Source organism: Lonchura striata, chromosome 19 (assembly GCF_046129695.1).
Source record: "Lonchura striata isolate bLonStr1 chromosome 19, bLonStr1.mat, whole genome shotgun sequence".
Taxonomy (NCBI): Eukaryota; Metazoa; Chordata; class Aves; order Passeriformes; family Estrildidae; genus Lonchura; species Lonchura striata.
The window spans coordinates 10,754,789-10,815,736 of NC_134621.1; the positions used below are offsets into that span (position 1 = coordinate 10,754,789).

General features: G+C 55.9%; 2 long non-coding RNA genes across 3 annotated transcripts; one reads left to right on the forward strand and one right to left on the reverse strand.

The window, feature by feature from the left end:
- Positions 1-2,241: 2,241 nt before the first annotated feature.
- On the reverse strand, positions 2,242-55,656 carry LOC110480514 (uncharacterized). Of its 2 annotated transcripts, none has more exons than XR_013340958.1 (4): positions 55,596-55,656; positions 44,408-44,868; positions 9,037-9,160; positions 2,242-3,022 (listed from the first exon to the last, which is right to left on the reverse strand). It is a non-coding gene; the product is annotated as an uncharacterized LOC110480514 (long non-coding RNA). The 2 variants fall into 2 exon arrangements; XR_013340957.1 differs by lacking the exon at positions 55,596-55,656 and adding an exon at positions 51,335-51,503.
- Positions 55,657-58,159: 2,503 nt separating this feature from the next.
- LOC116184260 (uncharacterized) lies at positions 58,160-60,372 on the forward strand. The gene is made up of 2 exons (XR_004149022.2): positions 58,160-58,218; positions 60,180-60,372. It is a non-coding gene; the product is annotated as an uncharacterized LOC116184260 (long non-coding RNA).
- The last annotated feature ends 576 nt before the right edge of the window (positions 60,373-60,948 follow it).

The following is a 60,948-nucleotide window of genomic DNA, read 5'->3' on the forward strand; positions in this document are numbered from 1 at the left end:
GGATCACACCTTTTAAAGCAGATATTTCCACCTCGCTGAAGCCCAGGCCCTGCCTCTGCCACCCCCTCCCCAGCAGGCTCTGCCATCAGGCCTCCAATTTTAATTGAAAAAACATGATTTAGGTTAATTGGCAGCAGATGAGTTACAGGGCTCAGAAGCAGGGGAACATTTGATGCAGCAGATTTATGGCAGCAGGGACCCGACCATCCCAGGTTTTGCATCCCCCTCACAGCCCCACTGCCAAAACAGCTCAGCTGGCCAAAAAAAAAAAAAAAAAAAGTAATTAGTGTTTAATTTCTTAACAATTTTTTTTTTACCTTCCTTTTAATTGCTCCACATAAAACTGTCCTAGAATTTTACAGCCTGGCCCAGTCCTCATTGCTGGTTTTAATTAGGCTGAGGCAGGGCTGGCACTTAATTTGGAGAGGGGGAGGACGTCAGACCATGCTCGGGAAGGTTTTGCCATTCCAAGCACCCGGAAAGCATCAGCAGGAGCAGCAGGGAGCAGGAGCAGCGCTCCCAGAGCTGGGGCTGGGGTGGCTCATCCTGCTCAGGGCTCCACACAAGCTCTGGTGGAAGGGAGCAGAGCTCCCTGCCAGCAGAATTTCCTCTCCTTGAGCAAAGCACAGGAGCTTAGAGGGAAAATGAGCTTAGCTCGGGGCAACTTTGGGGTAATTCCCATTGCTGGGGGACTGGGGGTCCCAGCCCTTCCTCAGAGAGGGGCTCTGGCACCCTACAGAGCATCCCAAACCACCCAGGCTGGAGGAGCAGGCAGGGAATTCCTTGCAGGACATCAGAATTCCTGCCCAGCAAGGGTTAATGTTTGCATTTGGGAAAGCAAACCCATAAATCCAGGGATTTCTGCCTGCACCCAGGCTGGCTTTCCTGGCAGCAAGGCCAGGCTGCTTTTCCAGCTGCTCACCCAGGAAGGTCCCACCCTTCCCTGGTTGTGTTTGCTCAGAGCACCTCGGGGCCTTTGAGGGAAATATTCCTGAGGAACCCCAAAAATCCCATCTTCCAGCCTGTGGGAACTCAAAATGTCCCTCAGACACTTTTGGAGGTTCCAGGCCCTGGTCAGAAGCATTTGAGATCCTGGCAGGCAGCTGGAAACAGCTGTGATTTTGGGTTTGAGCCATGGAATCATTTACCAACTTTGCAGGTGGAGCAAGCAATCACGAAAGTTTAGATATTATAGGAGAGGTAGTCACAAAGTAGAGGGGAGGATTTTTTAGTATTGTACAAGGGGATGTTAACACCTGTACAGGGGGGTTTTGGTTTTGTACATGGGGGTCAGAGGTTTTAAGATGGATTTGGGATTTGGGCCTGCCCTGTCCTCCCTCTTTCTCCTTCCTCACCTCCATGTTCCTGGTGATGTTGGCACTCACAGATTGGTTTAGAGTAGAAAAGCACCATTTAATATAGGTAATAGGCATTGGGGAAAACTGTAACCATGTCACACGTAATGTACATATAAAAGATAGAAAATCCCCATTTAATATAGGTAATGGGCATTGGGAAAACTGTACCCATGTCACACGTAATGTACCATATAAAAGACAGCAGCAGCCCTGGCGGGGAGAGAAGAAGCAGTCGGGGTCAGAGAGGATGTCAGGGTGTGTGTGTGCCTCTGCCTGAGCTCTGAGCAAACCACAGCAGCCCCAGGAGAAAATCTTTTAGATAACTTGCAATAAACTGCCTTGAGACCAACAACAGAGACTGCTGAGCCTTTCTTTGGGAGCTCGGGCTGGAGGAGAGACTTACTTCCAGTCATCCTGGCTGTTCCCAAATTCTGCATCCGTGCTGATGAGGCCACTGTGCTTTTTATATGACAGGACCCATTTTTTTTTTGGTTAAATAATGTTCAAAATCCTAAAAAAAATAATTATCATAAACTGATATTTCCACGACATAAATATCCCTTTTATGTTCCATTTCCACAGGGCACCTTCCGGTGCTTACAGGGTAGGAGGGAACAGAATCCAGGGGCAATTAACAACAGGATTTTAGGGGAAATAATTTGCATTTCAGTGGCTTTTGGAGCAGCAGGGAAAGCAGTAGTGGTTAAAGGCTGGAAAGGGAAGAGGGAAAGGACAGGGGAGAACTTTCCTGCAAAATAAAGGTGTTAAACTCCTGGGCTGGCTTTGTCAGGACAGGAGTTTCTCAAGGTTTCTTGGACAACCCAAAGCATCCCCAAAACCCCCTGGAAAAGAAACGTGGCAAATGGAAAACAACATCCAGCACTCACTGAGCCAACTGGGTTTATTAAATGCAATTTAATTGTCCCTGAGGGTGACATTCCCTCACTGTGACATTCCCCTCGCTGGGGGGGTTTGGCTTCCCCCATTCCTGCTCCTGCTCCATGGTCCCACCTGGACTGGGATCCACTGGGATGGTCCAGCTGTGGCAGAAGGACCCTCCTGAGGCCACCCAGCACAGGATGAGCCTCTGCCAGTCTGAAAGCCCAGCACCAACTCAGCTCCTGCTCTTCCAAAGGCTCCAGCTCCCACCATGGGATCCACTGCAGCTCCAGCATCCTCAGGAAACACTCAAAGCCCCAAAAAGCAGCAGAAAAAAAGAGCAGAAGGAAATAAAGACAAAAAAAAATCCACTGGAAACCAGGCAAGCGCTTGGTCCTTGCCAGGGAACATCACTGAGCTCCTGCTCGACCCAAGAGCTCTTCACCATCCATCCATCCATCCATCCATGGGCAGGATCCAAAGGATAATTCCCAAAGCCCAGCAGAAAATTGCTCATTAGTCCCATCAGCTGCAGGTGGGAGGAGCTGAGCTCCTGCAGGGATGTGCAGCCCAGCCAGGCTGGGGAGGAGCAGATGTGGAGCTGGCTTTGCTTTTGGAGCTCAGGGAAGAGCCTCTCCCAGCCCAGATGTTCCACCGCTGCCCAGGGGAGCTGCTGGTCCCTGCTGGTCCTGAGCTCCAGCTGCAGGGTCCATCCTGTCCTCGGGAGCTGCTCCTGGCTGTCCTGGCTGTCCCTCTGTCCCTCACCCCGAGCCTTCAGCACGACCCTGCCAAGGAAAAGCAGCGTTAATGGAGGGCCAGCGGGGCTGGAGCAGGGGCTGAGCCCCCCTCGGCACCAAACCCAGCGTTTGGGGAGATGTGGGAAGGAGGAGATGGAGGAGCAGCCCCAGACCCTTCTCCTCCTTTCCCTCAGCCTCTCCTGTGCAGTCCCACACGCTGCTGGGAAGCAGAGCCAAGAGCAGCTGCAAATGCTCCTGCCTGCCCCGCACCTCCTGCCCCGCGGGCACCACGGAGCTCCGCAGGGCACTGAGCCCGCATTCCCAGGGGCTGGGCACCACAGCACAGTGGGACCTGGGACGGGCAGGGAGGTAAAGCACTGCTGGTGGCACCCCTGAGACACCTCCTGAGCTCTGCAGGGCACTGACCCCAAATCCCCAGGGGCTGGGGATCACTGCACACTGGGATCTGGGATGAGCAGGGTGGGTGGTGGCATCCCAGAGGCACCCGCTGCCCCCAGAGAGGGTCCAGAGGCACCCGGTGAGCATCACCGGGGTGTGCAAGGCACCGAGCCCGAATTCCCAGGCTCTGGGCAGCAGAGACCAGCGGGATCTGGGACAGGCAGGGAGCTCAAGCATCGCTGGTGGCACCTAGGGGCACCCGGTGAGCATCACTGGGGTGTGCAAGGCACCGAGCCCGAATCGCCAGGCTCGGGGACCCGGGATGTGGGACAGGCAGGGATGCTGGTGACACCCCAGAGGTACCCCGAGGAGAGCAGCAGCCCCTCGGGGGGGCACGGAGCGGCAGCCAAGCCCGGGGTGCGGCTGTGGGTGCGCAGGGAGCCGGGCAGAGCCGCTTTGAAGGCGCCGCGGCCGGGAGCGATCAGAGGGCGCTGGGCGATAGCGCAGCCCGGGGCTGCTCTGATCTGTTATCGGAGCTCCAGCGCGGGGAACACCCGCACATCAAAGGCGCTTCCTGCCGCCTCCACCCCGGAGGAGCCTTCGGGCAGCCCGGGATGCGGCCGGAGCTCCGGGGGCATGGGGACGGGACACACCGGGAGCGATGTCCCTGTCCTCTCCTGCCCTGGGGACATCAGCACAGCAGGGACACACCGGGAGCGATGTCCCCTGCCTGTCCTGGGGACATCAGCACAGCAGGGACACACCGGGAGCGATGTCCCCTGCCTGTCCTGGGGACATCAGCACAGCAGGGACACACCGGGAGCGATGTCCCTGCCTGTCCTGGGGACATCAGCACAGCAGGGACACACCGGGAGCGATGTCCCTGCCTGTCCTGGGGACATCAGCACAGCAGGGACACACTGGGAGCGATGTCCCTGTCCTGTCCTGGGGACATCAGAACTGCAGGGACACACCGGGAGCGATGTCCCCTGCCTGTCCTGTCCTGCCCTGGGGACATCAGCACAGCAGAGACACACCAGGACCCATGTCCCCTGCCTGTCCTGTCCTGCCCTGGGGACATCAGCACATCCTGAATGTGTGAATTCGGTTCAGTGCCCCGCTTTAACCCACAGGTCAGAGCCCTTTGCTTTCCCCCAAGGAAGACCCAGGGTTTTCCCCCCAAGGAAGACCCAGGGGTTTTTTCCCCAAGGAAGACCCAGGGGTTTTCCCCCAAGGAAGACCCAGGGGTTTTTTCCCCAAGGAAGACCCAGGGGTTTTCCCCCCAAAGAAGACCCAGGGGTTTTTTCCCCAAGGAAGACCCAGGGGTTTTCCCCCAAGGAAGACCCAGGGGTTTTCCCCCAAGGAAGACCCAGGGGTTTTCCCCCAAAGAAGACCCAGGGGTTTTTCCCCCAAAGAAGACCCAGGGGTTTTCCCCCAAGGAAGACCCACCCGACCCCGCTGACCTGCAGAGCCCCACTCCTTCCCCCCGGCACTGAAGCCTCGCAGCCAGGCTGATTTCAGGTGCCGCTGATTTCCTCCCCCATTCCCCAGGAGGGATCATCTGCTTCCCTGAGCCCCAGCCCGGAAGGACGAGCAGCACAGCCAGGCCACACACTGCGAGCCACCAGCGTCTCCTGGCCACCAGCCCCGGGGTTTTTGTCCTCTCCACGAGCCCCCAAACATCCCGGGAGAGCAGGGATGGAGCGAGGGCTCAGCAGCGTCCCGGCCAGGGGAAGGATGCACCCCGAGCCAAGAGAGGAGGTGCTGAGCCTGCAGCAGGACAGGACCTGCATATTTTGGGATGGGATCTGCCTCCTGCCCTCCCCAAACCCGTGTTCTCCAGGAGCAGAGCAAAGTGCAGGAATAAAACAGGAATTTTCTGGCTGTGGAGGGAGGGAGCATCCCCAGACGGCGAGAGCACGAACTGTGTGGGCAGCAAAGCCAAACAGGAAAGGGATCCAAGAGGCAGGGACAGGATTCTGGCAGCTCCCACCTCCCTGCTGCTCCCTCAGACCCCTGGCCCTGCTCAGACATGTCCCAGTTCCGCTTTTACTGCTGCAATTCTTCCATCCAAAGGGCTGGATTTACAAAAATGCAGCTGGAGAGCCGCAGCCCCGTTGCAGGAGCTGCTCCCAGCAGAGCTGCCTCAGCACACTGTGCCATGACCTGCACCCACACCCAGGCCCAAAAACCTCAAAAAGGGAAGTCCTGGCATGTGTCCTTCCCTCTCTCCCTGCGTCCATCCCTCCTGAGTGTCACACATGTCCCATCTCACAAGGGGATCCTTCCAGCTCCTTCCTCCCCACTCCCCCTCAGGCAGAACCCCCCAGGCTGTGCCAGCTCCCGTCTCCAGCCCGCCCAGGAGGTGACCTGGGCTGGGGATTTGGGATCCTTGGGAAGAAATCCTCACCACGCTGCCTCTTCCATCACCAGCACTGCAGGAAGTGCTGCATTGTGGAGTCATGGAATGGTCTGGGGGGGGAAGGGGCCTTAAAATCATCCAGTGTCACCCCCTGCCACATCCCACTGTCCCAGGCTGCTCCAAGCTCCCATGGACACTTCCAGGGATGGGGCAGCTCCTCTCTGGGTTCCTGTGTGCCCTCCGGGGCTGGAGCAGCTGCCTCACTGCAGGAGGATGTAGAGCAGAAGGATCAGCCAGGCTCAGGGAAGCCGTGGCTGTGGTGGGGAGCTGCCCTGAGCCTTCTCCTGGCAGCCCCAGCCCAGTTCCCAGAGCCTGTCCCGAGCCATTATCCCCCAGCCCTGCCAAAACGCCAGCCAGCCCGGCAGAGGTGCGGTCACAGCTGCTGGGCGGGAGGAGAGCTTTGTTCCCTCGGTTCCCAGGCCACCCTGCCGGAGGTGTTAATGAGTAACCCCGACCCAGCCGGGCTCCCTGAGTCACCCAGAGCCGCCTCTGACTCACGGACACCCGGCCCGAGCCCCCGGGGTGGGGGATGCTCAGTGCTGGGGGCCAGACTGGATGAGACCCCCCCCAAACGCTGCCTCTTTTACCCCAAAATAGCCCGGGGTGTGGGAGGAGCTGCGGGAAGGAGCCCAGGACACCCCAGGGGTGGCTCTGATGTTCTCCATCCCAGGGGATGGCCCAGGGGAGCCCTGGCACTGGCTCATTCCCAGAGGGAAGCTCTGGGAACCCGCTGCTCCCAGCTCCATCCGCAGCTTCCTCCTCAAATTCCAGCCCTGACCAAGCCCCCAAACCTGAGCACAGGTGGAAGCCTAAAAATAGAACTTCTCACCCCCGCTCCAGGCACACCCCTGAGGACTTTCTCGCTGACACACTCCAACCTGTTCTGCCTCCTGCTCTTTCGAGCAATTTCCCCTCCTTGCCCGCAGGAAAAGGCCACCCTGGCTCCGGAGGGCCAGGAATGCAGAAAGTCCCATTCCCCTTCATTTTTGCAGCAGGGTGACAAGCACGGGGTGACATCAGCCTGGGCCAGCCCACGCCGCCCCGGGTTTCAGGAAGGCTCTGGCACCTGCTGCCAGCTCTGGGTCATTTATCCAAGTGAACCCACAGGGACAAACCCCTGCCAGGCTGAGGGATGGGCCTGAGCCTTGCAGTGACATACCCTGAGCAGGAGCTCGGCTGATTTCCCAGCATTTCTGCTTTCCCTGATGGAACTCCGGAGCCCCTCGCTGTGGGCAGGCAGGAGCTGGGCAGCTCCTGGTGATCCATGAGATCCCTGATCCCCCAAAGGAGCTGGACCAGCTCCCCTTGGCTCCTGCGAGCACCAGGAGCTCCTGGTGATCCATGAGATCCCTGATCCCCCAAAGGAGCTGGTCCAGCTCCCCTTGGCTCCTGCCAGCACCAGGAGCTCCTGGTGATCCATGAGATCCCTGGATCCCCCAGAGGAGCTGGAGGGCTCTGCCCCCTCCTCACCAACAGGTCTCCATTTGCTGCAGGGCCGGTGATGCCTCAGGTTCAGCTTTTCTATTTTTCAGACCCTGTGCTGCTTCAGTGTGTGGGTCTGGGCTCCACATGAGGGGATGCTGAGCTCTCTGCACAGAGCAGGGACACAAAACAATTCCTGCTCCAGCTGGGCACCAAGGACAAATGATCCAAACCTCAGCCCAGGAGCACAAACAGCGTGGGCTGGAGAGAGAAAAACAAGCAGGGTGGGACTGATGGGCTGGAGCTGGAATGGGACAATGAACTCCAAGGTGCCAATGGAGCAGAACTGATCCCAGGGAGAGCCCCCGGGAGCGCTCGTGCATTTTGGGACCATTTTGGGTCATTTGGGTGCAGCCCTGGCTGGGCTCTGGTGCTGCCCAAGGTGGATCCATGGAGGAGATCCTTTGGATAAATCCCTGCTTTATTCTGTAGCTCTGTCCAGCCTCTGCTCCAGCTCAGCCTTCCCAAGGCCTCACCAGGATGCTCTGAGGCACCTCCTGCACCCACAGAGGCGAGCAGGGACTGGATCTCCAGGATAAATGGATTACAGGGGGTCCCCTCCTCATTCCCACACCCGTCTCCCACTGCAGTGCACAATAAACTGCTCCCAGGGTGGGAAGAGCTGCAACCCCCCCGTGTTTGTCCCCAGGGAGGAATGGGTTGGTTTGGCTGTGCATCCCACAGGATCCCATCCCACAGGATCCCATCCCACAGGATCCCATCCCAGGGATCGTCTCTGCTCCCCATGGCTTGGGGATGTCCCAAATCCATATACTGGGGGCAAGGAGCTCTCTGGAAAGCTTTGGATCAGGGAGTGACACCAAACAAGGGTGCAAAAGCCACACTGGATTCCTGGCCTGTCCCCACTCCGGTCCTTGGAGGTGGGAAGGAGGAAAACCCATCCGGCTGCACGTTGATTTCGCAGCTCTGAGCTGATTTCCAGCCCGGGGATTACCCATTTAAGCAGTGTTTTTTCCTGTGTTGACCCTAAGCTGATTAATTCCCTGTGCCACCCCCTTCTCCCCTCTCTCCCTTCTTCCTTTCCACGGAAAATGAGGGAATGAAATCCCAGTGGAACGAGCTGAGGCAGAGCTGGAGCGGAGCAGGGACACCCCCCAGCCTGATGGGATCCTGCCTCCTTGCAGAGCTTCCAACCACCACAGTCTTCATCTCCTTATCCCCAAGGATCTGATATCCCTGAGGGAAGGGAGAAATCTCCCTGCCCAGGATCCCAGCAGGTCATGGTGAGCCCCAGCACTGCCCTCCCAGCGCAGTAGGGATTGTTGGAGATGCTGGTGGGACTCGCCCAAAAGCAGCCAAACCTGCCCTGGCAGGACCCAGCCGTGCTTCCCCAGGGCAGGACTCTCCTTTTCCAAGTGCCATCCCTCCCCGTGAGCCCCGGGATGCTCCAGGGTTTGCTCCTTAAAGGAGGAATTTCAGAGGCTCGGGACTGGGGGATGTGAAGAACACAACCCTTGGGGAGCCCCCGGGGCACCTCCATCCCAATGCCCAGAGAATTCCCAAAGCACGGAGCAAATCCAGGTGTGCCAGGGCACCTCTCCCACCCTGGCACGGCAGCAAAGCCGGGAACACACCCATCCCTATAAAAAGATAATGACAGAACCCAGCAGCAGGGAAATTAGCACAGCAAAACTCTGCTTCATTCCCACCAGCATCCGGATCAGGAGGCAAAATTCCCTCTCAGGGCCCTGGGGTCAGGATTAGGGGCTGGGGAAGGGTGGGAAAATCCAGGACTCACCTGGAATTTGGTGTTCAGAGGGGACTGGATTTGGGGCTCTTTGTCCCTTCTGGAGAGTGGCACCAAAAACCCTCCAGGAGCATCGAGCAGGGCAGGGCTTGAGGCACGGAATCGATGGTGAGGCCTAAACGTGGGGAATTTAGAAAGGGATTTCTTGTAAATGACTTCCCTTGAAGTGGGACAGAAAACTGGGATAAAACATGGGGAAAGCATGGATAAAACACAGATAAAATATGGATGAAGCATAGAATATGGATAAAACACAGATAAAACCAGATAAAAATAGATAAAACATGGATAAAACACAGCCAAAGCATGGATAAAACACATAAAATATGGATAAAACACAGATAAAACCAGATAAAAAATAGATAAAACACAGCTAAAACATGGATAAAACACTGCTAAAATATTGCCAAAACATGGATAAAGAATGGATAAAACACAGATAAAATAACAATAAAACACAGATAAAAACCAGATAAAACATGGATAACACACAGATAAAATATGGATAAAACATGGACAAAACACAGATAAAATATGGATAAAAGACGGATAAAAACCAGATAAAATATAGATAAAACACAGATAAAGCATGGATAAAACACAGCTAAGACATGGATAAAACACAGATAAAAAATAGGTAAAACATGGATAAAATATGGATAAAACAGATAAAAACCAGATAAAACATGGGTAAAACACAGCTAAAACATATCCATGTTCTGGATATGGATAAAACACAGATAAAAACCAGATAAAACATGGATAAAACAACGAGGCCTTGCAGTGTCCAACCAAGGACACGTGGCTGAAAGAATCAAATAAACACAGAACCCTGTGGGAACCCAGAGCTTCCCTCTGGCTGCCCTGGGACCCTGGCAGGGGTCAGGAACCCCCTGGACAGAGCCCCCAGAGACACTGGCTGTGATCTCTGCCCATGGAAAAGAGTTTTCAATCTCACAGGGCAAATTACCAGCTCTGAGTGTTTGATATCAGTAATAATTAAGTGTGGCACAGGTGCAAAAGTAAAATTTTAGGATTCTAGATGAGGGGTCCAAAGGGGACAAGATGGAGGAAATTGGGTGTGCCTTGTCCTTTTTCTCCTTCTTCATGCCCTCCATGTCTCACTGTGGTGTTGGCATTTTTCTGTTGGTTCAGGCTGGGGACACACTGTCCAACGTAGGTGACAGATATTGGCACGTTCTTGTAAATGCAGCCCAGGGAGTTTCTGGTATTTAATGTTTGTCACATCCCACTGAGGGCAGAGCCCCACACGCTGCCCTGCAGGACAGAGCTGGGCAGGGCAGCAGAACATGTGAGAGATCAACAGAATAAACAACCTGGAAACCAGCACAGACCAATTCTGGCTTCTGCTTTGGCAGGGGGCTGACAGACAGAGACTTTCTGCAATCTCGGAATCATCAATAGCTCAGATTCTGACAGAACCCAAACCCAGCCTCACTGGAAAGGAATGGGAAAAGCCTTCATCCCACCTGGATCCCATCCCAAGCTCTGCCCATTCCCTCCTGATCCTGGCCCAAAGCTCCCACAGCGTGGATCCCAAACCTCTGACCCGGCAGGGAGCCCAAGGAAAAGGGGAAAGCGCAAGAAAAAGCGCTTTGTTTTCCTTAGGTTTGTCCAAAGTGGGTTCCAGCAAGGTCTCCAAAAATAATTCACATAAATTTGAGGGGAAAAAAGGAGGTTTTATTCCACAGCCACTCAACGGATCCCTCTGGAAGCGACACTCAGCCGTGCATGGCCACATTTGGGCTGGCTCATGGATCATCCCAAAACCCACTGGGATCCCAACGTGGGATTCTCGGGATCCAAACCCACCCCTGGGATGGGGAAGGGTTGCAGAGAGGGTTTGGTAACCTCCAAAATCCCATGGGGATGTTCCCAGAGGGAAGGGAAGCATGCACAGACCCCAGAGGAGGGCACAGAGGAATGTTCTCCCAGCTGAGCCCATCCCAGAATTTATCAGGAATTTTTGGGAGTTGTCGCTGGCTGAGAAACGCCAGTGGGATGAAACCTAAACTGGACGCATGAATATAAAAATGTAGGTCAGGAAAAAAAAGCCCTGGAGTGAAAAGCTCCTTGTTCCTCCCTGCGGTGCCATCCCAGGGGAAAAGCTTGGGAAGGGCAGGGAGGGAAGAGCACCTGGAAAAGGGCTCAGCCCTGGGGTTTTGTGGGGCACAGGAGCCGGAGGGCATGTTCAGCCATGGGGCACACACTGGCTTTCCTCATTTCCAAGGTTTTCCCAGTAATTCCAGGGATTCTGCTTGGCTTTCCTCATTTCCAAGGTTTTCCTGGTTATTCCAGGGATTCTGCTGTTCGGTTTGAGGCACAGAGCCATTAATGCCTGCTCCCATCACCCTATCATCCCACTGATCCCATCATCCCGGGGCCCTGGGGCACAGCAAGGAGGGGAGAACCCAAAGGCAGCCATTCCCCACACAATCCCTATTTCCCCACACACTGAATCCCCATTTCCTCACAGAATCCCCATTCCCACACACAATCCCCATTTCTCCACACAATCCCCATTTCCCCACAAGGAATCCCCATTTCCCCACACAATCCCCATTTCCCCCTACTGAATCCCCATTTCCCCACACACAATCTGCATTTCTCCACAAGGAATCCCCATTTCCCCACACAATCCCCATTTCCCCCTACTGAATCCCCATTTCCCCACACACAATCCCCATTTCTCCACACACAATCCTCATTTCTCCACAAGGAATCCCCATTTCCCCACATAATCCCCATTTCCTCACACACAATCCCCATTTCCCCACACAATCCCCATTTCCCCACACAGAATCCCCATTTCTCCCCACAAAATCCCCATTTCCTCACAGAATCCCCATTTCCTTCACACAGAATCCCCATTTCCCCACACAATCCCCATCTCCCCACACAGAATCCCCATTTCCTCCCCCACATTCCCCATTTCCCCACACAATCCCCATTTCCCCACACAATCCCCACTTCTCCACACAGAATTCCCATTTCCCCACACAGAATTCCCATTTACCTCCAAAAGGAATCCCCAATTCCCCACACAACCCCCAATTCCCCACACAATCCCCATTCCCCCCACAATCCCGGGATGATTCCTGCTGGAACCCCTGAGTTCCTCCCGTCCATCCATGACCCTGGCACTGCCGAGGCTAACACGAAGCCCTGTCCCCAAGCAGGACAGTGCTCCCACCCCTCCAACAGCACCCTGAGGTTTGATCCCAAAATTCCAGTGAGCTTTAGGTCCCATGAAAGAGCCCCTAAATTCCCCAGGGCCAAACAGGTTTGCTCAGGACAGGGATGAAGCCAAGGATTTGTCACCCAATCCCGACAGATCTTTGGGATAATTCCCAATCCCTTCAGCACAAGCTTCACAAGTGTCTCCTTCCCCTCACTGACATCCATCTAAGATCCACCTGGAGATGGATTTTGGGAGCAAATCCCGCCTTCCTGCAGAACTGGGTGCTCCCAGCGCTCTGCTGATCCCTTTTCAACACTTCCACATATCCCAGCTGTAATTTACAGAGCTCATTTCCCCGGCACCCCGAGCCCAGCACCCGCCTGCACTGGCAGCTTTGTTTGCTTTAATTGAAGGGGGGAAAAAAAAAAAACCTGGAAAAAAAGCAAAACTCCTCTCCCAAGCCCCTGGTTTCATTTTCCAGCTGCCTTGATTTATTGATTGGCCCGTTCCCTTTTATTGGGCTCTCCCTGGCCGAGCCTGGGGGTTTCCTGCAGGGCAGGGATTTGAGGGGGTCCTGCCATGTCCAGGGAGTTCATTCCAACAGCATCCCTTGCATTTGGGCAGGAGGAAAGCTGGGTGCAGCTGCATCCCTGCTGGATCCTGCTGCACCCTCCATCCCCAGCCCTGCTCGTCCCCTTTCCAGACACCTTCCAGCCCTCTGCTCCCAGCGTTCCCACAACAAAAGCCACTCTACAGCAAAGCAAGATTCCACAGGAGATATTTTCACCGGGATAACAAAAGGGCTGCAGGCACAAAACCTGATTTTTTCCAAGCTACACCCACTTCGCTACTCCCTCCTTCCTCCTGGCTGGGCTGGCTCGTGGTTGAAGCCATAAAAGTACAATGGGAAGTGGGATTTGGGATTTGGGAGGGCAATCCCAAGGGCTGAACAGCTCCATCCCAGCCCCTCCTTAGGGCAGGTGAGGAGAAGACCTGGCCAGTGCTAGAGCACGGGGAAAGAGCCCACCAGTGCCCAGCCTTCCTCCCTCCACCCTCCTCCTCCTCTCCCTTGGGCAGGATCCAGGGCCCAGAGCCTGCAGGGAGAACTCCCAGCGGATGAGATCTGCATCTCCCTTAATTAAATTGTTCCTTTGGGATTAAAGGAGAGGGCTCTGCCCAGCCCAGGCTGCAGCACCGAGCCCGGAGCACGCTGGGTTTTCCCTGCAGGAGCTGGAGGAGAGGGAGGCTCCACATCCAGGGGGGTGCTCAGAGCAGCTGGAGACCTTTGGAATGGACTGAGAGGATGGGTGAAAAGTTGGGATGGAGACCCATGTGCAGCCCAGGTCATCCAGTGCAGCCCAGTTCACAAAGTGATGCCTGTCCAACCCAGTTCATCCAGTCCAACCCAGCTGATCCAGAGCAGTCCAGTTCATCCAGCCCAGTTCACCCAGTTCAGCCCAGCTGATCCAGTGCAGCCCAGCTATGCCAGTCCAACCCAGTTCACCCAGTCCCCGTTCACCCAGGGCAGCCCAATTCACCCAGTCCAACCCAGTTCACCCAGTCCCTGTTCACCCAGTGCAGCCCAGTTCACCCAGTCCCAGTTCACCCAGTGCATCCCAGTCTGCCCAGTGCAGCCCAGTTCATAAAGTGATGCCCAGCTATGCCAGTCCAACCCAGTTCATCCAGTGCAGCCCAGTTCACCCAATGTATCCCAGTTAATCCAGCCCAGTTCACCCAGTCCCAGCTGACCCAGTCCAACCCGGTTCACCCAGCCCCAGTTCACCCAGGGCAGCCCAGTTCACCCAGTGCAGCCCAATTCACCCAGTCCAACCAGTTCACGCAGTCCCTGTTCACCCAGTGCATCCCAGTTTGCCCAGTGCAGCCCAGTTCATAAAGTGATGCCCAGCTATGCCAGTCCAACCCAGTTCACCCAGTCCCAGTTCACCCAGGGCAGCCCAATTCACCCAGTCCAGCCCAGTTCACCCAGTCCCAGCTGACCCAGTCCAACCCAGTTCACCCAGTCCCAGTTCACCCAGTGCAGCCCAGCTGTGCCAGTCCCAGCACTGGGATGCCCAGGGAAGGACTCTCTGGAAGCCTGTGTGGGGAACAGCCCCTGTGGTTTCCCAGCTTTGTGGGCTCCTACAGATCGTCCCCAGTCCCAAACTGGGATCATCTTGGAGAGAGATCCCGACCCTACTGAAGTTAAACGCAACAAAAATGGAGGAAAACTGGGCATGGAGCAGCTGGAGCCATTCCAGCCTGAAGCATTCCAGTTAAACCATCCCACTGAAGGCGGGGATGCCCCACCTGCCCTGGCAGAGGAGGGGGTGCTCCCCCAGCTCCCTCTGGCCCAGTTCCACCAGTCCAGCCTGGTCCAGCTGCTGGGAGCCGTGCGTTTGGCCCCTCACAATCAGGGCTTTTTGAAATCCTCTCTATCTCAGAGGAGCCGAGCCCTGGCTGAGCCCCAGCTCCCAGCCCAGGATAAACACAGCCTACCTGGCCTGGAAGTGCCAGAGGCTCGCAGGCACCATCCCTCTGGATAAACATCCCAGCAAAACCAGCCCTGGGCGCTGCGGGAACGCTCCGTGCGCGGGGTGAAGTGTTTGGGAACACTGGAGCACGGGAGATGCTCCCCCTCCCTCCCTCCCTCCCTCCTGCCTGTCCCAGGCTCGGCTGCTAAAGGGGATTTAAAGGCAAAGCCCAGCCCCAGGATGGGGAGGAGGAGGAGGCTGAGCCACCTGGGGGTCCAGGACAGGCAGGTGGCCATGTCCCCGTGTCCCTCACACCTCTGGGGAGGCACAAACAGCGCTGGGCAGGCAGGAGAGCCAGGGCTGGGATGCAGAGGGGGATCCAGCCCTCGGAATGGGCTCTAAAGGAGCTGCAGGGAAAGCCCCGAGCCAGAGGAAGGTCAGGATCAGGGTCTCACACACTGACCCTGCACCAGGGCTGAGGATGGATTCAAACCAGCACAGCAGGGTTAGATTGGTTATGAGGAAAAACTTCTTCCCTGGGAAGGTGGGGAGGCCCTGGAATAGAATTCCCAGAGTGTGGGAATCCAGGGCTTCCCTCTGGCTGCCCTGGGACCCTGGCAGGGGTCAGGAACCCCCTGGACAGAGCCCCCAGAGACACTGGCTGTGATCTCTGCCCATGGAAAAGAGTTTTCAATCTTACAGGATCAATTACCAGCTCTGAGTGTTTGATATCAGTAATAATTAAGTGTGGCATGGGTGCAAAAGTAAAATTTTAGGATTCTAGATGAGGGGTCCAAAGGGGACGAGATGGAGGAAATTGGGTGTGCCTTGTCCTTTTTCTCCTTCTTCATGCCCTCCATGTCTCACTGTGGTGTTGGCATTTTTCTGTTGGTTCAGGCTGGGGACACACTGTCCAACGTAGGTGACAGATATTGGCACGTTCTTGTAAATGCAGCCCAGGGAGTTTCTGGTATTGAATGTTTGTCACATCCCACTGAGGGCAGAGCCCCACACGCTGCCCTGCAGGACAGAGCTGGGCAGGGCAGCAGAACATGTGAGAGATAAACAGAATAAACAGCCTGGAAACCAGCACAGACCAATTATGGCTTCTGCTTTGGCAGTGGGGCTGACAGAGACTTTCTGCAATCTCAGAATCATCAATTCCTCAGATTCCAACACCAGAGAAGCTGTGGCTGTCCTGGATCCTGGAAGTGCCCAAGCCGGGCTGGAGCAGCCTGGGAAGGTGGCAGGTGTCCCTGCCCATGGTGGCACTGGGTGGGCTTTAGAGACCTTCCCAACCCAAGCCATTCCAGGATTCCATGCTCAGCATTGCCAGGACGAATGATCCTGGCTGGAGATCCCTGCTCCCCAGCAATGGGAACACTTCCTTGTGCACAAGGAGCACGGAGAGGATTCCTGCCCCAGCTTCCCGAGCAGGTGCCACAATTCCAGCCTTGCCAACCTTTCCCAAGCCCCATTTCCCCCCTCCTTTCTCCCTCTCCCTGCCCTCCATCCGTTGCTTTTCCAGCTTCCAGAGGGTTAAAGGTGTGTTCTCCTGCAGGGCTGGGCTCCTTTCCCTCCCTCCTGCCCCTCTTTTCCCAGCATGGACTGGGAGACCGGAGGCTCTCCAGATTTAATCTCCAAGACAAACACCCTGGAGCTGAGCCTGCTCCATGTGCACTCAGCCCACGGATCTGGAGGAGCAGGGCCAGCTCGGGGCTCTGCCCACCCCTCCCGGGGTCCCCGTGCCAGGGATGTGGCCCCAGCTTTGCAGCAGGGCTGGTTTGGAGCTGGGAGTGAAGAAATTCCCACCGTGAGAGCCTCTGGGTGGGTTTTTATGGGATGGGAGCAGTGGAGATTCCACAGGGGCTGATGGATGTGGGGAGGGGCAGAGGCGAACATAAAAACACCAAACGTGGCTCTGAGTGCGGCTCAGGGTGCTGATGCAGTGAAGAACCAGGTGGTTTGCCCCAAAAAGTCACTGTTTTATGGCAATTCCTCTGGAAAAATCCAGAGGAGGAGGCTTGGGAGCTGCTGGAAGTCACCTGGCACAGCCAGGGGTTTGTGCATCCTTCAAGGTCACTGCTGTGACAAAGGTTTAAATCTCACAGCAGATCAGAGGCCAGCATTCAGAGAGATCCAGGGAACACCTGGATGCTCCTGCTGGAAGAGGAAGGAAAACATCTCCAGGCTATTTGGCAGTGGGGAGCCACCCATGAAACACCTCCCAGTTGGAAGTTGGGAGATTGGGATCATTTTCCACAGGGAATGGGAGAGCAGAGGGTGCCAGCAGGGAGCTGGGCTTAGCCCTGGAGCAACCCCAAAATCCTTAAAAACAACAGGCAAAAACCTGCTGGGCAGGAATTGGGTCTGGTCTGGACATTTCACTTATTTCACCCCGAGAAATGCATTTTCCTGGGATACTGTGGGACTTCCAGGAGGGAAGAACTCCCCCAACCAAACGCAGAACCTCCAGCACAGCCTGAGAACCGAATTAGCTCTGAATGGAGCTTGGATCACCTGGATCTGGGATCACCTGGGATCTGCCCAGCCCCCAGCTCTAGAATTGCTCTCTGAGGATGGTGGCTGCATTAATCCCACCCCACACCGAAGTTTCCATGAAAAAGGCTCCTCCATAAAACCCAGGGGAGCAATAAAAGTATAAATAGTGCTGCAGGCACCACCAAATGGGGCTGTTTGAAGTGGATTTATTTTTTCCCTGCACTCTGTGGAGCAGTATTTAAGGATGAAGGGAGGACGAGGAGGAGGATGAATCCGAGCTGCTCTGTCCAAACACCCCACAGAGCTCTGGTGGTCTCCCAGAGCCAACCAAGGGCTCCAGCCCCCCAAATTAATGACCTGGCCCCACCTTTCATGTGCTACCCACGAGAATACATCAAGCATTTCTCCCTGGCTGCAGCCCGGGGCTCTCAGTGCTCCAAAATCCCAGCCCGGCTCCTTCCACCCAAATATTTCTCAATATTTGCCTTTGAGATATCTTTTGATATCAAAAGGTGGCCACAGCCCCAGCCCTGAGCTCGCTGGTGGTCCCAAGGCAAGCAGCCAGAGGATCTCAGGGAGCCACGGCCAGGTCCTTGTGGGCAGCCACAAACCCTTCAAAGGGCCCAGGGACAGCGAGGCTCCAGTTCTGCCCACCAAAGCCGCCCGGGCACTGCTCAAAGTGAGCTCAGTGTGCCCAAAACCCCGGCCAGGAGGGGCTGGGCAGGCAGGAGGGCGAGGAGGGAAAGCCACAGCTCCTGTGCTCCATCCCAGGCTCGGGTTCAGCGCCTTCCCGGCGGGAAGAGGATTTCTCCTCCATGGGGCCATTCCCTGCTCACACCAGCCAGGAGAGGGACAAAGGGGACACTGTCCCTTCACTGACCATTAAGTGGGGACAGCCCAAACTGCTCTGTCACCCCACCAGGGGTGCCTTGGGGACAGAGGGGTCCCCTGCTGACGGAGCCAAAACCTCCCGTGGACTGGGGGAAATGAAGGAATTGTGTCCCCTGCAGCCACAGCGGGGACAAGGAGCTGCCACTGGTGTGCTGGGATGTCCTGGGATCAGCCCAGCCAGGGATCCCACCAGCCAGGATGAGGGCAAGCACCTGGGAGCTGCTGGGAACAGCCCGGGGAGGGCAAAACCCCTCAGGTTTTCACTGTCCCCATTCATTAGTGCTGGAGAAGTCCTCAGAGACTCTTCCCTCTCACCCACGGGTTTGATGCCTTCCCAAATGCTCAATCTTCCTCCACTGCCACTGAATTCCCAGATTTTCAAGGATGAAACTCCACCTCCATTTTCTGCTTTACATCATTGTCCACGTTACACTAATGGGGAAACTGAGGCACGGGGAAATTACCAAATCCAGAGGATTTCCCTAAATCCAGAAATGCTGTGGAGGCCATCGCTCACCCCTCACTCTCACCCAGGCTGGAATGTTGGATCTGTTCTTCCCCAGTTCCCAACAGGCAGAGCTCTCCTGAGGCTTCACCTCATGCCCTGCACGACAGCAACAATAATTCACCAATTAATTAATTAATCAACCAGCTGCTGCAGTGATTCCCTGCTCCTGCTGCTCCCTCAGCACTCTCTGTCCAGCCAGTTCTCCCCTGTATTTTTGTTCTAGCCAGGAATATTGCCCCTGGCACAAACCAGGAGCAGGAGTTGGATCAGGATGGTTGTTCCAGATCCCCCGTGGGATCAGCCACGGAACAAGCCCCGCTCTGGGAGCCAGGGAATTTTGGATTCCAGGATAACAACAGCCCCAAGCTGCTTTTTCCATCTGGAGCCTCGGGAGCCCCCGATCCGGGCAGGAAGTGTGAGAGGACAGAGGGGACGGTTTGTGGTGTTGGAACATCTGCTCTGCAACACCCAGGAGCCCCTTCTGGCCAAAAGCCTCAGGAATGGAGCACGGGGGGTCTGACAGAGGCTGCAGCTGCTGGGAAGAGCCTGGCTGAGCTCCTGGCATCCCACGGCTCCCTGGGAATCCCAGGAAATCGGCAGACGGAGCCCAGGGTGCCATCCCACGGCGGCTCTCCCTGCCTGCTCACACCCGTGGGGCTGGCAGGTGACAGCCCCAGGTCCTGTTTGCTGGGAAGAGCAGGGAGAGCCTATTCCTGCCTGGGAATCCCCCAGCTCTAGGCTCTGGAGCTGGGAGGCAGCAGGAGCACCAGGACCGTGCAGAAGAGCCATCCCTGTGTCCAGGGGCCTCACCACGGCAAAGCCACCGGCCAGCCCTGCTGGAGCCCCTCCTGTGCCCCAGCTGCTGATTCCAGCAGGATCTGCCACCCCTCAGGCACGGGAAGTGTAGGAAGTCCGTGTCACAAGGCAGAGATCACCCGGAGGTGGCACTGTCCCCTGTCCCCCAGGCTGAGCGATGTCAGCCCTGGTCCAGGGACAGAGCAGGGATGGACGCACAGATCCAGGCCCTTTCCCTCCCCACCTCGGGGAACTCGCTGGATTTTAACATTTCCTGACAGGGAGCTGGGCAGGTGTTGGATTCTGGCAGGGACCTTGCATGAGCTCCCTGAGGAGCTCAGGAAAAGTCTCAGCAGAGCAGGGACAATTCCCTGTGCCCACAGTGATCCATGAAGGACAATTCCCTATGCCCACAGTGATCCATGAAGGACAATTCCCTGTGCCCACACTGACCCAGCAGGGACAATTCCCTGTGCCCACAGTGACCCATGAAGGACAATTCCCTGTGCCCACACTGACCCAGCAGGGACAATTCCCTGTGCCTACACTGACCCAGCAGGGACAATTCCCTGTGCCCACAGTGATCCAGCAAGGACTGGGAGCACGGGATCAACACCCTCACCCTGGGGTGAGGCAGAACAAATCCTCCCATCCATGGCATTCCCAGTTCCTGAACTTTGCTTTCCAAGGAATTTGGTTCTGGTCCCACACAAGCAGGGATGAGCCAGAGCTTCACCTGCAGGGATGAAATCCATCCTATGCCTCAGCAGTGTGGATAATCCAAGAAAAAACCCTTGGAAAGGGGCATAGGCATGGACACGAGATTCCCTCACTGCAGGGCAGCCACAAGGATTTAGGAACCATAGGAATGATAAGAGGAGAAGGATTCTGGGACAAGGCTGACTTGTTTGCATGAGCACAGCTGATTTTCCTGGGAAAACAGCCTGGAAACCACAGGAGAAGCTGTGCAGGGGTAAGGGAATGGAGGTTTGGAGGGATGGGGGGCTGGGGATTGTCGGAACCCCGGCCTGGTTCAGGGGTTCCATGTGGTGGAAAAGTCTCTCCTCCAGCCCGAGCTCCCAAAGAAAGGCTCAGCAGTCTCTGTTGTTGGTCTCAAGGCAGTTTATTGCAAGTTATCTAAAAGATTTTCTCCTGGGGCTGCTGTGGTTTGCTCAGAGCTCAGGCAGAGGCACACACACACCCTGACATCCTCTCTGACCCCGACGGCTTCTTCTCTCCCCGCCAGGGCTGCTGCTGTCTTTTATATGGGACATTACGTGTGACATGGTTACAGTTTTACCAATGCCTATTACCTATATTAAATGGTGATTTTCTATCTTTTATATGGTACATTACGTGTTACATGGTTACAGTTTTTCCCAATGCCTATTTCCTATATTAAATGGTGCTTTTCTACTCTAAACCAATCTGTGAGTGCCAACATCACCAAGAACATGGAGGTGAGGAAGGAGAAAGAGAAAGAACAGGACCGGCCTACATTCCTCCATCGTAAAACCTCTGACCCCCATGTACAAAGTAAAAACCTCCCTGTACAGGTGTTAAAACCCCCCTGTACAATACTAAAAAATTCTTCCCTCTACTTTGTGACTACTCCTATTCTAATATCTAAACTTTTGTGACTCCTTGTTCTTCCTGCAAGGTTGGTAACTCATTCCATGTTCAAACCCAAAATCACAGCTGCTTCCAGCTGCCTGCCAGGGTCTCAAATGCTTCTGACCAGGGCCTGGAACCTCCAAAAATGTCTGAGGGACATTCTGAGTTCCCACAGGGATGAGCCTGGGGGATGCTGAGCTGGGATCTGCTGCTGCCCAGGGCTCACCCCGCAGCCCACAGCCATTGCAGCAGTGCCATTGCAGCCCCGGGATTCCCAGAGAACGATCCTGTCCTGGTGTCAGGCTCTTGGCAAGCGCCCTCCCCTCCGACAGACACATCCTGTTGGGATCCGGCTTGGGAATTCCAGGAACATCTGCACCCTCCCTCGCCCTGGCTGCGTGTCCCTACCTGCAGCGCCCTCCCACATCCCACAGATCCCATCTGCCACCCCCATCCCACACCCAGCACAGCTGGAAAAGGCAGCGACGCCTCCCCAGCACCGGAGCCCCAATGTTTTGTCCCCGGCGAGTCCCCTCAGGGAAATGAATAAATTGGGAATGTCAAAAGCAGCCATGTTCCATGGAACAGGAGAGGAGAAGCACACGTGGATGTGTGTACAGTGGATTCCCAATTCCTGAGGGAAACCTTGTCCTCTCCAGGAGGAAAATGAGGAAAAGCAGGAGCAGCAGCGTGAGCCTGACAAGGAGCAGGCAGCGAGGATGCAGCTGGGAGTGCAGGGATGGTCACAGCTGGGAGCAGAGCAGGGATTTGGGACAGGGAGCCTGTAAAACACTGCTAATCCCCCCTGAGTGCTCACAGCCAGGGCTCTGCAAGAGTTCCAGGAGAAATCTGGGAATGACAGCTCCTGCTGTCCTATCCTGGTGTCCTGCTGGGGGGAAAAGCTCTCCCTCAAAGCAGGACAAGCCCATCCCACCCCACCCCTGCCATGGCCAGGGACACCCCCCACTATCCCAGGCTGCTCCAAGCGTGGCCAGCCTGGCCTGGGACATTCCAGGGATGGGATATCCACAGTTTCTTTGCTCCCACAGCCACTGGTCAGGATGAGCTGCAGTGCTGAGGAGCACCAGGGCTGCCCAGACACCATCCTCATCCTCGTGGACACGGAGCAGAGGCAGGGATGGGCACAGAGGGCTGGCTTTGGCTCCCAAGAGGGACAGGGAGGTTTGGCACATGGCCCTCGTGCTGTGGCCGCTCCTTGCCGAGCTCATTTGGCTGCTGCAGGGAAATCAGTGGCAATGGGAGATAAGGGGGAGCTGATGGGATGCACATCCCTGCTCCCGGCTCTCCCCAGGCACCCCTGCACCTCAGGGGACAATTCCTGCTCCTGCACCTCAGGAACGAGCTGGAGAGAGGAAGACAAAAGCTTTGTGGAGAGGCTGAATCGGTTCAGCTCCGCGCAGAAGGAGATTTGTCCCCTCTGCCAGGAGGAAAACCAAACGGAGCAGGCAGGGAAGGGAGAGCTTTGGGAATTCCGGGGGCAAATCCCCCCTGGCAGTGCCACAGCCAGGGGCACCGTGTGCTGCCCACAGCACTCCCAATTGGGATGCCAGGGCACAGGGAATGAAGGGAGGAGAAGCTCAGCTCAGCTGAGAGGCTGTGGCCAGGCCCTGCTCACCCAGGATTACCCAGAGGAATGAGAGGCTCCTGCACACCAAGAACAGAGCCGGCTCCAGGCAGGAGAGGAGAAGGAAAACAAGGACTCACATGAGCTGGCTTTGGGCTCAGGATGAGACCTGGGGCTGCCCGAGGAGCTCAGATACCGGAGCAGACGCTGGGAACTGCTGCCAGCCCATGGGGTCACCTCTGGGACTGGAGGAGCCGCCACCTCTCTGGGGAGCACACAGACAATCCTTCCCGAAGGAGCCGAGGGGCAGGCAGCCACAGTCAGACCTGTCGTGGTACCAGCACCTCACGGGCAGGGATCTGCTGGGGAGCAGGGCCAGAAATGCCCTCAGCACCGTGGGGTTTCTGATGGACCCCTGTGGGATTTCGGGTGGACCACTGTGGGATTTCGGGTGGACCCCCATGGGATTTCGGATGGACCACTGTGGGGTTTCTGATGGACCCCCATGGGATTTCAGGTGGACCACTGTGGGATTTCGGGTGGACCACCGTGGGATTTCGGGTGGACCACTGTGGGATTTCGGGTGGACCACTGTGGGGTTTCTGATGGACCCCCATGGGATTTCGGGTGGACCACTGTGGGATTTCGGATGGACCCCCATGGGATTTCGGGTGGACCACCGTGGGGTTTCTGATGGACCCCCATGGGATTTCAGATGGGCACCCATTGTTAATGTAGGCGAACCCAATGGGAAGAAATGATGATGTCTGACTCAATTTAGAAAGCCTGAATTATTCCTTTATTATAACTATGCTAAAGTATATTAGTATGTTATATAAAAGGAAGATACTAGAACTATACACTGCTTTCTAACTCTAACACAACTCATGACCCTCTCTCGAGAGCCTAGACACAGGTGGGTTGAACTGGTCATTAGGCTCAAACAATTCTTATTGGAATCTAATTAAGCACTCACTCTAGGTAAACAATTTTCTAAATACATTCCACATGGGAAAAACAAGGAGCAGAAATAGAAATTGTTTTCTCTTTCATTTCTCTCTGTGCACCTCTATGAAAAATCCTGAGAGGGAGAGAAATGTGCTTGCCACAGACCCCCATGGGATTCCTGATGGATCACTGTGGGATTTCTGATGGATCACTGTGGGATTCCTGATGGATCACTGTGGGATTTTTGATGCACCACTCTGGGATTTCTGATTGATCACTGTGGATTTCTGATAGACCCCTGTGGGATTTCTGATGGATCACTGTGAGGTTTCTGATGCATCACTATGGATTTCTGATGGATCACTGTGGATTTCTGATGGATCACTGGGGTTTACTGTGGGATTTCTGATGGATCACTGTGGGGTTTTTGATGGATCACTGTGGGGTTTCTGATAGACCCCTGTGGGATTTCTGATGGATCACTGTGAGGTTTCTGATGCATCACTATGGATTTCTGATGGATCACTGTGGGGTTTTTGATGCACCACTCTGGGATTTCTGATGGACCCCCGTGGGTGGAGCAGCGCAGAGCACTGACACGCTCCTGCCCCGCTCGGTGCCATCTTCCCAAAACTTCAATCCCAGCCCACATCCCGCTCCTCCTGCTCCCCAGGGAACACCATCCCTGCTCCCCCTGCTCCTGCAGCCCTGCAGGGACCTCCTGGCCACCAGGAGCACTCCCTGCCAGCCCCAGGGCAAAGGGACACGGTCCCCAGCCTGTCCCAGCACAGAGGGAAGGCAAAAAGCATCTCCCAGCTGGTTTTATCATCCAGTGGGAAAGCTGGGAGCACCCCGGACCCCCGTGGTCACTCCCTGCATCCTGCATCCATTGAATCTCTGCTGAATCTCTGCCACGGGGGGAATCCATCCTTGCCGTGCACAGGGCGTTTTTGGAAAAGGCAGCTACGGCCTCACAAAGCTCCTGCTCCTCCTGCAGAGCCAAGGACAGCATCCATCAGTATCCACACCCCTTCCTCAGATTTCAAATGCACCTGACTTAACCCTCAGGAAAATATCCCAGTCTTCAGAGAGCCGGAGAGGGCAGCACCCACGAACCAGCAGCACCAAAACCTTGGAAAACTGCATTTTATGGAAACATGGGAAGGTTTGGGATGGGAGAGACCTTAAATCCCACCCAGTGCCACCCCCTGCCATGGGCCAGGTGATCTTCCACCATCCCAGGCTGCTCCAAGCCCTGTCCAGCCTGGCCTTGGGCACTTCCAGGGATGAAACAGCCCCAGGCTGTCCTGCATGGAGAATTAAACCTGCCTTAAGCACTTGGCCACGGGCAAGGCAAGGCCCCAGGGATGAGCAGCAGCTCAAGGTGGCCACCACGACCTCGTGGGACGGCTCTGCCCAGGCCCAGCAGGGAGCAGCAGGTGGATGAAGGACCCCAAAACCTCGCCCACCCCACAGCCCCTTCCCAAAGCTCGTCCTCTTCCCCCTCATCCCGCACAGGGAGCTGCAGGGCAGCCCTGGAGGTGCTCAGGGGGCTTCAGGGCTGCCCCGGATCCAAGGAAAAGAAAGGAAAGGTCAAACAAGCAGAGAAAGCAACGGCGGCTCCATCCAAGAGCAACAGCGCTTGGCAACTGGGTTTGGAAAAATTCTTCATTCTGCAAAATTTCAGCAGCGGGGAAGTGCATGGGGAGAGGGGGGAGAGGCAGCCTGGAAATTCAGAAATCCCTTCGAATTTTCTCCCCAGCCCCAAGCAAGGCTGGGAAATCAGGAGCAACACAACACGTTGTTGATGACTTTTCCATTAAACCCACGCTCCAAACCCCCCCTTTGTATCCCAACCTTTGCTTGCAGCTCAGCAGGCCCCACTTCTTTTTTTTATTTTATTATCCCTCCCCTCCTCTCCCTCCTTTTTAATAATAATAATAAAAAAAAAGTTATATGACTTTAATTAAATGCACTTATTAAAGGGTGAGCTATGTGCAGAGGCTGGGTCTGTGCTGCAGGCACATTTTCCAGGGAGCTGCCGAGTGTCTGCATCCGCCCGCCCCGGGCCCTTTTTAATGCCCAAATAAATCCCCACCTGAGGTGCTGACAGCTTTTTATGCATTGAGGCAGCCAAGAAAGTAAACACAGGGGCAAAGTTTTAACCTCTTGCAGGCACAGAAACTCCCCCCATGTTGGGTCGGGCTCAGGTGGGAAGGCCCAGCAGCCAAAGTGTCCTCCCAGTGTCCCCCCAGTGTCCTCCCAGTGTCCCCAGGGCTCGGCTGGGACAGCCCTGAGCTATTCCAGCCTCTCCCAGCCTTGTCAGCTCAGGGACCCACTGACAGCAGCAGTAAATAATTATAATTAATTGCTAAGGAAGTCCCAGGGCCATGGAGATGCTGCAAGGGATGGAGCAGCTCTGGAGACTGGGAGAGCTCACCTGGAGATGGGAGAGCTCCAGGGAGAGCTCAGAGCCCCTGCCAGGGCCTGCAGTGAGCTGCTAAAAGCCAGAGGAAGCAGAGCCATGGAGCAGCTGGAGAGCCAGGGCTGTGCCAGAGCCCTGGAACAACCCTGCTCCCTGTCCCCAGGGCCAACAAGGCTGACAGGACACAGGGGATGGCTTCCCCCTGCCAGGGGGCAGGGATAGGGGAGCAATTCCTGCCTGGGAAGGTGGAAAGGCCCTGGAAGAGGATCCCAAGAGAAGCTGTGGCTGCCCCTGGATCCCTGGAAGTGTCCCAGGCCAGCCTGGGGCAGAGGGAGGTGTCCCTGCCCATGGCAGAGGGATGGATCCATGGCCTGGATGGGATTGCAGGTCCTTTCCAAGCCAAACCATCCATAATTCTGTGACAACAGGAAAGCTCTGCCTTGTCCCAGCTGGAGTGCAAGGCTGGAGAGGTGTCAAGTGATGGAAAACATCCTCTCCCCGTGGGAGCCTCTCCTGGGATGCCAGGCTGGGCCTGGCTCCACAACACCTCCACGTTACCCAGGATTTGCATCCCTGTTTCCAAAGCCCAGCCCGGGGTTTGCATGTTGGCAGTGGGGGAGCAAAGATGGAGCAGATAATGACCAAATTCCAAACAAATTCAGGAGGGAAATTAAGGAACCAAAGCTACAAAAGTGCTGCTTTTTCCTGGGCGAAACGTGGTGTTCCCCTTTCCCAGTGCTGGAACGGGAGTTTCACCAGAGCTGCCACACTTGGAAACAGCAACTTTGAATTCTAAACGTGTCCAATTCCCAACCTCCCAGCGCAATTAACAGCCACTAATTAACTCCGTGTGCTCAGGCCCTGCCAAAGCCAAGCTGGGCTCCTCAGAGCTGCCAAGAGCAGCACCTCCCAAAGGCTGGATGCAGGAAGCTCCTCCCAGGGATCTGAGGATGCTGCAGGCATCTCCTTCTCCAAAAAACAGAAGATTCCAGCAGCAAGAGCAGCATCCCGAGCTCCTGGATGAGGAATCCTCTGTGAAAATACAGAATTCCCACACAGTGCTGGGATGGGCCAGTTCAGGCACACTTCCCCTCCTGGAGCACACAGATCCCTGGGAGCCAGGGAGCCTCAGCCCCTGTTCCAGAGGGAGAAGCTGGGATCCTTTGGGATGTCCTCTGATCCTGGGGCTGTCCCCAGCCCTGCAAGTGTCCCAGGCCAGGTGGGATTAGCCTGATCCCAGCTCCCAGCCCCCTCTGCAGGAGGAGCAGCTCAGCCTCTCCCTGGCATCCCCCAGAGCTGTGCCAGGGCCAGCAGCTTCCCCTGGCACCACAGTGCCAACAACAGCCCTCTGTGCCACCTCCCTGATGGGAGCAGCAGCTGGGGAGGGAAAATTCCCAGCCAGACCCCACTGCTGCAGGGATTTTACCTGGGATGTTTCAGCCTTTGGCTGCTCCAGTCATTTCTCCCAGGGGTTTGCTGGACAGGAAACAGAATTCCCATAAAATCTGCCCCCATCTGGGCCTGGGAAAAGGCAGAGCTCACTCCTGGGGGGACAAACCCCTCTGGCACTGGGTGGGCACTGGATCAGCCCAATCCCTCCTGCTGCAGACAATTCCTGGGAGCCTCAGCCCCTGCTCCAAAGGGAAAAGCTGGGAGAGATCCTTTGGGATGTCCTGCAGAGCTCCAAGAGTTGGATACACCTTGTGAATCCCATCCCACCTGGGATATTCTGGGATGCTCTGGCACCTCCCGTCCCATCCACAAGTGGAAACCAGCGGGATTCTCCATCCTGCCACCATCAACGCTCTACACTGCTATTTTAAAGAACTTTTTTGGGCATTTGCAGCAGCCCAGCCCTCAGTGGGTCACTGGGGCAGAGCGTGGCAGGGCCGGGCTCCAGCAGGAACCTCCCCCTTGTCTGGAAAAATTACGGCCTCGGCCGCTGCTCCCACATCTGACAAGACGCCGCACGCTCGGCTAATCCTGCCGGAGATTAACTCTGCACTTGGGATTCCTGCCTCTCCATGTGGCAGTCAGCAAAGGTGCTGCTGGGGGCTTTGCCTCCTTCAAGCTCTCGGCAGGGCTGGGTCAGGGTGGCTCTGGTGTCACCTCCTCTCCGAGCCAAGCCCCGGAGCCTCCAGGATGTGTCCCAGCCAAAGGTGCTGCCTCTTGGTGGGGAGGGGAAAGGAGAAGCTGGCCCAGTCCTGGGAGAAGATTTGGGATGGATTTGCTGCCAATGGATCCTCTCCAAAATCTGCTCCTCCTTCTCTGGGCTCAGGAGGCCCCAAAGTGCCACATCTCACCCCAAAATGGCTGAGATCCAACAGGGGCATGAAAGGGATCAGCTGCTCCAAGGAATCCCAAAAGTCCAAGGCTTTCAGTTACAAAACAGAACAATTCCATCTAAACCAAGACTTGGAGAGGAAATCATTGCAAAAACATGAGGACATGATTTCTTTATGGAAGCCCCAGCCTGGTCCCGTGCAGATCCCAATCCACACTCCAGGGCAGCTGTTCCCACTCCACAGGCACAGAGTGACTCCAACAGCACTGGAGCAGCTTGTGGGGAACTCAGGAAAGGATTCCCTGAATAGAGCAAAGATAACTCCTACTGTACACAGAGAAAAAGGAAAAAAAAGGGAAAAATAAGGGAAAAAAAAAAGTATCGAGTGCCTGAGCTGTCAGAAAGATTTCTGCAGCTTTGGCAAGACAGACACAACTAATTTAGCACAGCCTGGCTGAGGAATATTAAGGAATCTTAAGCTGTCAGTCTGGATGATAGGAATTTAATCACTGGGAGCAGATCAAAGCTCGGCAGCAGCATCGGTGGTGGGCCGGACACGCAGGGATCAGAGTGGGATGGGCAGGAGTGGGGGGCAGGAAAAGCCTGTCCTGCAGGGACAGCCCCTCCTGGGATGGCACTGCCACAGGGATTGGCATCTGAGGGTGCCGGATCCCTCCGGGCTGGCCCCAAGGATGGGAATGAAATGGGGCTCAGGAGGGCCCTGGATGCCAACAGAAATCCCTCCCCAGAGGGTGGCGAGGCCCTGGCACAGCTGGGGCTGTCCCCAGCCCTGCAAGTGTCCCAGGCCAGGTGGGATTAGCCTGATCCCAGCTCCCAGCCCCCTCTGCAGGAGGAGCAGCTCAGCCTCTCCCTGGCATCCCCCAGAGCTGTGCCAGGGCCAGCAGCTTCCCCTGGCACCACAGTGCCAACAACAGCCCTCTGTGCCACCTCCCTGATGGGAGCAGCAGCTGGGGAGGGAAAATTCCCAGCCAGACCCCACTGCTGCAGGGATTTTACCTGGGATGTTTCAGCCTTTGGCTGCTCCAGTCCTTTATCCGGGGGTTTGCTGCGCAGGAAACAGAATTCCCATAAAATCTGCCCCCATCTGGGCCTGGGAAAAGGCAGAGCTCACTCCTGGGGGGACAAACCCCTCTGGCACTGGGTGGGCACTGGATCAGCCCAATCCCTCCTGCTGCAGACAATTCCTGGGAGCCTCAGCCCCTGCTCCAAAGGGAAAAGCTGGGAGAGATCCTTTGGGATGTCCTGCAGAGCTCCAAGAGTTGGATACACCTTGTGAATCCCATCCCACCTGGGATACTCTGGGATGCTCTGGCACCTCCCGTCCCATCCACAAGTGGAAACCAGCGGGATTCTCCATCCTGCCACCATCAACGTTCTGCACTGCTATTTTAAAGAACTTTTTTGGGCATTTGCAGCAGCCCAGCCCAGCCTTCAGCAGCTCAGAGGCCTCCAGAGCCCCCAGCGTGCTTCCCAATTAAGCAGCGCAGCCCTCCCCGATTAGGGAGCCCGGTTACATAAACCTAATTAGCAGGGCTCCACTTCCAGCACTGGCTCTGCTAATCCGGGATTTGTCCCCCTGGAGCTGCTGGGAGCTGGCAGTGCCAGCCAGGCTGCTCACATGGCCCGGGCACAGCAGCTCTGTGCCCCCAGGACTGAGCCAGCAAAGGGAGCCGGGCTGGCAGCGCTCGGCGGGGCTTTAATCCTCTCAGGCAGCCCCAGACAGGATCGACCGCTGCAAAGAAACGCTGGGAAAACATCCCGGGAGCTGGGGAGAATGCTCCAGCCCGATCCTGACCTCAGCTGGATCCTCCACTGCTGAGCCAGCCCCACAGGAGATTTTTGGGATGGGGGAGAGGCTGCAGCCGCTCTGCCAGACCCCAAAACCTGCAGCAGCTCTGTGGCATCCCCAAAAGTCCTTCCCAACAACTCAGTAGTTCATGCTGGAGGAAAGGGAAGTTCCTGTGCTGCCAAGTTCAGCAGAAGCAGCTCTGAGTTCAGCTAATCTTAATTAGGGATCTCCAGGCTAACCCCACATCAATTGCAGGATTCCCCAGGCACTGGAGGATGGCACCAGCTCGTGGTAATTGGATCACTCAAGCTTTGAAAATCAGGATTATTCCAAGTGAAATAAATCCCCAGATCTGACCACAGAGAAAATTCAGATTCTATTGCTTTTTTCTTTCCTTCCTGCCTTTTCATTCTTTGGGGCTGTGCTATCAAACTCGACTTACAAACAGAAAAGCTGCAAAGTTGCTTAATTAAAAAGAAAAACGAGGTTGCAGAGCGCTCAGCCGACAGCAAGATCTCAAATTTTAAGCAAAACCATCGCCCTAGAGCCAGGAGAGGTCCCAGCTCTGGCTGCTCTCACCAAGCCCATCCAGAGGGAGCAGAGCAGGGCCTGGCTGGGATGGATTTCATGGATTTTCCTGCTCCCACTCCTGTCCTTAGCCAAGGGGAGCAGTGGATTCCCTGGATGCTGGGGAGGTGAGGCCAGGACAGCACCCAGAGCTCTGGCAGCAGCATTCCCCCTGCAGCAATCTGAATTGATAACCCGCTCGTGGCAGTTTGGAGAAAGGCAGGCACCGGGCTCCTAATCCCTGAAATTAAAGGGGATCCAGAAATCCCAATTTGGGAGTTTCCTCCCTCCTGAGTTTCCCACAGACGACATGTTGCTGCCTTGCCAAAGGCAGCTTTAAATAATTTATAATTATATATATATTTATATATATAAAAACATGTGTATTTATATTTTTAATATAGATTTATATAATTTTATATATTATTATATATTTATATTAAATAATTTAATCCCACACTGACACACGGCTTCATCGTCCCAGAGGATCCCAAAAAACCCCTTGGCAAAGGAAGCTCTCCCTCCTGGAGCTGGGAACTCGGGGGATTCCAGGTCCTTAGGGCTGCTCCTGCCTCCAGGCTGATGCTCCTGAGGTCAGAGCAGAGCCTGGGGACAGGGAAGGGACCAAGCCCGGCTCCACCTTCCCCCAGGTGAGTCCTTATCAAACACCCCCCAGGCGAGCCCTTATCAGCCCGCGGCACCACAAAGGGCCACAAAGGGCCGGGAGGTGACAGCTGTGCTCCAGGTGTGCCCCAGGTGGGGCAGGGCCCTTTCATCTCACCCCAAACCTGGCACAGAGCGGGGAAAACCCGGCAGGATGGGCTCCGGGGCTCATGGAGCCCTTGGGAATTTGGTATTCCCTGGCATCCATCCGTTGGGAGCAGGAGGAGCTGGGCTGTGCTGGCACTGCCCCGTCCCCAGGGATTTCGGGGGGGCATTTCAGCACTTTAGGGTGACAGTTCAGCATTTTAGGGTGACATTTCAGCACTTTACGGTGACATTTCAGCAGTGAGAGCCCCGGCACCATTCCCAAAGGAAGGATGTGGCTGTGGGGACAGCAAAATCCAGGAAAAACACAGCAGGTGGAACCTCGATTTGTGACCAGACCTTTGCTTTGCCCCAATTCCCTGAGGACACAGCACAGTGGGATTTTAACAGTGGGATTGTAACAAAAACAGTGGGATTTTAACCAACAGTGGGATTTTTAACTAACAGTGGGATTATTAACTAACCAACAGTGGGATTTTCAACTAACTAACAGTGGGATTCTTAGTTAACTAACAGTGGGATTCTTAACTAACCAACAGTGGGATTTTCAACTAACTAACAGTGGGATTCTTAGTTAACTAACAGTGGGATTCTTAACTACCTAACAGTGCAATTCTTAACTAACTAACAGTGGTATTTTTAACTAACAAGCAGTGGGATTTTTAACTAGCAAACAGTGCGATTCTTAACTAGCAAACAGGGGGATTTTTAACTAGCAAACAGGGGGATTTTTAACTAGCAAACAGTGGGATTTTTAACTAGCAAACAGTGGGATTCTTAACTAGCAAACAGTGGGATTTTTAACTAGCAAACAGTGGGATTTTTAACTAGCAAACAGTGGGATTTTTAACTCTCTAGCAGTGGGATTCTTAACTCACTAGCAGTGGGATTTTTAACTCACTAGCAGTGGGATTTTTAACTCTCTAGCAGTGGGATTTTTAACTCTCTAGCAGTGGGATTTTTAACTCTCTAGCAGTGGGATTTTGACCCCAGCCAGGCACAGCCCAAGGGCAGAGGTCTCCTCTCCTTCTTCCCTTTCAAGCTCCGGGCGCAGGTGCCGGCCGTGCCCATGGGGAGAGCAGTGCCAGCCCCACCAGATGTCACCCAGGTGTCACCCCGGGGCCAGGGGACCTGTCCTGGGGGACCGGGGCTGGCCCGTCCTTGGGCTGGCAGCAAACACCCTTATCTCCCGTCCCTTATCTCCCGGGCAAACAGCGGGTCGCTCTGTGCCCAGCCCGGACAATGTTTAATTACCTCAATGTTTAATTACCTCAATGTTTAATTACCCCGATCCTCGTGGGAAGGGGCAGCCCAGCCGGGGGGGAGATGGGAACTGCAGGGGAATTCCACAACGGGAGATGAAATGGAGCTGGAAAAGCAACAGGTAAAGAGCCAGGGAATGGCCCAGCCGGGTCTGCTCAGCCTGAGGGAAAGGCTCACACCATTCCCAAATTCCAGCCAGGGATTTCCCAGTGGGATCTGCACAGCCAGAAGGAAAGGCTCACAACATTCCCAAATTCCAGCCAGGGATTCCCCAGTGGGATCTGCACAGCCAGAAGGAAAGGCTCACACCAGATCCCAAATTCCAGCCAGGGAAATGTCCCAGTGGGATCTGCTCAGCTCCCTGCAGGAAAGGCTGACACCATTCCCAAATTCCAGCCAGGGATTTCCCAGTGGGATCTGCTCAGCTCCCTGCAGGAAAGGCTGACACCATTCCCAAATTCCAGCCAGGGATTTCCCAGTGGGATCTGCACAGCCAGAAGGAAAGGCTGACACCATTCCCAAATTCCAGCCAGGGATTCCCCAGTGGGATCTGCACAGCCAGAAGGAAAGGCTCACACCATTCCCAAATTCCAGCCAGGGATTTCCCAGTGGGATCTGCTCAGCCTGAGGGAAGGACTCACACCATTCCCAAATTCCAGCCAGGGAAATGTCCCAATGGGATCTGCTCAGCTCCCTGCAGGAAGGGCTGACACCATTCCCAAATGCCACAAGCCCCAATCCCAGGACGTTTCCCCGCTGTTGTGTGAGGAGTTCCCTTCTCCCGGGAGATGGGAATTCCCGGCTGGAGCAGGGGCTGCCTCTACATCCCTCTGGGGGGTTTGCTGATCCCCAGAGCCTCTCCCGGCTCCTTCCCACCCGCAGGGCAGGGAGGGCACAGCCCCCGTCCCTGTCCCCATCCCTGTCCCCGTGGAAATCCCGGCCGGCAGCTCCATCCCAGAGCCAGGAATGCGCCGGGAAGGGCAGGGAGCACATCAGGGAAGGTGTTAAAGAGCCCGGCACTTGTTTATAACCCCGATTACCCCTTAATCCTCTCTGAGCACCGCTTTACGAGCCAGGCTCCCGCTGAGCGCACGAACACCTGGGCAAGGAACCCTGGAGCACAAAATCCTCACCAAGGAACCCTGGAAAACAAAATCCCCACCAAGGAACCCTGGAGCACAAAATCCTCACCAAGGAACCCTGGAACACAAAATCCCCCACCAAGGAACCCTGGAGCACAAAATCCTCACCAAGGAACCCTGGAAAACAAAATCCCCACCAAGGAACCCTGGAGCACAAAATCCCCCACCAAGGAAACCTGGAGCACAAAATCCCCCACCAAGGAACCCTGGAACACAAAATCCCTCACCAAGGAACCCTGGAACACAAAATCCTCACCAAGGAACCCTGGAAAACAAAATCCCCCATGCTCACCTGACCAAAGAACCCTGGTGAGGGTTTTTTGAATTTGTGTTCCAAATTAACTGGAGCACAAAATCCTTCATCCTCACCTGCCCAAGGAACCCTGGAGCACAAAATCCCCCCCATCCTCACCAGGGTAAGGAGCCCTGGAACACAAAATCCCCCGTCCTCACCTGCCCAAGGAACCCTGGAGCACAAAATCCTTCATCACCTGCCCAAGGAACCCTGGTGAGGGTTTTTTGAATTTGTGTTCCAAATTCACTGGAACACAAAATCCTTCATCCTCACCTGCCCAAGGAACCCTGGAGCACAAAATCCCCCATCCTCACCTGCCCAAGGAACCCTGGAGCACAAAATCCCCCGTCCTCACCTGCCCCGAGCCACCACCCCCATGGCTCAACCCCAGGAGCTGCTTTGGGGTCACGCTGGAGGCGATCAGTTAAAAAACAACAACAAAAATGAGGCAATGCCTCTGGGCAGGTGGTGTCAAGGTGCTCCCACTCCAGGCTGGAGATGGAACCCACAGCAGGTCCTGCTCCAAGGGGGGTTCCTGCTGAAATCCCTGTTCCTGACCTGCACATTCCCAGCACCAGGATGGAACTTTTGGGGTGTCCCAGCTCCTTCCCAGCAGCTGCTCCTGGCAGAGACCAGCCCAGCCTCTCCTCACCTGGCTCTCCCAGCAGGCCTCAGTTTAAGGAATAACGAGTGGCTTTGCACATTTCCAAAATCTCCTCATCTTCCAGGGAAGCTGGAGCTGAGATCCCTTCTGCCCACGGGGATGGGGCTGAGGAACACAGCGAGGGCTTCCCCTCTGCTGTCCTGCAAATCCCAGCACCTCCTGGAAGGAGTTTTGGGATTGGAGACAGCCGGGTTTAGGAGCATCCAGAGGAGTTTTGGGATTTGGGTTTAGGAGCATCGAGAGGAGTTTTGGGATTTGGAGACAGCTGGGTTTAGGAGCATCCAATGGAGTTTTAAGATTTGGGTTTAGGAGCATCCTGAGGAGTTTTGGGATTTGGAAACAGATGGGTTTAGGAGCATCCAGAGGAGTTTTGGGATTTGGATTTAGGAGCATCCAGAGGAGTTTTGGGATTTGGAGACAGCTGGGTTTAGGAGCATCCAATGGAGTTTTGGGATTTGGGTTTAGGAGCATCCAGAGGAGTTTTAGGATTTGGGTTTAGGAGCATCCAGAGGAGTTTTGGGATTTGGAGACAGGCAGGTTTAGGAGCATCCAAAGGAGTTTTGGTATTTGGAGATAGCTGGGTTTAAGGAGCATCCAGAGGAGTTTTAGGATCTGGGTTTAGGATCATCCAGAATTGGAGACAGCCGGGCTAAGGAGCATGCAGAGGAGTTCTGGGATTTAGAGACAGGCAGGCTTAGGAGCATCCAGAGGAGTTTTGGGATTTGGGTTTAGGAGCATCCAGAGAAGATCCGGCCAAGCAGGGGAAGTCAGCATGGAGCTCCCTCCCCAAATTCCACAAAAGACACCAAAACCCCTCGGCACAGAACGCTCCAGCTTTATCCCAGTGAAAAGCTCCAGCAGCTCCCACCTTCAGGATTTTTAACTGGGTAAACTGGGAGTTCTTCCCAACCATCCAACAGCAGCTGCTGCCTCTCACCCGGCCCCAAAAAGCTCCAGAATGCCAAACTCTCCCATTCCAATTTGGAGCATTCCCACCTCAGCCCCACAGCCAGGCATTCCCACAGCCCAGCTGCAAAAACAGCCCTGGCCCAGACCTGATTCTGGGTTTACTTTGTGATAAAGCTGCACACAGAGCTCCGATCTTTGATCCAACCATTCGGGGCAGTTTGAACACAGAGCAGCTGTGGAAAGCATCACCCAACGCTCCTGCCAGGGAAAAGGAGCATTTCCCCAGGGAAAAGGGGGCATTTTTCCAAGGAAAAAAGGGCACCCTCCCACGGAATGCAAAAGCAGCACCCACAAAATTCAAACCTGCGGAGAAGAGCTGAGCAACAGCTCCAAAAGAACAAAAAGTGCCTCCCCTGTGCAGGTGCCCCCCAGAATCCTGAGCTGCTCCTTCCCCTCCCAGATGTGTCCCCACCAAGAGGAAGCTGCTCGACACCTGCCCATAGATTTGCCTGAACTTCGTTTTCCAAGATTTGCTTATCACCCCCATCCCGTGGCTGCTCCCAGGTCTCTCCCACCCATGGGGAAAAACACCAGGAAAAATAAGATCAGAATAACTCAAGGGAAAACTCTGGGCGGAAGGAGCTGGAGTTTTAATTTTAAAATTTTAAAGTTACTTAAATTTATTTAATTTTAAGGTTATTTAATTTTGGAGTTATTTAATTTTAAAATTTTAAGGGGTTTTCAACTATTTTGGCTTTCTCCTGTAGAGCTGGGATGCACTGGATGTGACAGATCCTGAGCTCAATGTTCCATCCCAGTCAGGAATTTCACACAGGGGCACCTGAGGAACTTAAGGACTTGCAATTCCCATTCTCCTTAAGCAGGAGGCTTTAGGAAATCCCAGCCCTAATCCCTGTGTGCCTGCTGTAAAAACAGGATAATATTGCTCATCCCAAAGGAATATCAGCTTGGAGCTGCTCAGAGCCTGCCCTGGGAAGAGCCTGGAAGCAGCTGGGCACGGAACTGCTCCCCAGACTCAGCTCCCGCAGCACCTTTTCCTTGGGATCCCTCCCAGCCATTCCCAGAGCCAAGGATCCAAACCCATGGGATCCCACCATCCCCACGCCACTTTGGATCGGTCCTTTCACCCCTCACAGCCTCGGTTTCCCCTCTGGATCAAGGAAAAGCACACAAACACCCCTTCACCTGCCTGGCCACAGGGGTTTCCAGCCCCAGGGGACTCCAAAATCCTTGGAAAAGAGGCAGGAAAAGCGTGAGAACAGCCAGAGCCCCCGTGGTTGTTTATGGGATGAAGAAATTGAGGCTGAGTCAGGGAACCAGAGCCCAGCATTCCCAGGAGAACACCAGACTCCCAACAAACTGGTTCCAGAGAGGATTCCAGAGCAACAGCATCCAGGGATTAGCAGCTGGGAGGGGATTTGGGGCCTTCACTTGCAGGGGAGGTGGGATAAACACTCCACATCCTCCCAAAACTTCCCAGAGGAGCATTCCCAACCACCCCAAATGAGCCCTTTTATCCCACAGGTGCCCTCCTGCAAGAAGAGGAGGGAAGAGCTGGGCTCATCCCTGCAAAAAGAGGAGGGAAGATCTGGGCTCATCCCTGCAAAAAGAGGAGGGAAGAGCTGGGCTCATCCCTGCAAAAAGAGGAGGGAAGATCTGGGCTCATCCCTGCAAAAAGATGAGAGAAGAGCTGGGCTCATCCCTGCAAAAACAGGAGGAAAAAGCTGGGCTCATCCCTGCAAAAACAGGAGGAAAAAGCTGGGCTCATCCCTGCAAAAACAGGAGGAAAAAGCTGGGCTCATCCCTGCAAAAACAGGAGGAAAAAGCTGGGCTCATCCCTGCCACAAGACTACGACCCCACAATTCCCTCACCCTTTAAGCCCCCCTGGTCCCTGCTCCTGCCCTGGCCCCCTCCCCACCCCGGGACATTCCTTATCCCCATTTCCTAATCCGGGGCACACGATGCCAGGGCGGAGCGGGGCACTGGGAGGGGCAGCCAGGAGCCCTGTGGGATGAGGGAAAGCACTTTCCTGGCTCCTGCAGGGGCTGGGGACAGCGGGACCGGGCAGCAGCTCCTGGGAAGGATGCTGGAGGTGGGACAAACAAGTGGCTGCTTCCCCAGGGACTCGGCTGAGCCACGGTCCCACCGCAGAGCCAAGCACCAGCAGGACTCCCAGGATCCCATCTTTCCACAGATTTAACGGAGACAGAAGGAGGAGACCTCCCTGTGAGGGACAAATTCCGTCCCAGAGCCATCCCCTGCACCCTTTATTGCTTTAAAGCATTCCCAAATCTGATCCTCATGGAAAACCCACTGCGGCCAGGCCAGGCTCCTTCCCAAGGGCAGGGAAAAGCCTGGAAGCAAAGGAACTGCAGCAGAGCAGGGCAAGAAAAGCCTGGAGAGCCTTGGGGCAGCTCCTGCAAGGGCAGCAAGGCTTCCAAGGGAAAAGCAGGAGTTTCACAGGATCACGGAATGGTTTGGCTTGGAAGGGATCACCCAGTTCCAACCCCCTGCCACGCATTTGGTGGCCAAAAGCCACCACCAGCCTGGGAAGGAGGACAGGGAAACAAAGCAAAAGGGAGAGGGAGGGAGGGAGAAGAAGGTGAAGGGGCACGGACAGGAGGGGATGGAAGCAGAGGGAAGGATTTGCTCGGAGCCTGCTCCTGAAACTCGCAGCCCGTGTGCCAGGCACTCCCGAATACTAATCAGAGCTGAAAAAATATCAAACAATTAGGAAGGAAAGTCTCCTGGCAGGGTTTCTCCTGGAGACGTCGGGCTGGTTTTGTTTATGAGCGGGAGGAAGTGGGAACCGCTCCTGTTTGTTCTGCGGGAGAAAAGAGAAAGCTCCAGTGTTTTAATTTCTCCGCTGAAAACCCTGGAGATTTGGCCTGAAACGGAGCAGAGAGGCTGATCCAGATTCACCCGCAGCCTTTTGTTACAAGAAAATATTTGAGTCGTTTTTTTTTCCTCCCTCCCCTTCTGCGTGGGCAAAGAAAGGGGCAGTGGATACAAAGCCGGCATTTTTTGTTCCCAGAAAATATCAATGAAAAGAGCATTCCAGAGGCCAAGGGCGCAGCACAGCTCCCAGGGCACTGGAAATGTCCTGGCTGGGCAGATGCAGCCCAGGAAGGGCAAAAATATCACCTCAAAAACTCCTTGCTGTTAGAAAGGCAGGTGAGCAATACTTGGGAAACCTAAATTAAGTTTTAAAGCAGATTTTTGCCTCCCAGGGACACACACGAGGCTGGGAGGGGATGAGGTCACACAAACTTCATTTACTCAGAGGTGCAACTTGCAACTCCTCAGATGCAAAATCCCTGGGTCAACATTTTCCTTTGGTTTTCACACGGGAGAGCCTGAAGCAGCACCTCGGAAAATTAAATAAATCGGGTTTAGTGTGGGCTGTAACAGCAGGAGGAGCCGGGGAAGGAGCCGGGGAAGGAGCTGGAACAGTTTCTGGGTGAGGAAAAGCAGATCCCAGGACAAATCCCAGCATCCCAGGGCCAGAGGGGACTCCTGGAGTGCAGAGCAGTGTGAGAACCGAGCTCAGGCTGTCCCCAAGGCTCTCAGGGCCCTTTCAAAGCTCTTCCCCTGCAGGGAGCAGCCCGGGGATGGACAAAATGTGCCATTCCCGGCTAAAAACTTCCCAAAAACCCAGCTTTTCAGAGCAAACCCCAAATGCCTTCACCATGGAAACCCAGCCCGGGGCTGGTATCGCCGCTGGAATTCGCCCTTGGCTGCAGCTCGGGAGGAGCCCGGACAGGGAAACCTTTCAGAAATCTTTTCAGCTCGGGAAGTGCCAGCCCAGGAGCCTGGGACCGCTCGGGAAGAGCTTCCAAGGCAGCCAGAGAGGCGGGATTATCCCGCAGTAATTCACCCACTGCAGCCGCAGCCGTGTGGAAGCAGAGGCAGCCCCAGCTCCTGGTCCCTCTTCTCCCCGGGGAGCTGGGCAAGGGAGGGACAGCGAGAGGCAGAGCAGCTTTCCAAGCTTTTCTCTGGGAGAAGGGAGCACGTTGAGCCATCCCAGGAATGCTGGAGACATCCCCAGCAAACCTCACCCAGTGTCCTCCTGCTCCTGTGAACGCTCCCCAAGCCCCACGTTCACGGATCAGCAGCATTCCAGACCAAGTTTAAGGTTTTCCCAAGTGCCACAGGTTTCTGGCTAAAGGCAGATCCCTAAAAGTCACATTTGTCACCTCAGATCTGCTCCCTCCTCATCCTCATTCCCTCAGCACTCTGCTCTGGGCAGTCAAGAACCCGACTGGGCTTCTCCAGAATCCTGGAATACCCAGAGCTGGAAGTAACTCACAAGGAACAAATCCAGCTCCAGGATAACTCCTCGGGTTTGGAGTCTGTGCTTCCATGGGCATCCTGGGAGGTTGGGAATTGCCCTTCCCGGGAAGCAGCACCCACGGGAACCCACGGTGCCCCCGCAGGGTGGGAGCCACCAGCGGAGCAGGAGCGGGGGATGGATGAGGGGGGATGGATGTGGGAGATGGATACAGAGCAGGAGATGGATACAGAGCAGGAGCAGGAGATGGATGAGGGGGAATGGATACAGAGCCAGGAGCAAGGGATGGATACGGGGGGATGGATGCGGGGGGATGGATGCAGAGCCAGGAGCAGGGGATGGATACAGAGCCGGGAGCAGGAGATGGATGAGGGGGAATGGATACAGAGCCAGGAGCAGGGGATGGATACAGAGCCGGGAGCAGGAGATGGATGAGGGGGGATGGATGTGGGAGATGGATACAGAGCCAGGAGCAAGGGATGGATACGGGGGGATGGATGCGGGGGGATGGATGCAGAGCCGGGAGCAGGGGATGGATGTGGGAGATGGATACAGCCCCGGGAGCAGGAATGCCGCAGATCGGGAATTCCGCAGACCGGGAATGCCGCGGAGCTCCGCTGCCATCCAGCGGCCGCGGGACGCGGCTCCAGCAGCGCCCGTGGCTTCGCTGGAAGCCGCTGTCCCCTCCCGTGCGGCTTCCGACACAGCCAACACCCCCTGGATGGGTTTTCTCCAGTATCCCGCCTCGTCTGGAGCAGCCCTGCGGTGCTTTACTGCTGCTCCCAAAGATATTGGTCGCTCCATGAGTTTTTTTACATCTTTTTTCCAGGGCTGGAGCATCTCTGCTCCAGAGCCAGGCTGGGAAAGCTGGGAATGTTCAGTCTCCGGGGAAAATTTAAAACCCCTTCCAGTGCCTGAAGAAGCTCCAGAGGAGCTGATGAGGGGATTTGGACAAGGGATGGAGTGGCAAGACACAGGGAATGGCTTCCCATTGCCAGAGGGCAGGGATAGACGGGATACAGGGAAGGAATTCTTGGCTGCCCCATCCCTGGCAGTGGCCAAAGCCAGGTTGGACGGGGCTTGGAGCAGCATGGGACAGCGGAATGTGTCCGTCTCGCGGCAGGGGTGGCACTGGATGGGATTTGAGGTCCCATCCCATCCAATCCCATCCCATTCCCGGCGATCCCAGGGAATCCCGCGCCCCCTGCGGGGCCCGCCGGGCACTGCAGGCGCTGCTGCCGCCAGGGGGCGGCGCGAGCCCGGGAGAGAGCCCCGATCCCGCCGGGATCCCGCTGGAATCCCGCTGGAATCCCCCCCGGGACACCGCCGGGATCCTGCCGGGATCCCCCCCGGGACACCGCCGGGATCCTGCCGGGATCCCCCCCGGGACACCGCCGGGATCCTGCCGGGATCCCCCCCGGGACACCGCCGGGATCCTGCCGGGATCCCCCCCGGGACACCGCCGGGATCCCCCCAGGGACACCGCTGGAATCCTGCCGGGATCCCCCCCGGGACACCGCCGGGATCCTGCCGGGATCCCCCCCGGGACACCGCCGGGATCCCCCCCGGGACACCGCCGGGATCCTGCCGGGACACTGCCAGAATCCCCCCGGGATCCCGCTGGGACACCACTGGGATCCCCCCAGGACACCTCTGGGATCCTACCGGGATCCCGCTGGAACCCTGCCGGGACCCTACCGGGACACTCTCTAGGACACCACCGGGATCCTGCTGGAACCCCCCCAGGATCCCACTGGAAGCCCCCCGGAACCCCACCTTTCCCACCCAGGCTGTGCCCCCAATCCCCCCACCGGTATCCAGCATCCCGCACCTGGGATGTGCTCCCAGGTGGATCCATGGGAAATCCCTTCCAAAGGGAATCTGTGCCACTTGCAACGTGGGTCGGTGGTGGCCTCGGACTCCCTGACCTTTGAGGGCTTTTCCAGCCGGAATGATTCTGTGATTCCATGGGCTGAGCAGCGTCAGGGAGTCCCTAAAACTTTCTGCTGGTCCTAGGTTATGATATTGGGGTGCATTCCATCACCACCTGGAGCTGCAATCCCTTTCTTTCCTTATCTCGGGACTCAGGGATAAGTCCCTCCAGGGGACCTGTTCTTTTAGCCACATGGCTGATAAGATCACAGCGTTCTATTGTGAGAGGCTCCGCCCAGAGGGAGGAGCCAAAGATGCCATCAAGGATATCAGCGGGGTTCTGCAGACAGCAAATAAATCCCCTCTTCCAAGGGGAACAGCTGAGACCTTCTCTGCACTGGATCTCCAGAGGGAAACTCCATCAGTCTGCAGGAGCACTGCTTGGACAGAGCCATATCTGCTACCACCGCCCCAGCCAGCGAGTGTCAGGTTGTGTCTCTGACTCTGTCAGTGGTTCTTCTTTTGTGCCATTGTATGTATTTGGTTCTTTGTTCCCTTTTTTCTAATAATTTGTATTTCTGACTTAGAGCCTCTCACTGGTTTTGCTTTTCAAACCAGGACAAGGTGGGATTCCCTGAGCCCAAACCTCACCTGCCCCCAGCCACCCTGGGCTTCCCTGGAGCATCCCTCAGGGACAGACCCTGCTCTGGATCTGAGTAACTGATGGTGATAAAGTGCCTGGGACAAGGAAGATTTCCCAGCCAGGGTTTGGAAAGGGGCTGCTGAAGATCCTGATCAAGATCTGGCCTGCAGCTCCAGGTGAGGGGCTCTGCAGGTGGATCCATCCTTCCTGCAGGACTGCAAGGCCAGCCCGGACAGGAACCTGTGCTAAGGAAGGTGTCTTTGGTACAAGATAAACTTTAAGATCCAAAATCTAAACCATTCCCGGAAGAAGCGCAGCACCACGACAGGACTCAGTCCCCACAAGCACCAACATCTGCATCACAGACCCAGAAACCACAGGATACCCCTCAAAAAAAGGGGAAAAATGCAAAAAACCCAAAGCAAACCCCACTATCAGCCGGCCTCACCTCACAGAGGAGCCAGCGAGGGCTGGGCTGTTTTACACCAGTGCAGCAACAAAATCTCTGCCTAACTCAGCCCAAAGAGCCCAGCTGGAAAACGTGGAACTACAGCAAGACCACGGGCACAAATCTCATCCCTCCTCCTCTTCCCTGTGCTCCAGAGGCAGGGAGAGCACAGGGAGACTCCTGCTGGAAAGGGATGAGGTCAAGGGCTTGGTACGTTCATGGGATCACCAGGGGAGAGCCACAACCCATGGGATCATCAGGGGGAAAACCACAACCCCCATGGGATCATCCAGGAAAAAAACCACAACCCATGGATCATCAGAGGGGAAAGCCACAATCCTGGGATCATCAGGGGGAAAACCACAACCCCCATGGGATCATCAGGATCAGGGGACAGCCACAACCCATGGGATCATCCAGGAAAAAAAAACACAACCCCCATGGGATCATCAGGGAGAGCACCACAGTCCATGGGATCATTGGGGAAAAGCCACAGTCTATGGGATCATCAGGATCAGGGGACAGCCACAACCCATGGGATCATCGGGGGGAGACCACAGTCCATGGGATCATCAGGGGAGACCACAAGTCCCAAGGCACTGGGGAGAGTCTGAGCTGCACCAGCACCACTCAGGAGGTGACTGAGAGGAGAAAGAACTGCCTCTGCTGAGTTCAAACAGATGCTGCAGTGCTTGAAGACTGAAACCAAGAGCTGCTCCAGCCACTCAGAGCTCCAGGCTCTCATCTGCCCCCTCTGGGAAGAGCGAACACCAGACCCTCCTGGAATTCTGCTCAGCAGCAGCTCATTCCCCACCCAAGAAATCCCACTCCACCCTCCCTCGCCCAGGCCAAACACCCTCAGTCCCCCAGCAGCCCCTCAGGCACACCCAGATCACAACACCAGCACAAGTCCCCTCAAAGTCCAAAGTCTGGCATCATTTTCTAGCAGGAAAATGGATTTTCCATCCCAAGGAGGTTCACAGCATTCTCCCTTCCAAAGGGAACCTTCCAGCTCCTCCTCTGGGGCTCCAGGAGCCCCTCAGGACAAGCCACATGTTGTCCCCAGTAACCCCAGTCCCCCCTGCAGCCACCACTGGCCTAGGAGAGTGGAAAACCATCAGGATTCCCCTCCTGAGGGAAAGGAAGGAAAACCTCCTGGGAGGCTGCAGCCTTTAGCCTTTTATCCATTACTCTGCAATAAAACTCCAGGAAGGAAACTCCTACTGGGGATTTCAAGCTGGAATGGCATGGAAAAATTCATGTCTTGATTAAAGCAGCTGGTCCAGCTGTCAGAACAAACCTGTCTACTCCCTCATTCCCTCACAGCAGCTCCCTGGATTGGGCATTTTTTTTCCTCAAGACAGGGAAAATATTTTCCAAGAAGTCCAACAGGAAGGTGCTTTAAAAAAAAAAAAAATTAGGAAATACACGTTCTTGACTCACATTAGAGCAGCAGGATTTGTCCTCCAGGAGTGCATTGAATCCTTCCTCCTGCAGAGCCAGGATGCTCGGAGTAGCCCAGGAAAAGAGGGAATTGTAGCCTCAGGCTGTAGCAAGTGCTGCTTTTCCCCATCTGTCCCTCGGGAGATTCCCTGTGCTGGAGCCAGAGGCCGTCCCAGCAGGACGGTGCCAACAGCAGTAAATCCACGGGATCTGGGAGCAGCAGGAGGCACGGCCGTGCCATTCCCAGCTGCAGACAGAAGGGAGCATCCAAACGCCAGGCGAGGCTCGGGGCTCGGGATCCCAGCGCAGAGGAACCAGCCAGGGCCAAACCCTGGCTCGGGAGCCTTTCCCCGGCAGAGGGGACAAGTGCCACTCCTGTCCTGGTGTCCCCAGCGCTGGCACAAGGAGGTTCCAGCAGCTCCTGGGGCCGACGGGAGCTGTCCCCGCAGGAATGTCGAAACCTGTGGAGAAGCAGAGGTCAGGATGAGGGACAGGAGGGACAGGAGTGACCTCGGTCACCGCAGCACGACCTTGTGTCCAGTCCTTGCTCTGCTCGGGGCACCCGGGCACATCCCACAGAGCGGAGCTGCAAGAGATGCCCAAACTTGGCACCCAAACGGTGCCAAACTCCGGGAGCCAGCTGGATTTCCCTGCTGCTGCTGCCGAGCAGAGGCGCTGGCCGTGCTGGTGGCCACGGCCCAGGGAGCACTGGCCACCTCCTCGCCCAGGACCCGTCCCATGGCTCCTGGCACACGGATTCCTGCTTGAATCCACGCAGGGAAAAGAGCCCGGGAGCGATTCCTCGCAGGAACCACGGCAAACACCCAGAGGTGACCATTCCCAAGCTGAATTCCCATCAGGAACAGGAGCTGAGCCCTCCGAGGATGCTCTGGGCAGGGCACAGAGGATGCGGCTGTCCCTTACCTCTGGTGACAACCCCAGCACAGCAGCAGCGGGGACAGGCAGCAGATTTTGGGGGGGTTGGAGCCTCTGCCGTGTGCCAGGTCCCCCCGGAGCCCCTCACGGGGCCACCCGGGCTCGCAGCAGCCCCGCTCGGGCTCGTTAGGGCGCCGCTGCCGCCGGCACAAAGTCCGTATTTGTTTCCCCGCAGGGGTGGAAAGAAAGGGGGTTTTGTGTTTTCTTCCTCTGCTCTTTGCAGCCTGCGGGGAGTTTATTTGACACTCCAGCACTCTTTGTGAGCTGAGTGCCCCGGGATAAATGCTACCCTTAAGAGTTACTTGGCGTTAGACAGAGGGACCCTCTTCAGAGGAGAATGGGGGCTTGTTGGGATGGGGTGGGAGGGGGGCTCGAGGAGAGCCCTCATAGAAGGGTCTCTGTCCTGGCCTCACAATGGAGCGAATTCTTCAAGATACCGGGAGCTGAAAGGAAGGAAGGAACTTTCCTCCTTTTAAAAAGGATTTTCAGGAACAATCGAAGAAGCCATAAAAAGGGGAGCATTATTCCCCATCCAGGCTGCTGGGCTGGGAAGCTTCTCCCTCCTCCCCCTCCGAGCCCCGGGCTGGGCACATCCCACAGATCCCACTGGGACAAGCACAGGGGTGGCACGAGGGTCACTTTATGGAGAGGACAGCCGGACCCTGCCAGCCAGAGATGTCCTTGTCCTCCCTCCCACAGCCAGGTGCCACTTCCACGAGCCACCTTTTCCTGCCTCCAGGTCCTTCTGCCGCCACAGGAAAACGGGACTGTCCCAGGAACAGGGATTAAACACCCACAGATGCCACCATCGTGCCAGGGCTGCAGGAACCGCTGTCCCCAGGGACACAGCCCGGATCCCTGCAGCCAGAGGATGGCATTTCCATGGAAAACAGCTGGAAAGGGCCCTGCCAGGCGAGCAGCTCCTCCTCCCCAGCGCACAGGGAGTTTTCTGCACACCCTCACCTCACACAGCCCAGGAAGAGGGGCTCAGCTCTGGCTGGGCAGCTTCACCTCCAGCCTGGCTCCACCACAGATCCCAACCCCCGCCGGGGTGATGGATTCACCTCCCACTCCCTCCCAGGGCCACTGGTGGCCGGGTCCCCCCCAAGCCCAGCCAAGCAGGACCCTCCTGCCCCCACCCACCCCAGGGGCTGCCGTGCAGCATCCCCAGAACCCCAAACAGAGCCCAGAGGATCCCTCATTCCATCCAGGTGCTCAGGAAATGCTGGAACAAGAACCAAGCCAAGCCCAGGGAAGAGCTGGCTGTGAGGAAACCTCCTGGAGCTCATCCCACCCCACCCCCAGCAGGGAAGGGACCTGCTCTCCAGGCTCTAGAATTGCAGGGACACTCCTGTCAGCTGCAATTCCTGCAGTTCCAGCCTCAGGGACAGGCACCTGCCTGTTGGTGTCACTGGCAGCCCAGGTGCCAGCGCTGGCAGCAGCTCCTGTCCCTCCAGGGTCACCTTTCCTGGCACTGGGGCAGTGCCAGCCCTGAGTTTGTCTGCAGGGAATGAGGATGGGCAGGGACAGCATCACAGGAACCCCCTGAGCTGCCACCCCACAATTCACAGAATCACCAGGTTGGAAGAGACCTTCAATATCATTGAGTCCAGCCCAGCCCAAACACCCCAACCAAACCCTGGCACCCAGAGCCACATCCAGGCTTTGTTAAACACACCCAGGGGTGGTGACTGCACCACCTGCCCAGACCATTCCAGAACTTTATCACTCTTTCCGTGAAAAACTTTTTCCTAATATCCTAACCTCATGCCTGCCAGCAGGACCCCGCACCCCAAAAACATCTTTTCTCTTACAAACTTAGGCAAAACTTCCCAAAACCCTCACGCTTTGGCCTGAGAGCACAGCTAAAGGAGCAGCAGCAGGAGCTGAAGCAGCTCCAGTGGCAGCAGTGACGCCACAGCCACCCCAGACTGGGGACAGCGTGACACCAGAGCAGCTTCTCCAGCCGACCCCAGGGAGAACCAGGAGCCCAGCAGAGACCAGGAGAATCCAAGAGATCCAGGAGTCCAGAGGATCCAGGAGAATCCAAGAGATGCAGGAGCCCAGCGGGGTCCAGAAGATCCAGGAGAAGCCAAGAGATCCAGGAGCCCAGCGGGGTCCAGAGGATCCAGTAGAATCCAAGAGACCCAGGAGCCCAGAGGATCCAGGAGAATCCAAGAGATGCAGGAGCCCAGCGGGGTCCAGAGGATCCAGGAGAATCCAAGAGATCCAGGAGCCCAGAGGATGCAGGAGAATCCAAGAGATCCAGGAGCCCAGAGAGGTCCAGAGGATCCAGGAGATCCAGGAGCCCAGCAGGGTCCAGAGGATCCAGGAGAATCCAAGAGATCCAGGAGCCCAGAGGATCCAGGAGAATCCAAGAGATCCAGGAGCCCAGAGGATCCAGGAGAATCCAAGAGATGCAGGAGCCCGGCGGGGTCCAGAGGATCCAGGAGAATCCAAGAGATCCAGGAGCCCAGAGGGGTCTAGAGGATCCAGGAGAATCCAAGGGATGCAGGAGTGCAGGGCAGACCCTCGGAGCCAGCCTGGAGCTCCTGCACAGCTCAAAACCCCTCTGGCCCTGCTGACCCAGGCCTGTCCCCAGCAAGGCTCAAGGCTGCCTTAGGCTGAGCTTTACCCAGCAGAGCCCCCGGGAGGTTTTCCTGCAGCTCTGATCCCCTGCCAGGCAGAAAAAGCAGGAATAAAACCCCGGAGGAATCAGCTTTAGGAGCAACCCGAGCAGACCACGTTCACTCCCCCACACAAAACCCATTCCGAGATTGATTTTTTTTTTTTTTTTTTTCCCCTCAGCAAAGCTGCACAACCACCCAGGGATCAAACACATTTATTTAAAGGCTTAGGTTTTAGCCCTCAAAAAAAAAAAACATCTGCGGCTTGGCAGGAGGAGCAGGAGATTGAATGGGAAAAATGTTCCCTCCTGAGGGCAGGGCAGCACGCAGCCCTTTGCACCCCATCGCTCCCTGCAATCCCAGTGCTGCCAAAGAGGAGGGAAAACTCCAAAAAATGGGGAAAGGGGGAGCCTTGGAGGGCTGGAATCGGGCCGGGAGCAGCAGAGGCGCAGCGAGGCGTGAGGCAGCAAAGCCTGATCCCGCCCCGAGAGCCTCCCGCGGAAAGGAGCGGCGTTTATTATTTCATAAAAGCCCTTCCACGCCGTGTTCACACCAACACGGGGCACTTTCCTGCCCCCTCAGTTCAGTTCTAAACCCGTCTTGGCTGGTGGAAGCAGCCCGGCTGGACAAGGCCGCACTCTGTGAGGCAGCTCCGGGCGCTGGCAGAGCCCCGGGCTCCCCTCGCCCTCGCTTTTGTTGCTTCACTTTTCTGTTCAAACTTCAAACAACCCCCAAACCCCCCAGGAAGCCGCATTGTGCTCCTGCCATGGTCCCCCCGCAGTCTGGGGGGCGGCTGTGGCCCAAATCTTTTGATCTCCGAAAATTTAAGGATCATTCCTTATCCAGTAGAATTCCCAGATGGAGGAGCTCGAGTCCAAAACTGTCCAGATCAAAGCCAGCTGCTGTTAAAAATCACCAGGGAGAAGGGATGCTGCTGGATTGAATAGATTTTAAACCAGGCAGGAGAGGAATGGAAGAAGTTCAGCCTTGGAAGAGCCAGGTCAGAGCTGGGAGCTTCCAGATGTCACAGGCAGAGCAATCCTAAAAAAAGTCAGGTGCCAACATTCCCCAAGCCCTCTCTGCACCTGCAACCCTGAGCCCAGCCCAGCCAGGTGCAGGTGAGGTGGCACCTGAGCTTAGAGACCCCTGAACCCCCCAAAATCCCGTTTAACTCTGAGCTGTCCCCCAAACGCTACAGGTGACACCGCTCTGCTCGTGTGGCACTCACTGTCCCAGGCTGCTGGGACTCTGCTCATTTTCCAGCCCACCTTCCCCAGGACATTCCCCATATTCCAGGATAGTCCTCATTTTCCAGCCCTTCAGGGCTGAATCCACTTTTCCCAGTACATTCCTCATTTTCTAGAATATGCCTCATTTTCCAGCCCTTCAGGCCTGTATCCACTTTCCCAGGAACATTCCTCATTTTCCAGGTTATTCCTCATTTTCCAGCCCTTCAGGGCTGAATCCACTTTCCCCGGGACATTCCTCATTTTCCAGGTTATTCCTCATTTTTCAGCCCTTCAGGACTAAATCCACCTCCCCCAGCAGGTCCCAGCCATTCCAGAGGGATCTGGGGATGGATCCTTCAGCCAGGGGGAACAGCTCCAGCTCAGCACCTCCAAACCAGGTCCTGCCAACACCCCAGAAGCAGGATGAGCCCATTTGGGATCTCTTCCCTGTCTCAGCAGGCAGGAGGATCCTGCTGGACTCCACAGCCCCGAATTCCTGGCTCAGCAGACTGAGCAGGGACACTCCTGCTCCCAAATCCCTTGGGCAGGAGAAGCACCTGCAGCTCCTGGGACTGGCCAGAGCAGAGCACCTGAGCCTGCTCCCCCTGCCCAGGTCAGCATTCCCAAAATCCCTTTTTCCTCGGGAGACACCTCAGCCCTCCCCAAAATCCCTCCTGCCTCAGGAGACACCACCACACAGGTGTCACCACTCCTGCCCACGGGGGGATTTTGCCTCCTCCTGACCCCACAAGAATCTGGATTTGGGGTTCTTTTCACACCTCAGCTGGGAGCCTCTTCCCAAAGGATTGATATTCCCACAGCCAGAGTGACCCCACTGCCTCTCCACGGCCCCAAACGGGGCAATGACCACGGCATCAAATGTGTTTTGAGGGATGCCATATCTCCCAAACCTTTGATTTGGGACACCTGCATATGGAAGGCATCTGGTAAGCTTAAAAAAACCCAAATCTTGATAGAGCAGATCCAGCTGGTTTTGCAGCAAAGCCTTGGAAAATGAGAGCACAAAGTGATTGTCTCCATATCAGAGCTCCCCTCACATGGCAGATCCCACACCTGAGGGCGATGCCTTAAATTTCAGCTTTCATATTTGAAGGGCTGAGGCGAACCAGGAAGATTTCTCCTCCCCAACTCCCCAGGGAGATGAGAACTTTGACGTCCTGAAAGCATCACCTGCCCGCCAGCAGAGAGGGCCGCTGTCCTTGGGAGCCCTGCTCCAGTTTCCCAGCTGGGATCTCCCCTCCTTGTACAACCCCGGGCAAAGCAAAACGCAGCCTCTTCCCAAGGCCTGAGTCACCAACGCTCTGCCCCCACTTCCCTCCCCGCGGCTGCGCCCGTGATTATAAAAAGATGTCTCAATTAGCAAGAGCTGAGCAACTCCCGCAGCCTCCAAAGCCTTCGGAGGAAATTCCGAGCCAGCAGCGAGCAACACCAGCAAATAAAACCTCCTCTGGTGCCTATCAGAGTAACCTCAAACATTCTCTCCCCAAAACCAGCAGCTCCAGTTCGGAGGGATCCGGGCTGGAGTTCCCCTGGCCACGCCGGGTCCCCGGGAGCAGCCAGCGCTAATTTCTGTCTGCGCTGTCGGCTGCAGGTCTAGACTGGTGTGGTCTTTTTGTTGTAGCCAGCAAAAGAAGGGAGTCATTCATATACATATTATTTTTTTTCCAGGATTCACACAAAAGTGCTCTTGTGCATCCCAGAGCCCGCGGATCGGCAGCCGCTCGCCCCGGCGCTGGGACGGGCTCCGAGGGGCTGCGGCCACTGCCCAAACCCCGCCCGAGCACCTGCCCCGGGGCCAGCCTTTTGGGCAACCAATTCCCACGGCAGGGAAGGGAAAAGCCCTAAAAATAAACCCAAAAACCCGCAAACGATGAAGGAAAACAGCGGCCACACGCTTTTCCTTGGAGAGAAGGGGAAAACTCCACCAGGAGCATCCCGACCCCGGGCAGAGGAAGGGACACAAAGGGGATGGCACGGGGGGAGAAGGCACAGCGGGTGCGGGCACCGAGGGGACCCGCAGTGCCCAGCACGGTTCCCCCCGTGCCGAGGAGCAAACGCGGGGCGCAGGAGCCCCGTGCTGAGCCCCGCACCCCCGAGCCGAGCGGGGCACCCACCTCCACCTCCGCCGGCAGCGCCCGGCGCCTCCCGGGGCTGCGGCTCCCCCGGTGCGCCGAGCGGCATCCTCCTTATCCTCCTCCTGCAGAGCCTCGGGGGGTCCGGATATCGGCCCGCTCCCACCGGGAATACCCCGGGAGCGCCGGGATGGGCAGCGGGAGCGGCGCCACCGCAGCCAGGGATGCTCCGACTGCGGCTGCCGGGCCATTCCCCCTTTTATAGCCCCGCGGCGGCGGGCGGGCGGCGCGGCTTCACGGGACTTGTAGTTCCTCCCCCCGGCCTGGAGCCGCCTCCCTCCGCCCTTCAGTCCGTCCCTCTGTCCCTCTGTCCCTCTGTCCGTCCGTCCGTCGGCTGGGAGGGGACGGCGCAGGCGGTTCGGGAGGAGCCGGGGGTCGCAGCGGGTCCGCTCCTCACCGGGACCCCGCCGCTCTCCAGGAGAGGGAAGAACCGATGGTTTTGCCTGGAAAAGTCGGGTTTTCCAAGGGATTCTTGGAGCCGCATCCCTGGCACCGCCAGCGCGACGCCACAGCGGCCCTAAAGTGAATGAGTAACCCCAAAACCGCGAGCGCTTCAATCGTGCCGGGTATGGGTTATTGTTTTGTTTAATTATTCTCCCAATTATTAATTTAACTTAATTATTAACCCATCCGAGGAACGAATGAGCAATTAACCGTGCTGTTGACTGCGGGGCTCGTTTCAGGCCCGTTCTCCCAAGCCCTGGGTGCTGGCAGAGTCTCCCAGAGGGATGGAGCCGTGTCCCGCAGGTTCCCCCTGAACCCCACATGCTGTGGGGCAGGTCCTGAAGGGCACAGCGGGCACGAGGAGGGGGTGGCACCGTGCCCGTGTCCCCTCCAGGAGCTGTGGCAGACAGGAGGGAGCAGAAGGTGCTGCTCAGGGGGGATGATCCTGCACAAACCCGGTCCAGGTGGGAAATGTCCCCCGCAGCAGGGACAGGGACACGGATCCAGCCCCTTCCCACCTGCGCCAGGCTGGGATTTACCATTCCAAAATTGCTGCTGAAGCAAAACCACAGAAGTTTTTTAGGATAAGGGGGGCTGAGGGAGCAAGAGGGAGAGAGGAGGGGAAGGAAAAAAAAAAAATCCCTCCTGGCAGCTTTTCAGGGCCTGAAGCCGGAGTGGAAATGCTTCCCTGCCCGTAATTGCTTTGAGAGCAGATGAATTTCTTGAAGAAACCACAGCTGAAACGCTGCACAAATCACATTGTTGTGCTTGTGTTGGCTGCCTGCTGAAGGAGGGAAAAGGTCATCGTTTAGGGGATATTAAAAAGGGGAAAAAGCCATATTTTAGCACTGTGCAGGAGGGGGTTGAGCTGCGTTTTCATAGCCACGATCTGGAAATTCAAACCTGTTTGGCAAGAGGCAGGAATGGGGCTCAAGGAGAGGAAAGAGCTGGGAAAAGGCTCCAAGTGTGGAGCTTATCCTGCCCCTGGATCCCTGGAAGTGTCCAAGGCTGGGTTGGAAGAGGCTTGGAGCAGCCTGGGACAGGGGGAAGTGTCACTGACCCAGCACCACCTGAGCTGGGTGTGCAGAGGGCTCCCGTGGGCTCACAGAGCCGTGGGATTGGATATCCAGGATTTCCAAAGGCAAAATTCCATTTTTGGAATTGAATTCTGAAGTTTTACTCCCTTTTTCATTGGCATTTCCTTCAGAGCCACGAGGCCACAGGACACAGAGCTGTCAGACATCATCTCCCTAAAAAAACCAACCCTGGAGCTCTCCAAGGCTCTGCCACAGCTTTTGTGTCGCTCTGGTGGGTGTGAGGGACCACGACAGCCCCTGGGTGCTGCTCAGGCCCCTCTGCACCACCCAGAGACCCCCAAAGGAGAAGGAATTCCCATGGAAATCTGCAGGACTGGTTCCCAGAGGGGCCTGATGCTGATTTTTGGGATGCTCCCAGCTCTGGCTGTGCCGGAACGGGATCCAGCCCCAGGTGGGGCAGCATTCCCGGCCCTGCAAACACGCTGGCATTGTGGGGAGTGCCAGCCGTGCCCATCCCGGCTCCTTGGAGAGCTCAGCATTCCTGCCCCGCATTCCTGAGCCACAGGGAAAAGCCCTGGAATGCAGGGTGGGCAGGGAAGGAGCAGGATTGCCCATGGAGCAGGGGATAAAGAGCCTGGGGGTGGGAGGATGGCAGCCAGATGTTCCCAAGGCGTGAAAAATCCACTGGGAGCAGCTGGAATCGTCCTTTATCCCCCAGGGATCTGCAGCTCCCTGGTGGTGTGGGGAGCACAGAATCCCAGGATTATCCAGGCTGGGAAAAACCTCCGAGATCGTGGAGTCCACCCTGCAAATATCAAATCCAACATGGGAACGTGGCCACTGGATCTGCTGGAGCTGATCTGGGGGAGCTTTGAAGGGAGGAAATCCTCAGTGCAAGGGCCAAGGAAAGGGGAAAGGGGAAGGGGTCCTGCTGGAAAGGGAAGAGGGTTTTCTGGAAAAAGGGTTTTCCTGGGAAGGGAAGAGGGTTTTGATGGAAAGAGAAAATTATTTTCCTGGAAAAAGGGTTTTCCTGGTTTTGCTGGGAAGGGAAGAGAGTTTTCCTGGGAAGGGAAGAGAGTTTTCATGAGAAGGGAGGAGGGCTTTCCTGGGAAGGGAAGTCCTGTTCCTCACTCCAGGGATGGTTTTGGGGCTCCCAAGGAGAACACCAGGAAGATGGACTGGCTCTTCTCCAGAAGAATCTTCCCAAGATACAGAACTCCCAATGGCCAGGAATTGCCAAGCAGGAAGGATGAGTTGTTGACTCCTCCAGGAAAACAGGGAAAGCTCTGGGAAGCGACAGGAGCTCTGCCCTGGGAAGGGGGAGCCAGGAAAACTCTCAGTTCTGTCGAAATCGCGTTGGTCCCGACGCTCTGTGGAGCAGTTTGGGGTCACAGCCCCAGCCCGTGTTGCTTTTCCCACCCCAGCTTGGGAATGGCACATCCATAAATCCACACCATGGGATTTGCTGGTGGTTTTTCCCAGAGAAACAAGAAAATAAAGTGTTTAGTGATGGGCAGCACTAGGAAAATAAAGAGACAGGGAAGGGTGAGCTGGGAATGAGTTCCCACAGCATGGCTGTTCCCTGTTCCCAGGGCCTGGCCAGCACAGTCACCTCTGCAAGTCCTCTGACCTTCAAATACCCTCCCCAGCTCAGTTAAATCCATATAAATATATGGAAATATGGGAACAAAAAGCTTTTTCTTTCCAGTGCTGAGAGTGCCAAGTGCTGCGGGAGCCAATAAAGAGCTGCTGCTCCAGGGAGCTGTGGCAGGTAAAACACAAACAGCCCAAATCTCTCCCCAAAACTGCAGCCAATCCCCAAATTAAAAAAAGAAAAAAAGAAAAATAAAACTAAACCCAAGCCCCAAAGCTGAGGTTTGTAAAGGAGGAGGAAAATGTGGTTCTGTGTTTTTAGCTCTCGCCTGGTGCTGGATCCCAGCCTGGCCCACAGGGCTGGGAAGGAGCACTGGGAATCCTCAGAGGGAGCTGGAGCAGGGATGGGGAAGCCTTGGGGACACTCCTGTCCCCTCCACGCCCCGCTGTGCTCCGGGGATGCAGGAACACGGAGCAGTCCCAGCTCCAGGAGCTTGGGGAGGATCCGCTGCCACGCCAGCCCTGGGCTCTGAGCCCTCAGATCCTGAGCACAGCGGGTGAGGTGGGACCAGCTCCGGGACAAGGGACAGCAAACAGCCTCGAGCTGTGCCAGGGAGGCTCAGGGTGGATGTTCTGGAAAATTCCTTCCCTGCAGCAGTGGTCAGGCGCTGCAAGAGCTGCCCAGGGCGCTGGGGACGTGCCCATCCCTCAGAGAGGAGCACAGGTGGCTCCTCTCCATCAGGCCTGGTTGAGGGGGGTGTTTGGTCCGAGGTTGGACTCGATGGTCCTGGAGTTCTTTCCCAACCTTTTTATGGACCACAGGGAGAGAAGAGCCGTTCCACACAGTACCTGGAATTCTCTGCCTGCTCCCCAGATCCCGGGCAGGCTCCAGGAGCTTCCCAGAGGATGAAGGCAGGGCTGAACAGACACGCAGCATCGCCTGTTTGCTCGGTGACACGGCCCAGCAGGGCACAGAGGTTTCAATGCCACGGCCGAGGTCACACGGGACACCTGGGACACAGCACGGAGCTTCCAGACCCTGCCCCATCAGCCAGGGAAGGGACACAGCCTCAAACCCCACGGCAAGTATCTGATAAACCCCCCAAAATCGCCATGAACCCAAAGCAGGGGAAAGGAACAGGCAAAATGATGAACACCCAGAGCCAAACCTGCTCCTCAGTGGGACAGAGACGCACAAAATCCCAATTCCTGCCACGCCAGCATCTGGACGAGCTCAGTGTTTGATCCTTAAGCCACTTAAAGTAGCCTTGAAGCTAAAAAGTGCTTGGCTGGGGAGATAAATCCATTCTCTGAGCCCACCAAGGTGACTGAGCCCCCATCTCTGAGCAAAGGCACCAGCAGCCACACGGGCTGAGCTGCGAGCTCTCCTCGGAGGAGGAGGAGGGCAGTGATTTAGTGTCTCTCTCTTTCTCTCCCCACACTCCTTGCCTCCCGCACAAGGACCCATTGAGAGGCTGCAGAACAAACGCTCCCTTATGCAGCTCCAAAAAAGCCTCGCTCGGTTTGTGCGAGGCAGCTGCCCCGGAGCTCGCTGTGGTTACTCATTAACCGCGGCTCCCAGGGCACGGGAAGGAGGAATCAACTTAACAGACCCTAAAAAGAAACAGAAAAAAATAAAAAAAGAAAAAATAAATAAAACAAACCAGCAATGAAAATAAATACATCAGGTGTCCTGGAAAAGGACGTGGAAAAAACAGGTGGGAGCAGCTGGGAGCAGCTCCCGGCTGGGATGGGCTGAGGGAGCAGCGGGGACAATGGCACGGAGGGAAATGTGTGGGGACAAAAGGGGACGATTATTAAAGGGAAGGGAAGACAGAGGGGACAGAGAGGCGCTTGTGCTGCACAGAGAAGGGTTTCTGTGCCCCGCTGTGGGGCGGGATCTGCTCCCCACCCGAGCCATCCCTGCTCCGGAGCCATTCCTGCTCCTGCTCCCGGCGAGTTTCCCAGGAGATGAGGCGCTGCCGGGGCTGGGGAGCGTTTTCCAGGTGTCGCTCCCTGTCCCCGGCCAGCAGAGCCCCGCGGTGACCTGTCCCGGCAGGAGAGGGGGGAGCTGCTCCCTGGATTCCCACCTGCATCCCAAAGATCAGAAAATTCCTCCAGCCCCAGCAGGATTCAGGTGATGCACTGGCCATCACCACGTCCTTCACCTGCTCCTCCACCATCCCCTTCCATGGAATACCCATCCCCTGTGTGCCTTCATTGCTCTCCTTCCCCAGATGTGGATTTGGGGGAGAAAGGTATCCCTGGAATTACAGAACTGTGGGAACCCAGAGCTTCCCTCTGGCTGCCCTGGGACCCTGGCAGGGGTCAGGAACCCCCTGGACAGAGACCCCAGAGACACTGGCTGTGATCTCTGTCCATGCAAAAGAGTTTTCAATCTTACAGGATCAATTACCAGCTCTGAGTGTTTGATAGAAGTAATAGTTAAGTGTGGCACGGGTGCAAAAGTAAAATTTTAGGATTCTAGATGAGGGGTCCAAAGGGGACAAGCTGGAGGAAATTGGGTGTGCCTTGTCCTTTATCTCCTCCTTCATGCCCTCCATGTCTCACTGTGATGTTGGCATTTTTCTGTTGGTTCAGGCTGGGGACACACTGTCCAACGTAGGTGACAGATATTGGCACGTTCTTGTAAATGCAGCCCAGGGAGTTTCTGGTATTTAATGTTTGTCACATCCCACTGAGGGCAGAGCCCCACACGCTGCCCTGCAGGACAGAGCTGGGCAGGGCAGCAGAACATGTGAGAGATAAACAGAATAAACAACCTGGAAACCAGCACAGACCAATGATGGCTTCTGCTTTGGCAGGGGGCTGACAGACAGAGACTTTCTACAATCTCAGAATCATCAATAGCTCAGATTCCGATACAGAATAAGTTGGAAAAGCCCCCTAAGATCACCCAGTCCAGCTTCCCTCAGCACTGCCAATGCCACCACGGGCCCTGTCCCCAAGTGCCACATCCACACGGGTTTCAGTCCCTGCAGGGATGGGGTCTCCACCGCCTGTGCCAGGGCTGCACAACCCTTCCCATGAAGCTTTTCCTGATATCCAACCTCAGCCTCCACTTGGGAGGGTGTCTCCCATTGTCCCATCGTTGTCACCTGGGACAAGAGCCCAGCAGGATTTGGGCAGCTCCTGGGCTCACCTGCTCCACGGCAGGGTGGGGTCCAGCCTGTCCCCAGCTTTTGTCCCCAGGGTGGGAGTCCCGGGCCCACAGGGCAGGGAACTCCTGACACCTCTATGATCCCGGGGGAGAGCCACAATTAGAGCTGGAATAAAAAGCTCAATATTCCTGGGACCAGGGGCTGCTGGAGGCAGCTCCCTCCCTGCCAGGCCAGCCGGTGCTCCAGGGGAACAGGTACCTGGTGCTGGAGTTTTTGTGGGATGAGGAACATCTGGAGCTCGGCGGCACAAGGCAGCCTTTGTGCAGCTGGGAAAGGCCGTGCCAGAAACCAGCACTTGTTTGGGACAGCTTCGGGGAGAGGGGGAGGGAAAGGGAAAAAGAGCAGAGGGAAGCCACCCCCACCGGGGAAGGAACCTCAGCCTCCCCTCGGGCAGTTCCCACCTCCCCCGCGGGGTTCTGTGCATCCCCTTCCCCATGGGAACCCCTCCCTAGGCAGCACCGTGGAGCTGGGCCTGGCTGGATTAAATCATCCCAATCAAATCATTTTGGATTCTTTTTGACTCTGGAAGGGGCATCATCCCCTCCTGGCTGGCAGCATTCCGGCTGCAGGGATGTTTCCCGCTGGGATTATCGGATATCCTGATCAAATGGTAATTCAAAGGGCTCCAAGGGTTGGTATCCCGAAGGAATGTCCCAGGCAGAGCTGCCGGGCACCGGGAGCTTGGGAAAAACGGAGCTGAGGATTCCCGTGCCCGTGGAGGCTCCCTGGAAACGGGCATTCGGGAATTTCACACCTCTCCGGAGCCACGGCAGCTCGGGATACCCCACGCAGGTTGTTTTTTTGGGGGGAGAGGTGGCTCTGGTCACCTTCTCAGAGGGAAAACCATCTCCAATGAAACTGGAATGTTGCTCTGGAGCCTGGCGGGAGCGGTGGCAGAGGCTGTGGATTGGGAATTCTCCATCAGAGAACTGGAGCGCACTGGGGAGAACTGGGAGCTCTCCCCGGGGACAGGGACCTCATCCCAGCCCATCCCTGCTCCATCTCTGGGCGCTCCATGGATCCAAAAAAGAGCTGGAGCTGCTGCTGGCTGCGCCAGGGGAGGAAAAATCCCCAAAATCCCCCAAAAATCCCCCCAAATCCCTTTGTCTCTTCCACCCACCAGAGCTGCAGAGCAATTACCGAGCCCCCGGGGGTTTCACAGCAATCACAGGGGCCTCCTCCTGCTAACATTTAATTTGTTTAATGACTCGGGAGGCCCCGGGGGGCTCCTCCGTGTCAGCATTCATCTCCCTGCTCTCCAAAGGATTTTCTCTCCACCCAAAACTGGGGGGATTTGGTGAAATCCTCACTAAGGCAAGATTTAGGAAATCTCCCCCAAATTCCCGGGGCTCTCTGACCTCCAGGGACATACCAGCAATGCTGGATTCAGGGAAGGGACCTGCAGATCCTCCTGGATTTTTGTCCATCCACCAGCAGAGATGAGCTGGGATAAATTACGGCCAGGAAAAGGAAAGGAAAAAGCCAAATATGCTGTGAGATGTGATTGGAGTTTGAAATCCAACCTCACTCCTGCCCCTGCTGCCAGCCTGGCCTGACACAGCGGGCTGGGAGGAACTGGCATGCTCCAGCCTTCACTGGAGTCTAAACCTTGGGAAAGAAACGGGAAGGAAAGGTTGGGAATGCTGCTGGTGTGTCCTGCACAGAGCTGGGGGAGCAGCACTGGGGATTGGGAATGGCAGGATGGGGGAATTCCATGGGATTGGGAATGGTGGGATTTGGGTTCCATGGGATTTGGAATGGCGGGATGGGGGAGTTCCATGGGATTGGGAATGGTGGGATTGGGAATGGTGGGATTGGGAATGGCGGGATGGGGGTTCCATGGGATTGGGAATGGTGGGATTTGGGTTCCATGGGATTTGGAATGGCAGGATGGGGGGGTTCCATGGGATTTGAAATGGTGGGATTGGGAATGGTGGGATTGGGAATGGCGGGATGGGGGTTCCATGGCATTGGGAATGGCAGGATGGGGGAATTCCATGGGATTGGGAATGGTGGGATTTGGGTTCCATGGGATTTGGAATGGCGGGATGGGGGGTTCCATGGGATTGGGGTCCTGGAGGAGATGGGGGGTTCAATAGGACTGGGATCATGGAGGAGATGGGGTGCCCAGCGCAGGCTGATATCCCAGGGGAGTTGGGATCCTGGAGGAGATGGAGTCTTGGTAGAGGTGGGATCCTGGAGGAGAGGGGATCTTGGAGGAGATGAGAGTTCCAGTGAAGCTGGGATCCTGGTGGAGGTGAAGGTCCTGGGGGAACTGGGGATCCCAGTGAAGTTGGGATCCTGGAAGAGAAGGGGGCTCTGATGGAGGTTGGGGGTCCCTGGAGGAGCTGGGGGTCCCCGGGCCGCCCGGGCTGCGGGACATCCCCACCCCAGCCGTTACCAGCACCTCCCTCCATTGTTTCCCAACCCGTGTTTTTCCCCATGACCTCATCTTCCCTTGGCTCCCGCTGGCGATTTTATGGGAGGGAAATGATTCTGCAGCCAAAGGAGAGCAGATCCAGGGTTCTCTTCCCCCCACCCCGTTTCCAGCCGGGTTTGTTTCTGCTCCAGGCACAGCAGAGGGATCGTGTGAGACGAGCGGGGAGCTCCGGTCAGGAACGTTCCCCTTGTTCCTGTAGGAACACGAGAGGCACCAGCCAGAGGTTGAAACAATTCCCCCCCAGGAACCAGCCCTGGACACAAAAGCTTTTCAGTTATCATCAGCATTTTGTAAGATTATATTAAAATAAACCTTCAGGCTCCATTTCCTGCTCTGGAGATCTCCCTGGTAGGATTATGAGGCACAAAAAACACGTCCCAGAAATCTCAACCAAGGCCATACCAGGAATGTTTTCCCCCCGTTCTCACACAAACCTGCATGCTGTAAAAGCCTCAAAACAAGAAATGAGGCACTAACATGGGAGCTGGGCCAGCTGCAGATCCCATGGGGGGGATTTTCCCTCTTTTCCCATTAGGAAGAACCCCGTGGGTTGAAGAAGTGGAGTTGGAATCCTTCCGGGACCGATGGGATTTCACCTTTCCCACCTCACACAACTCCTGAGGAAGCACATGGAGAACATCCCCCTGAGGTGGCACAGTGAAAATGAAGGATTTTAGGTAAAAAAAAAAAAACAGGAGAAAGGGAAGCAGGAGCTCATCCATGAGCTGCAGTCCCAGGAATCCAGCACAGACACGAGCACGGAGCTGTTCAAGGGCTGGTTGACCATGCAAGACTAAACAAACCTACTGAGGGAGAGGCAGTAAATACCTGAAAAATAACTGGAACTAAATTAAAACTTTGGATTGTTCAGCCTGGAAAAGAGAAGAGTCTGGAGGGACC